The following is a 72,089-nucleotide window of genomic DNA, read 5'->3' on the forward strand; positions in this document are numbered from 1 at the left end:
AGGTGGCTGAGGTTGGGAAGTACACACGTGCGCTGTGGTAGCCGCAACTCCAGGCCGTCTGTGGCAGCTTTGAGATGTGTTTGATGTCAGGGCTTTTTGTCTAATTTTTGTTACTGTACTTTCTAAGTCTATAAGCAGGACTTATGAGAGGGATGCATGTGGTCAGATGAGTCCATTTTTATTTCGATATGATTTTTCTCAGACTTTATAAAAGAGTGTTGCTTTTGTGACATATAAATGAAGATTAGGAAGTATGGCTTGGGGGAGACCTAATTTCTACGTCAAGAAACCATTTCTATAAAAGGCGGAGGTAAGTGACATGCTCTTGTTATCCATTCACTGATGTCTCCTTGGTGACATAAACGCTGGCCATTTTGCCACTGGCAAGTCCAGTCCCTCAACATTCAACATTTGCCTCTGAAAGGCTTCCTGATGCCTAGAAAGAAAACATGTACCCCGGCACCACCACCGGAAACTGGGTCCGAATGGGTGATGTCATTTCCTCACCTTCTGTGGGATGTAAATTCCACAAAGATCCATCAACCTACACAGCAGCTTTGTGGCTCTTGCTGCCCTGAAACTCCCTACCTGAGAAACACACAGCGTGTCCCTTCTGGTCCAGAGAAAACTCAGAAGCCAGTCTCCGTTTCTGATCTATTTGGCTTTGGATAGAACTGATGTACCATTTACAGCTCACTCAAAAGTGCCCAGAAAGAATTTATTTGAACGGGGTCCTTTCGATTTAATGCCATCTGCGTCTCTGAGTCACTTAGGAATACTCACGGAAACCGCGAGCCCCTTCGCTCTACATTTTTCAATTATCCAGCTGAAGCCTGGGAATGTTTGTTGAGGGTGGATGGTGTCTCAAGGGTTAAGGCCAAAAATGTTTGAAGAAAATCAGCTTAAATATGTTGTACAACAAACATGTTATTGCGGGTACTGGAGTTAGGCTACGATAATGAATTTCAGACTCAAATATTTTCTTTGATTGTCACAAAAGTATGCGAGGAGCCAAGGGTTTGCTTTCAGAGTTTGGTGCAGAGTTGGTGGTGTTTCGTTACCAGAGGCTAATTGTAAGAAAACTGTTTTCGCAGCCAGAAATACTGATTGGGCAAAACCCACACACCCTGTGTTGTGGATGGTTACTTAAAAGAAGGGTGAATGATAGTCCCTGATATTTAAGTACTTCTGAAAGAATGGCTTGGTGACAGGTACAAGTCACCATAAATCCAGCCATCTGAGCTTAAGGACACTTGCTTCTGAGACCCTCCACTGCCCTTCCCAAGCAACGGGGAAATTTTCTCATTGGTTAGAAGAGGAGCTCTCCATTAGATCATTAAACAAGTCGATGATGTTGAACAATCACACTAAAGAGAAACACATTCCTCCTCCTCTGCCAGTGTTTACTTGCCGTCAGTATTCATCACTGAGGGCCTGAGAGTTTGCTATAATTTTTTAATTGGGTCCAGCTGCCATGCCTCGCTTAGATACCAGGCCGGGCACGATCGAGACAAACCTAAGAGAGAGATGGGCATATTGCCTGATAAAGGATTACGGTGGGAGTGAAAAGCTGACCTACAGTCGGGAAATGTTAATCATTTCTACACCAAAGTGAGTGTAACGTTTCTATAGGGAAATTACTTCAATCTGGTCAGTGCGGGGAGCAGTTTGTATAATCGGATTGCAAATAAGGTTTGATCACTTTCCAGCTTAATCTACTCTCTGAGCACCATTTACGCCACTAAATCAAACCCAGAGAAGCTGCCTGCGCGGTTTTACAGTCATTACACCCAAGGGGCAGGGACTCTGTAATAAACAGCAAATAAATCGCAGCACCGACTTGCCTGCTACAGGGCATTTCTAATTATCCTCTAGTTTAGCTGGAAATTGCCGTGCTCCCGTCAAGGCCTTCTTTAACCGCCGCTGAGGAGAGCGATACTTCTAGGCAGAATTAATTGCGAATATGGAGAAATGGAGACTGTGCTTCCATTTCCTTCCTGCCCGCGTTGCCCCTCCTACCACTCCACCGCTTTATTGGAGGCATTTAAGAAGCCCCCGAGCAAACTGTGCTCGCTCACTGCGCTCATCTCTCTCCCGCCTCTGCGTGCTGCACTTCGGATCCAAAGAGCCGCCAGGATGGATGGTGCTAATAGTAGTGTCTTACAAAGCATCCAAAGGGACTGAGAAAGTGATAGAGGTTCATTCCACGCTTGGGCTTTGGAGTAAGTAGAGGAACCATCAGCCCATAGGAACTGAGTTGGATAAAGTAAGCTTGCAGGTGCCTTTGGGTCTCCGTTGCTGAATCACCAGAATATCACAGGGGCACAGTCTGAAAGGTGTGGTCCCAGATACATTTTGGAGATGACTGCTTGCTTGGGAAATACCATCAGAAGATAAGGCCTGGCAGGGTGTTCAAATCTTCCAAGCTCTCTGGAACAAAAGCAAGACTGACGCCATCCTCTGTGCACGTGACCAGAAGCCATGGGCATGCTATGGCCTAAACCAATTTCTCAAGTTCAAGGGCAGTGATTTCAAGGTAAATATTTCTTGAACTGGGTGGTAGCTTTGGGGTACCCTCCTAAGTGGGGAAAAAAGGCCTAGTTCTTTAACTTACATTTTCAAGAGAGGTGGAAGAGGATGTAAGCTTCCCCCACAAACACAGAAGACTTCAAGCCACACTGGGCCACAACAGGCTTCCCTCTCCCAACTTTGACTCCCCAGACTTGAGTGCAATGCTCTCCACTTTGGGAATCTGAGTCAAGAATTCCTACCATCCGTGAAAGTTTGCGGAGGTCCCTGACTTCCTCCATGTTAGACAGCACAGAAGGCTACTGAGCGCCCCCTCCACCCTTGACCCCCAGCCTGGCTTCTCACTGCAATTATACAGCCAGCTGGGGAAGGGAAAAATCTTTCTCCACTCAAATGTCAGAGGAACTTGGGGATGAGAAAGCTCTCTTGTACCACTGCGCAAGCCAAGGGGACAGCAGGCCCCTTCACAGTTTCTCCAAAGATGGAAAGTAGAGTGGTGGTGACCAGGGGGCTGGAGGGGTTGTTTAATCACAACAGTTCCTGTGTGGGATGGTGAGGGTGTTCTGGGAATGGGTGGTGTTGACAGTTACACACACACACCTTGAGCAAACTCAAGGCCATTACACCGTGAACTTGAAGATGGTAAGGATGGTTGCCCTGCAACCTTATCCCTATAAGCTGCTATGTAAGACTTTGTGGAGAGAACAAGTCAGCAAAGACCTTGCCTTTGCAAGCCTAACAACCGGAGCTTGATCCCTAGACCCCATGTAAAGAGGCTACTCGGTGTAGTGATGCCCGCCTGTACTCCCAGCTCGGGGAAGGCAGGAGCAGGTGGATTCTTAGGGCTCCCTGGCAAGCCACAGCCAGTGTGCAAAAGACTTACCTTCTGCTGTTAATACACAATAACAATTTATTTACCTAAACGTTAGAAATAGACATTCTTGGGCAAACTGTACGTGAAGATGTCACGTAGGTCCTAGATGACAGAGAGCATGACCAGCTTATTGCTTGGAGCAGTCTGACTAATAACTACACTGAATAACAAACACTGCAACCTCCTCTGCTTAGCATTATCCTTCCTTAGATAGAGAACTTTCCATGTTTCCCAGAAACCCAGGATTAGCTTCTATGGTTGACCGTGGTGATTAGCAGTGATGCCTGAGTGTGCCTGAGCCAAACATCCCCAGGTGGTTCTCCCAGCACAGAAGAGGCCGTTATAGGAACAAGGAAGACTTTTAGTGTGCCAGAACCTGCCTCAGATGAGTCAGAGGTGAGGGCCGGGGTTCCTGGCACACTCTGTGTGACCATGTCAGCTTCTAACCAATGGACTCTTAGACTGCTGTGTGCATTTCTCTGTCCACAGTCATATTGTAAAGGTGTACTGTTTACTGTCAGGGGCTGAGGGGACTCCAGAGTCTCCTGCTCATCTGCACGGACAGCACTATCTGAATTAACTGAAGGATCATTCAGAAGCAACCCAGAAAACACCTTTATGTGGAAAGGCATAGAATGTCATCACTGGCCATTGTGTCCCCACTCAATGCTATGTTTCTGTCCTAACCCGGTGCCTGGGATATAGTCTTATTTGAGAACAGGATCTTTTTCAGGTGCAATCTAGTTAATATTGTTGGCATCAGGACCTCCCAAACCTATGACATCACACAGGTGACAGCATGACCTTCGACCTGCAGACCTGTTGCCAAGGCAACAGGCACCATGTTCCCAACATTCAATTGGCTCACCTCCCTGCGTAGACATTCTCCATATAAATAAGGAGAATGCCCCTCCCTCTCTCTCTCCCCCTCTTCTCTTTCTGTCACCACCTTCTCTCTCTTTCCCCAAAAAACCCTCTTCCATGTGGAACTGCCTTGGCCTAGTGTGCTATTGAGACTCGACCCGCCATTCTAACACATCAAATATGACATGACCAAGTAAGCCTTACTCTATCTGACTGGTATCTTTTTTATAGAAGGGGAATAGTAGGAGAGAGTTAGGGTTAGGGTTAGGGTTAGAGTTAGGGTTAGGGTTAGGGTTAGTGTTAAATGCCAGGTGACAACAGAGGCAGAGACTAGGCATAGAAGCTAGTCAAGGTGCTGAGAACCGCTGTCCACCACCAGAAGTTGGAGTGAGGCAAGGGGGCGGGGGGGAGGTTCTACCCTCAATCCCAGAGGGAACATAGCTCTGCCGAATCCTTGATTTCGAGAGTCCTGCACCGTGATACACAAGTCTGTCATCTTAAGCCAGCAGGTTTGGGGCCTTTGTTACCACAGCCCTAAGACACCTGTGTACTGCCATTTCCCTGAGAGTCCATTTGCTGTAGAAGCTGTATGAAAACACTGTCTCCATCTTGTAGGGAGCTCCTCTCCTCCACATTGTACTCTTTCTTTTAGTTTTGAGGCAAATTAATTAACATGATACAGGAAAGGGAGAATGCACTCGCAGAGGCCTCTCTATAAGCCCTCATGCGCTTTTGTTCTCCATTATTGCACTAAATTATTTAATTGGGTCCCTCGGATTGTGCTCAGTCACAAGAAAGAACACAGTCTATTGTGAGGGGCCCTACACCCATAATGCAATATCAAATTCAATTCCCATCAAAAGTGCTCGCTGCTAAAAGCCTGCTCTGTGGCTGCAGATTAATGAAGATCTGCAGTGGGCAAAGTGGTGGTCTCAGAGACATTATTTTCCTCCAATAGAAAGCCTATTCTTGAAGAACAATAAAAGCAGAAAGAAGCGTTAGTCTGCTTATAGATGGAAATAAGTCAAAATGAATAAGAAGCTTGATGGAAATAGTCTGAAAGCAGAGTAAATTCTGAAAATACTGTTTTTGTTTTGTGAGGAAATTTTCTTTGTGCATGTGCATGCGCACGCACACGCACACGCGCACACACACACACACACACACACACACACACACACACACACACGTGTATGTGTGCTGCTTTCCCCTCTCGGACTCTCTCATAAAATGCTATTGGATGCAAAAGCTCTGGCAGGTAGAACAAATGTGAAACTCTAAAGTTTCAGTTCCAGACAATCAGCATTTTGTCATCACAGGTCAACACAGCCTCACTTCTCCCCTTGCCATTCTAGGGCTGCACGCTAGCCTGGGGTATGGAAACCACATGCAAGGAGGCAAGACTCACAAAGGCGGTGAGTCTAGCAGAGCTGTGTGTAGCCATCAGACACCCAGATGTCCCTCTGGACTCTATTCTGCTTTACTTTGAATGCTGATTTCCCCCCTTCTTAGCGCCTTCTCTCCTGGTATCCTGGGGACTTTTCTGTGTAGGACTAGCCTATCCCTGCCTCCCCTTGCTCTCATCCATTCTGAATGCCTTGATGAATTCCTCAGCCCGACAGCTTCAACCTTCTTTAAGCTCCTCCCTTACTTAATTACCCCATTCACATCTTGTCCACATTACATGTCTGATACAGGTGTGTGTTAAACTGCCCTGTGGGTTCCAAGATGGCGGCAACAAGCCAAGTGCATCTAACCTGTACTTGACATGTGAGTAGATGATGCTGGTACTGGTATAAATTACACATAAGTTTTTTTTGAAAAGTTAATAATAATAATAAGACATGTCAAGGTTTTTTTTTAAACATTTTGATTCTGTCTAAATGATGCTTGGGTTTTATAGGATTAAATAAAATATCATTAGAATTAATTTTACCCATCTCATTTGACTCTGCAAACTGTATCACGCGTAGTTCCCATTTGTGACATGCATAACATTGTTTTGCACACGTTCTGTTGTGCCATGCCACTGAGGCTATAGAACACCCCTGACTTTCCTAAAACATGGCGGTCTAAGCCTGTTGTAAGTATAAGCCTGACTGCAGCATTTAGATAAGATGGGAAATTCATCAGGGTGTGGAGACACAGCTCAGTCGGCAAAGTGCTTCCTGCACAAGACTAAGGGCCTGAGCTCAATTCCCAACACACACAGAAAAGTTAGAGATGAAGGCACACGCTTGCAGTCCTAGTACCAAGCAGACAGAGGAGAATCGCTGGCATCCACAAGCTCAATCACTGAGCCCTACATCCTGTGAGAGGCACTGTCATTCCTAAGGAGTGATATGGAAGATATCTAAGGTACCTAAGGTATCTAATGACATCTGTTGTGTTTTATATAAAGATAAGGAGAGAAGGAATGTGTTTGGTGGAGTTGTAGTCAGGTGTGGCAGAGAAGGGGTTCCTCTGTGGGGCCCATGCTGAGGGGAGAGAGAGAGAGAGAGAGAGAGAGAGAGAGAGAGAGAGAGAGAGAAAGAGAGAGAGAAGAGAAGTAGAGGCCAGCCAAGGGCATGTGGAGAGAGGGGGAGGGGAATGGGGAGAAAGGGGGAGCAGGAGCAAGGGACAGGAACAAGAGAGCAAGAGAGAGTGGAGGGGCAAGCAGCCCCCTTTGTAGTGAGTCAGGCACATCTGGCTGTTGCCAGGTAACTGTGGGGCAGAGCCTAGAAAAAATGCTAACAATATCTAAGGTATCTAAGATACCTCTGACCTTCTGAAGCTTCTCCTGCAGATGCACACACATGCACCCCAGCATGGGCACAAACACACACTCTCACACACATGCACCCTGGCATGGGCACACACACACTCACACACATGCACCCCCACACTCTCACACATTCTCATGTACTTATATACACCCACACTCTCACACACACACACACACACACACACACACAGCTCATCAGCTGGCAGTCCAATCCCCAGCATCCTCCTGCTTCCCTCCAAGGCACCTCTTCTTTCTAAGGCCTGCAGACGCTGCCCTTTACTCTTGAGGGTAGACAGAATAACTAGCCCAGCCCCTTCAGCCTTTCCCTTCCCTTTGGCTCCTTTGCCTTCCCTTCCCTGGAGGCAGTTCCACCCTCCTTCCTCAATTCGTCCCCACCCCCACTGTTTATCAATGATCCATTCACTTGTCAGTGTGAATGACTGATTAGCAAAAGTCCAGGGGTGGGGTGGGGTGGGGAGCCGGCTGGCATTGTCCTTTCAGCAAAGGCAGAAATCTCTGAGTTAGCTCAATACAAAGTGCAACTTAACAAAGCGCCCATATGCTCCGCAAGCGGCAGGAAGGAGGTGCCCTCAAACATCTAACCTTGAGAGGCCCAGAGGCCACCCCGCCTTCTTGAATAACTCTTCATTTTCTGCCTAAGTGCCCTGTGAACAGAACAGAGGCTTTTGCAATGGGTGCCAGAATGGGAGTCATGCCTGAGCTTCCCCTGACCAGACGCCGCTGCCGTGCTGTTGGTTATTTATTACCTCTGCCTGTGTCTTCTCTCTGGCTGGTCGTCGGTCACTACTGCGTCTTTTAGACACACCATCATTTCCCATATCCTCCCTGTCGGGGCTTTCTGTCCTCACTGACCCGTGGTTGGTGATAGTTTCATCACCATTGAGCGCTCGCTCTTCTTTCTTACACCTGGGTGCCGTGGGATTTTAGAATTTTAGATTCTAATCCTTGGGAGTCTTAATCTCCAAAGAGTTTCCATTTCTCAGTACTTTACCCTGCAGAAAACCTGGATTGGCAGTGTTTCTTTTCATCTGTAAGACTAAAATTTAGGACCTTCCTTTGAGCTGAACATTCTGGTTCCACTCCCTTCTTTGGCCGCTCCCTAACCTTCCCACCCCTCCCTGCTCTGCTGAGCCCTTGACTCCGTAGGCTTTATTCCTAACTCTGACCATGCTCCATTCAGTGACACGGTCCTGTTCTGGCCACAGACCTCTTCCCACCCACCTTTGACCTTCTGCTGGGCCACCTTGCCTATTTCCATCCTGACCTGGTCACTTACCCTGTTCCCAGGTATGCATGCAGCAACCTTTAGTTAGAAGGATGCTGTTTATTTAATGTGACTTAGCATGCAGCAGACCTTAGTTAGGAGGATATTGTTTATTTAATATTGTTGTGTTTATAAAAAGATAAAGAAGGGATATGTGTTTGGTGGAGGTGTAGTCAGGTGTGAGGGAAGGAGGAGCCTCTCGCAGGCCCATGGCTGAGGCATCCCTTCCCTACTGAGGGACCTTACAGTTTAGGATAGAGTCTATTCAGGACATGGGGAGGGAAGTTGAGAGGGTAGTAGAGACAGAGAGAGAAAGAGAGAGTAGAGGAGTAGAAGCCAGCCATGAACACATGGAGAGAGAGGGAGGAGGGGAATGGAGAAAGTGGGGGAAGGGAGGAAAGGACAGAGCAGCAGCAGGAAGACAAGAGAATAAGAGAGAGCTGAGGGGCAAGCAGCCCCTTTTATAGTGATTCAGGCACACCTGGCTGTTGCCAGGCAACTGTGGGGTGGAACGGAGACAAAATGCTTACAAGTGTGACTTACTGTTATCTAATAATTATTTACTGGTTTAGACCTAACAAAATATGAACTTAATTCCCTTCTCACATGACAGCTGACAGTCCCTTTGAGTCCTCCCAATTGGCTTATAACTGTATTTAAGCCCAAGCCTTTTCCTGTCTGAAATTACAGTGCTTTTACCTCAGGACCCTGTCCCTGTGAATGCACCCTCAGAGTAAAACAAGGTCACTCGCTTTCCTCCCTGCCACCCCAGTCCTCCATGTAGATGTCACAGGGGTCACCTTCACCCACCCTCCCAGGGAGCATTCTTCTTCCTTAGAGTATAGCGGCTCCCATTCCTTCTGCAAACACGCTTTGTCAATACTTCCCTCTTCAGCACCTCTGTGGTTCCCTCTTCCCTGGCTGTCTCCACTCTGCCTCTTTAATCCTAAAAATGAATTGTTCATTGATGTTTCCACCTCTTAAGTTCTACTTTCACTGTTTAATGTCCTTTAAAAGTGTCCCCTTGCTTGCTTCTGCATCTCCCAGTTACTCTGCACAGCAATGGAGTTCTAGAAACGTCTTTGGAGATGGCTTCCTTTTCAAATCCTTTGACTCCGGGGTCTACCTCAGTACAGCCTAGGACATCTCTGATCTTGACTCTTTCCCTGTGTCTCAATCACTTTAACTTTTACCACTTGCCTGGGTCACCTTTGTGTAACTCTAGTGTCTGTGTGCAGCAGCTACATTGGCACGGTTGTGACTGAGATGCCTGACAGAAACAGAAGTCGGAGGGAAAGACTTATTTTCATCGCAGCTCCAGGTTTCAGAGCTTGGGCAGAACATAATGGTGGCAGAAGCAAATGGGGAAGGCTGTTTACTCTGTGGGAATAACCTTCAAAGCAAACCCTAGTGACCTACATTGGCCAACTAAGCCCCACTTCCCAAAGTCCCCACAGCATCTCTAAAGAGTGCCCATCTCCAGTCGGAAACCGAGTGTGTAACCCAAGAGTCCTCGAGGGACATTTTATACTTGAGTCATAACACCCTCCTGTGGTTTATGCCTCAACTTCCCTTTCTCACCCAAGTTCTCAAACTTCTGTTTGAAGTGGTCTATTTGCGCAATGTTCCTTCCTGATATTGCGCGGGCGCGGGCGCGCGCGCGCGCGCACACACACACACACACACACACACACACACACACACACTAATGCACTCATACATTGCATAGACCTCACTCTCCATCTGTAGACCTCAGTGTCACCACGGACCGCTGTATATCTCTTAACCATTTCACCTCCAAGCAGAGTCTGACAAGCATTTGACAGAAACTTGTATGGAGACAGGAGGATCACTAGGACTGCTGGCTGCTAGCCCAGGTTCAGTGAGAGATGCCATCAGAATGGAATAAGGTAGAGGGTGATAGAGAAGGACAGCAATGCCCTCTGACCTACATGTGTGTGCATATTCGCATGTATAGACTCGCATATGCATGTACACACACACACAAACATACACTCCCACATACAGACAAAACAAACAAACAAAAAAAAAACAAACAAAAAAAAAAAACAAAATAAGAATCAAACAAGAAGTGATTGATCCTTGGCTAGTGCAGCTAATCGTGCCAGACCTGGGTTTATCGCGTCCAGTAAACTGATGACAATTCTGCCTCCATAAAGTGCGTTCTGAAAGCCAGCCAATGAACAACAGCTTCATTCATTTCATATCAACCAATCAGAGTCAGTCTCGCTGGAGTTTCGAGCAATTCCTAACTGCTCTCACCCCGGGAAAAATCCAGCTCTCAGTTACCCTCTCCATTCTTCCAAGCATCCTTTGTAAAACCAGGCATCATTTCGTACCCTGGCAGGGAGTGGATTTCCTTAGGAAATCCCCGTAAGAACTATGGATCCTCTTGCTTTTCTCGCTCTCCTACTCTTACCAACACGCCTGCACATTTTTCATAGCTAGGCTGTTTGGTGTAAGAAAGATTGAAGATCATTTCAATTTGGGGCTTAGTCCACTTACGACAAATAGAACATTCCTCCGTTCCTTTCAGTGCGTTCATGGGCAGTTCAGTTTTATCTGGCTACATTGCCACACCGCCTTGATTTTCTTCCTGTCTTCCCAGTTTATATTTCCTAATCCTTTATTTCCAGCTGCTAGTAGTAGTGTATTTGTTTGTTTGTTTGTTTGTTTGTTTGCATTTATGTGTGTGGGCATGTACATGGATGGCATAGTAGGTGTCCATGTGAGGTCAGAGGACAACTGGAGGGGGTCAATTCTTTTTTATGTGCATCCATGGGCTTCAACTGGGGTCGTCAGGATTGGCGCCAATAGCTTTTACCTGCTGAGCTGACTCACCAGTGGTCTAGTCGTTACTGTAAAGGCATAATTTTCATAAACAATATAGAGTGGGATTATGATGTAAATCCATTACAAAATTGCCTTTTAGTTTAAAAAGAACTCAATCCCTTCATCTTAATTGTCATTTTTGAAGCATACTATCTTCCTTTTTTTTCATTTTCAGAAGCCTTTCTCGTTACTTCTCATCTTCTTGCTCATCCCTGCAGTGTATTGCGTTTGCTTTGCTGTTCTTTGACTCTTTCTTCTAGACCCAATGGGGTCTGAAAGTTCTTGGGAGAAGAGAGAGCAGAGACTAATTGGAGTTAGTCATGAGCTCCAAAGGCCTGCATAGAAATACATACCAGCTTGTCTAGATCTGGGGCAGAGGTGGCAGGGAGCAGCCAGCCACCAAATAAAAGATGGAGGTCTACTCCTTAAGTTGGTAATGTTCAACTCTCTAGGTATTCTCCTTGGAATCAAAGCACCGAATGTCATCTCCAAACTGCAGCAGGGATTAGCACAGTCTTACCATCACTCTGTGTCTCATGGAGGAGCTGAGCACATCGCTAGTGTTCTTGTGAACCCAGGCTCAATGTACTTTCCTGGCAGCGACTTCCAAGAGCCCATACCGTGGTTGCTCTCACTTTCCACTGTAGGCCTTTGCTCCTCTGAGTGGGCTCCAATTCTCTTTTGTAATTATGCTGTACGTCACTTCAGACTGTGAGGATCCTCAGCGGTTCCAGACGGATCAGGATGAGTGGGTCCACACCCACAGGAGGGTAAAGTACCTCACATCGTTGTCTGCGTGACTGAATTTCAACATCAAGCCTTTGGGGGACAGAGAAGGGGATATTTCCATTCTGTAACCAGTATCCATGGGTTGTGGGGTGGGGATTTAAAATAGAAAATTCTGGTAGTTTTATATTAAATCTGGGCATTGGTCTTTGTGATCTATTTTAGGTCATAGTTTGAAGGGATACAGTCCATCACGGTAAATAAAGGAGTGGGGTTGGCTCCTGCTCCTGGGAGCAGGAGTATGACACCTGCTTGCTGACATCTCAGCAGATCAAGATCCAGCACTCAGGCTATAACCCATGAGGCTTGATAAACACATAATGATGAACACATATTTCTTCCAGCTGGGCTTCATTTTTTTTTTTTTTTTTTGAGATTCCCCAATCATTCAAACCAGGCATGGTCCAGGGAAGAAGAGCCTCATCTGGTGCTTGCTGCCACCTTCGACGTGAAGTAGGAATATCCATAATACAGCAGCGATGTCTACTCATGGTCCAGTGAGACCACAGAGGGATTACGGCCTTGGGAAGAGTGTGAACTGAGCCCTGATGTGTGGCTGGCCTCTGCCAGGTGTGAGCGTGGGGATCGGCTGGGCAGGGAACATGTCAGTGTTTCTATACCTGGGAACTGTCCCAGGACTGTCCCAGCATTCTAAGCTCACTCACAAGGCCAGTCACCTTAAACAGCAATGATTTAAATTCCACTTAGTTCCTCATCGGCTAAAGGCTCAGTTAGAATTTTAAGAGACCATTGTGTGTGGGTTGGGTGGTGGTTGTTGGACAAAATATTTCTTGATAACATTATGCGTACAAGAGCCATGTATCTGGAGAAATCTTTTCTTTTTGAAAACTCCCCAACCGAGTGCTTTCAATTCAACTAACCAGGAGAAACCCTTTCAAAAGGGGAAAGTAATTAGAAATTGGATATTGTTATGATTAGAAACATCCTTTTATAAAGAAGTTGAATTCTTTGAAATAATATTCACTTCCCTTGGGGAAACTATCTCAATAAATGAAAATATTTTTACACCAAATAACATATTGCTTTAAATTCATTTAAATTGATCTAATCATCTGTCTCAATTCCTGTGGCAAATTTCTATGTGGAAAGAATTTTAATTAAAGTAAAAGAGATATATGCATATAGCTAAGAAAATCAAACAGTACAAAGAACTTATAATGGAAAGATTAAATTCTCTCTCACTCCTTCCCATCCCCACTTGAGATAACCATTTTAATCCATCTTTTTATTGAATTTGTACATTTTATTTAAAGGTATGAAGCTAATCAGTTAGGAAGGTCTGAGATGAAGCTGTGTGTGGTAATGCCTGACTAGTATCCCAGCACTTCAACGCTGAGGCGGAAAGTTCACGGTGAGTTCAAGGCCAGCATGAACTACAGAGAGTGATCCTGTCTCAAGAACAAAACAAAAACATCCAACCAACCAAAGGAAAGGAAGAAAAAGGAACAAAAGAGGTTTGTGATGCATGCAAAGGCCCCATTGGGCACACTGCTCTCTGCAATTATGTCACTCCACTGTGTCTACTCCCTAAAGCCTTGTTTTTAGTACGTGAACCTCAATCAAATACTGATTAAAGATGGTGCAGCAGAGACTTGGGGACAAAGGTGTCCCCGTGACACAGGTCTCATAAGAGGAAAATCCTTTTCCCGGTCTTCACACTGCAGTGGATGGTATCTTCATGGGCTTGAGCTGCCCTCTCCAATGGATACGCAGAACAGGCGTCACCTGACCTTTTTCCATTCCTGCTTGGAGGGTGCCTGCGAATGGCTGAAAGTCCTCCTCTGTGCTTGAAAAGAGAGAGACTCCAATTATACTTGTCTCTTTTGCCAAGGTGATCCTTGGGATTATCTCAATGAGACCTCTACAGCCAACAACAGTGACCCGTCCTCTCTACCATAGAAGCTTCAGGTCATTGCTAAGGTTCTCATTCGCCAGCATCTCAGCCATCACATCAACCCTTGTACCAACAGACGTCTTGATTTTATCAAGATAGTTGGCTTCTTTGGGATTAAACACTTCGTGGACTCTATTAAAAGCTTCATGATGAAGCTTTATTCCTTCCTCAGAACCAGCTGTGCCCAAAACCTTTAAGCCATGAGCTCAGGCAATCTGGCATGAAGCTAATCCAACTCCTCCGCTGGCCCCGAGAACCTGCAAGCTTTCCCCAGCTCGCGCACCTGCACTACGGAACAAAGCTCGCCAGGCCATGAAGTACGGGATCCCCAGGGCAGCCTCCTGCCTGAAGCCCAGCATCTCTGGCAGCAGGTAGATAATGTGATCTGCTGCGAGAGCAAAGTCTGCCTAGCCACCAGAGACTGCTGGGGCAGAAGACCCTGTCGCCTTTGTTGAAAGCACACACATTGTCTCCAACAGATTCTATGATCCCCGCCACATCAGAGCCCGGAGTGTTAGGGTACGGCAGGTTTTCAACTGTAGGGTTGGACTTTGATTAGGACCTGATGGCTCTGTGGAACAGGAGCGACCACATAGGACTGGGTCTTCAGCACTTCCGGTCCACCAAATTCAAACACTCGAATAGCCCTCATCAACTTCTGTCCACTTAACCATGGCGATCTAGAGGCCTCCTCTAGAGTAAGAATCAAACCCAAGCTCCGGAAGTTCCGTCAGAAAAGAGATGGGCCAGCTTTTCCTGACTTTGCAAAAGGCTCCACCTCACGGGTTCGTTTTAATCCATCTTTACTTTTCCTCTAGTGGTTTCTTCGAAGATGCTTTTCTCTTTCGTCTCCTTAGTTCTCCAGATCTGGCTTCATTTATAGTTCTTACCTCCATATTTAAGCGTTCTCCACCCTTATTTCGTCATTAACTTAGGTCTGTGAGTTAGCCAGTGTGCTGAGACTTCTATTTTTCCTGCTATCTCTTGGAAACAGTGAACCGCATCTTCTGACTTGACTCTTCCCCCCTCTCTGTGGTCTCCCTAATCTTTACCCCGGAATTTCTGTTGCCTACAATGTGCTTTTTAAAAAATTAATTATTTAATTAATGTATATGAGAAGGTGGTCTATATTTGAGTAGGTCAGAGAACAACTTGAAAGCGTCTGTTCACTGGGCAGTGGTGGCGCACGCCTTTAATCCCAGCACTTGGGAGGCAGAGGCAGGAGAATGCTGAGTTTGAGGACAGCCTGGTCTAGAGAGTGAGTTCCAGGACAGCCAGGGCTACACAGAGAAACCCTGTCTCGAAAAACAAAACAAAACAAAAAGGAGTCTGCCCTATCGTTCCTCCCTGTGGGTCCTGGGGATAGAACTCTGGCTGTCAGGGGTGGCAGCAAGTCTTTTCCTGCTGAGCCATCTCACCGGCCCTGTTTTCGGTTTGCTTTTTGATTGTTTACTGTAGATGCTAGTGTTGTGGCAGTGTTCTACTTTCTTCTCTGTAGTTCCGAATCTAAGCTCCCAACTGTTCCCGGGAAGTATTATTGGAACGAGACCCTCTTTATGACATTTTGTGATTTAATGCAAAGCGTGCTACATTTGTATCTGCTTTGCACAGCTATTGGTTCTCTGAGCACTTTTGACAGACTCTTCTGGCTGAGAGAAGAACCATATTCCACCCTAGAGTATTTTTGCGTGTGTCATCTCTCCACTCATCCTACTTAGAAGCCGTTTAATGGTTTTTTTTCATAAACTCTACCCACTTCTATGTTTTCTGGGACTGCTGGCTTCACATTCAGACTCTCGCTTCTTTGTGTTAATCTTTTTTACTTTTACAACTCTGAAATGTTTAGTCTTTATTCTGTGTTTTGCAAATCGTCGAATTGCAGCTGGTGAGATGGTGGTAAGGCTGCTGCTTACAGCCAAGCCTGAGCTCCATTCCTGGCCCCACATCGTGGAAAAAGAAGACAAGACATCCTCTAACCGCCTCACCGTGGCACGTGTGCATCCAGACACAACCACATAACAAGCAAAGAAACAAAATTACCTCGTTCTTCCCACCGCTTAACTTTTCTACCCATCCGCTGGACTCCCTTTAACAAACCCTGAATGCATGTGCACGGGGCTGGAGCAGTTGTCTTCTGTTCAGCTTTCTTCCTTGGACTTCCGTGATCAGATGTGGCTCTTCCCTCTTTGGGTTTACGTCCTCATTTGACTGGAGCATATTTTCAAACTGCTTCTCAAAAAAATAGGCAAAAATAAATTTTGCAGTATAGGGTATAGGAATCCATTAAAATAGACACCTAATTACCCATTGGCTCTTAACTTCTAGGTTTACTTACAAGAAGGCTGATGAAAGTGTAGAACTGTCGGTTTTTGTTCGTTTTGTTTTATTTTTTGAAAAAGATTATTTATTTATTTATATAAGTACACTGTTGCTGTCTTCAGACACACCAGAAGAGGGAGTCAGATCTTGTCACAGATGGTTGTGAGCCACCATGTGGTTGCTGGGGTTTGAACTCAGGACCTTCAGAAGAGCAGATCTCACCATCCCCAGAACTGCTGTTTATAAGTGCTCTCCTTTTCTTCTCACTGAACGTTGTACACACATGCCTGTGCTATTTGGCACTCTGCAGTTGTTAATGCTTGTCTGGAAGTGGGAACACCCTGTGTGCTCTCCTTGTTGCTGAGTGGGCCCTTGATATTTCAGATGCTGGGCTTCCCTTAAGCTCCAGAGAATCATCGCCTGTTTTTGCTGCTACCACCATGGTTTTCCTAATCTCTTAATCTCCACTTTCATTTTTAGAACTCCTACAAACCACATCATGCTAGCCTGAACTTCCTCCCTACCTCTTCACTCTTTGCCTCCTACTTCTTATCCCAAAATTAGTCTTTTTTTTTCTCCTTCCATGTTTTTACTCTTCAGCTATTCCTCAAATATTGTTAGTGTGTTTATTACAACAATTAAGCCTTAGAATTTCAAATGTTTCCTATTATGGTTAAAGATAATTTTGCTTTCATTTCCTGGATGAATTATCTTCTTCAGACAAAGAATCTATAGCAGATTTGTTTCTGTCCTTTTATTTCTTCTTTTGTTTTTCTGTTCCTTAAATCTCTTGTGCTTTCTCCTGATCAGATTTACTGTTTGCGTATCCTTCATTTGATGGCTTTCTTCGTGTGTCTGATGACTCGTGGTTGACCATTCCTAGGAAGGAGCGAAGCTATCAGGAGGCTGGCTATGTCTTTCCTATAGGCAGTCTTTGGGTAGAATGTGTGCGTTTTATATTCCCAGTCTCAGCTAGTAATTTTCTACTCGTTAGTACCCATTCAGAACATTTCCTAGCTTCTTCATCCACCTAGGATGCTGAAATGTTTAACTTTATTCGTCAAGTTGACACAACCTAGGGCAACATGGGAAGAGAGTCTCAAGTAAGGGACTGACTACTTCGAGTTGGCTTGTGGATGTGTCTTTCTTAATTAAATTAATTGATGTGAGTCAGGTGGTGGTCGCACGCCTTTAATCCCAGCACTCGGGAGACAAAGGCAGGCAGATTTCTGTGTTAGAGGCCAGATTGGTCTACAGAGTGAGTTTCAGGACAGCCAGGGTTGCATAGAGAAACACTGTCTAGATAAACGAACAAACAAACAAACAAACTGATGCATCAAGACCCAGCTCACTTTGGGAGTCACCATTCCCTAGGCACAGGGTCCTGCCCTGTGTAAGACTGGAGGGCTCTTAACTGAGAGCGAGCAAGGAAGCAGGTGAGCACGCGCTCTTCTCTCTCTGATCTGAACTGTGCGTGTGACGTGAACAGCTGGCTGGAACTCCCCTGCAGTTTTCCTGTATGGATAGACTATAATCCCAAATTGTGTGCTACATAGCTCATTTCTCCCCTAAACTGATCTCATGAGGGTGTTTTTGTCACATCCTCAGTAACAAAACTAGGACAGAAGCCCTGTAGTGTCTCTGTACTAGACTGCACATGTAAATATTTCTGCATTTTATTTCATGGACCCTGGGGACTGGAGTGGAAGCACATGTGTAAGGTTCACAATTGTCTACCAAAATAATTAAAAGTTTTCATCTACGGGCACACTGGGTACAGAGTAATTGAGAAAAGTCTTTAGGTTCTCTTTATTTTTTTATCTCATTTGCTTGAGAGTCTATCGGTTAAGATCGCCTTTGACCTCACGCAACAAAACCCCAATAGTACGAGCTTAAACAAGTAAAGGCCTATTATTCCCCCACTGAAAAGAAGTTTGGAGGCTGGTGACAGAGCATTCATTTGTCCCCTCAGTGACGCTATCAAAAAACCAGGCTCTCTGCCTCCCTGCTCTCCGGCCTCTGCTGTGTTGGCTTTTATCCTGTTTGTCACCTTGGGTAAATCCCAGGCTATACTTACATCGGAGAAGCCTACGTGTCAATCATACCTGCAGTCTTTTTATTTTTTTAAGAAAACTAAAGATTTCTGGTGTATGTCTTCATTTTTCACTGGAAAAAAAAATTATGCCATGTGATATTCTCATTGGCTCTCTGTTGATCCATAGAATACTTCAACCAGAAGCAACTGGGAAAGAAGAGGGATGTGTTTCAGCTCACAAAGCCACAGTCCATCACTGGGGGAACTTAAGGCAAGGACTCCTGCAGAAGCGCTAGAAAATCTCTGGCTTGATCTCCGCAAGCCTTTTTCTTTGTCTTCTTTTTAAAAAAAAAAAAAAGCAAAACTAATTAATTTATATATTTGTTTTACATCCCGATCACAGCCTCCTTCCTTCCTCTCCACTCAAGCTCACCCTTCCACCCCCTTCTCCCATGTCTCCCTCCTCTTCTCTGAAGAGAACGAGAGCCTCACCCCCAGTCTCAAAGTACCAACTCATGCTGGCGCATCCTCTCCTACTGAGGCCAGACAATGATGTCCAGTTAAAGAAAAGGGATCCAAAGGCAGGCAACAGAGTCTGAGTCAGAGATTGCTCACTCCCCTTGTTGGGGGACACACATGAAGACCAAGCTGCATATCTGCTACACATGTGTAAGGTGCCTGGGTCTACTCCATGCCTGCTCTTTGGTTGGTGTGTAGTCTCTGTGAGCCTCCACGGGTCCAGGTTAGTTGACGCTGGAAGTCTTCTTGTGGCGTTCTTGACCCCTTTCGCTCCCTCAAACCTTCCCCTGACTCTTCCACAAGACTCCCTGATCTCTGCCTAATGCTAGGCTGTGCGTCTCTGAATCTGTTTCCATAAGCTGCTGGATGAAGCCGCTCAGATAACAATTGTGCTAGGCTTCTGTCTGCAAGCATAGCAGAGTATCGTTAATAATGTTAGGGGTTGGCTTTGTCCCATGCGATGAAGTTGAATGAATCATTGGTTGACCATTTTCTCAATCTCTGCTCCATCTTAATCCCTCTACATCTTGTAGGCAGGGCAGCACATTTTAGATCAAAGGTTTTGTGGGTGGGTTCATGTCGCCCTCCCTCTACTGAAAGTTCCACCTGGCTATAGGAGGTGACGACTTCAGGCTCCATATCTACTTTGAAAAGCAATCTGGTAATTTCTCAGAAAATTGGGAATAGTTCTACCTCAATATCCAGCTGTACCACTTCTGAGAATATACCCAAAAGATGCTCCACCTTACCACGAGGACACTTGCTCAGCTATGGTCATAGAGGCTTTATTTGTAATAGCCAGAAACTGGAAACAAACTAGGTGTCCCTCAACCAAAGAATAGATAGAGAAAATGTGGTACATCAATACAATGGATTATTATTCGGCTATTTAAAAAAAAGACATCATAAAATTTGCAGGCAAGAGGGTAGAGCTAAAAAATATCGTCCTGAGTGAGGCAACCCAGACCCAGAAAGATATGAATGGAATATACTCTGTTGAGGATTGGTCTATTGTTATGTATAGTAATGCTAAACTCTGACCCTGATTGCCTCAGGAATGAGAGAATCCTCAAACAATGCTGTATGTGCCTAAATTTATTTCTGTTGGTTTAATAAAGATGCCAACAGCCTAGAGCTGGGCAGAAGAGAGGTAGGTAGGCTTTCTGGTTCCCAAGCAAGGGTCTGAGGAGGACCATGAGGGGAGAAGAGGAAGGTGGAGAGAGAAGACACCAGGGGGTATGTGCATCATGAAAACATGGCCATGAGGGAGTGAAGAGTGGCCCAGGTTGGAACATGGAAAGTTTTGACTTGGGGTTCTTGATAGGGAGTAGATTCTAATAGATTAGATGGTAGATATCTAACCAAATCTCATACTTGAAAGGCTTATTATAAATATAAAAGTGTTGTGTCTTTTATCTGGGAACTGAATGATCAAAGGCAGGTTAGAAACCCCAGAGTGAGATTAAATATTTACTACAACAGTTCTCATTTATAATTGAATATTAGCCATAAACTACAGGATAACCATGCTACAATTCACAGACCCAAATGAGCTAAGCAACAAGGAGGGCCCAAGGGACGATGCTTGACTCCCATTCAGAAGGGGAAATAAAATAGATGTTGGAAGTAGATGGAAAACTGAGTGGAAGAGAGGCTAGGGAGGGGAACGAGGGTGTGTTCAAGAGAGGGTTTGAAGAGAGAAGGGAGATCGATGGGTGGATATCTGTGGACAAGCTGGAGGCTTGGGATAGGGGAGGCTCCTGTGAGGATTCGAAGGTGACCCTAGTTAAGACTCAGCTAACTTTTTTATATAGCACAGGCTCACGTGAGTAGGGATGGTGCTGCCAACAGTAGGCTGGGCCCTTACACACCAAGCATCAATTAAAACAATCTCTCATGACATGGCCACAGACCAATCTGAAGGAGACAATTCTTCAGCTGAGTCACCTTTTCCAAGGTGACTCTAAATTGTGTCACACTGATAATACATGACTAATTAAGATGTATGACTGTACTTATGGTATCTGGCAAGCTGAAGACTATATCATTTGAGTAGGTAGCCAATAGCAGCATCATGAACAAAATACAACATTTTGAAAGTATAATTTTTAAAATGAGCTATAAAATTGAATGTAGAGTAAAATATATAAGTGGCCATCAATAAAATCCCAATGATGTCATATAAGTAATACATGATAAAATAGACATTTTCACATTTCCAAATCATGTTTGTTGTTGTATCTGATGAAAACATCTGGCTCACAATGACTGTTATGTTAAAAAATCACCTGGCTTATGAGCACGTTTCATAGGATCATTTATGGACCATAGACCTCTATATCTTTGCACGCTCCAAAAGCTGTCCTACAGAAGTTGCTTAAATTTTTCTTGGAGGTTGCTTCCCTTCTTGACACGCATTTTAGCCAATTTTACTTCCGGTAAAGGCAGGGCCCAAGGACACAGACATTTAAAAAAATAAAACATGGTGCTTGTTTTTTTTTGTTGTTGTTGGTTTGGCTTGGTTTGGTTTAGTTTGGTTGTTGTTTACTTACAGATGCCTAGTGTGAGAAGAATTTTTTCCTATATTAATATCTAAATGTCTGCCTCAGCAATGACTTTATATTCTTGAGATATTAGCCAGAGCAGGCATCTTCGCCACTTAACCACTAATTAAAAAACACTAACCACATGTGGGCTGGGGAGATGGTTAGTGGGGAAAGCCCTTGCCTTGAATGACAAAGACCTCCCAGAGCCGGTAGAAAAGGCCAGGCCTGGTGGCAGTGCTGGGGTCCCCGTGTTCTGGCAGCAGAAGCAGTTAGGGCAGCAGCTCACTAGCCATCCAATGTAGCCTCATGCAAACTCCAGGTCAATGAGAAGACCCTGTCTCAAAAATAAGATACACATTCTGACACCCGAGGCTGTCCTCTGCCACACACACACACACACACACACACACACATACACACACACATACACATACACACACACACACACACACACATACACACACACACACACACACACACACACACGCACACACACATACACACACACACACATACACACACACACATACACACACACACACACACACACACACACATACACACACACACACACACACACACACACACACACACACACATACACACACACACACACGCACACACACACACACCATTTCAGTGTTGGAGACTTAACTCATGATAACTCTGCCTGTCTCAGATGTAGGTTTGACTCCCAGCATTGCTGTGACAGCTGAGAACCGTCTGTAACCCCAGCTCCAGGACACTGAGGCCCAGTTCCAGCCATCTGACCCACAGAGGAGTGCAGAACACATTCAGAACCCCTCCTGGAAGCCGCATGTGCGGCACTGCCTATAAACCACTGGCTCCACATCTGGCTACATCTCGATGTAAAGGAAGCCATACAGCAGTCCTGATATCGTGCAGCCATTTGGCTAGCTAGAACTCAGGCATTCCGAGACCAGGAAGACATGGATGTTGAGGGTCAAACAGCGATGTTCATTACAGAAGACACGTGACAGCATGCAATCACCCTTTATCTGCCCCATACACAGATGTTGACATATCTGAATGTTCTTCTCATAGTAACTGATGTCCATAGTAACTAACTTGATTCTCATACTAGCTTTGTGAAGGGAGTGCAGCCATCTCTGATTTCAACTGAAAAAACAAACAAACAAACTAGGTTTTCTGAGAGATGATTCTGTTGTTTATACCGAACGCATCACCCAGCTCAACATCTCCTGCTTTAGGAATCCCTGAATGGGAGTCTACTGTGCAGGTCTGTGGGAGACTGATGTAACCTTATTACTTTGGGTAATTATGTTTGCAGGGGTTTTTTAATTATTGATATTTATTTGCTAACATCCTGTTCTGGGAAGGCATGCCTTTCAAGGCTGTGAGCTTGAATGAAAAGCCCTTCTGATTAGACTTGTTGGCTAAATATCCCAGAGGAGACCAGAATTACCAATGGGAGGTTTCAAATAGCTTGGCTTTGGGGGTGGCTTTGTGTGCTGCAGAATTGTGATGCTTCTCAAAGATCCCCATTCTTCCCCGAGGAGGAGCCTTGTTTAACTACTGTAGACGAAATAGGCCGAATGGCTCCTCCTCACTAAAACTTTTCCGACAAGAAATATATAAGCAAGATTGACGTTTCTAGGAACACATTATCATGCCTGCATGCTCTTGACACTGCTTCTTATCTCTGTTTCTGTGTCAGGGATGGAGCACCCCACAGGGGTCAAATGCTTTGCTGTAAATTTGTAAATAGTTTGTGTAACCTGTGGTGTTTACTATAATTATCTTGTCCTGTAAGTCTTTTTGCCAAATAAAACACGAGGAAAGCACTTCCGAGAGAGTTTTAAGTGTGGGCCTTTTCTTTAATTCTCCTTTGTCGTTCCTTAAAATGTAGTTTAAATGTAGTTTCTCTCCTAGAGACAAAGGGGCATTAGCTTTCAAAAGCCTGGTCCTGTGTTCTAAGTTTCATATTGCCCTCTCCTTGGGCATTTTTCTGTGGCTGCACAGTGTCTATCACCCACAGCAAGTTTACTTTATTCCCCTGGATTCATAGCTGATGCTCTGTGGACCATAAAATTTCAGCTGCAAAACCAGAACATCTCATTATTTCTGAAATATCAAGCTTGTATCTTCTTGATAAATAATTCCTACTAGTATAATGTATCAGACTAAAACATATTTTCTGAGGCCAGTGAGGTTAAAGCGGCAATCTCACCTTTTTTAATTTTTTTGCCCTGGAGACAGTGATTTCCATATATAGAGTGACCCCGGTTTGTGTTGAACATGGAGAATAAGGATGAAGCGTGGAACGACACATATTGCTGTCAGAGATTGGAAATGAGGCCTGCTAACCTGTAGGCAGCCTTCCAGACTCATCAGCCCTCGCATTTCCAATGCATTCAGAAGGCCGCCTACTTGCTCAAACCCTGCTGGAACCTTCTTCCTCCACCGCCGCCTTCTTTTCCTTTTCCTCTTCGTTCTTTTAGACCACAGTTATCTGCAAACATTACATTTTAATGCAATTCTTTCTTCCTTTCCCTTCTCTTCTGGTAGGGGAGGGCATGGAGAGGGGAGGAGGGAGGGAGGGGCGGGGCTGAGGGATCGGGAACTAGGAAAAGAAGCTGGGCTCCTCCCACACAGTACCCCAGACCCTGAATTCATCTTGCTTCCTGGAGGCACGAAGAGTGGGTGTGACCCGCTGGGTTTGCTTTTGAACATCCATCAGTCAGCAGCAGGCTTACACAGGTGTGAACCTTCCCCTCCCTAGGCTGACAAGCCAACTCTGGAATTCAGCCACTTGCTGAAGCTGGCTTGCAGGAAGTTCTTCAAGCGAGCAGTGTCACCAGGGTGTTATTTGTTGGACAGTGCCCGTTGGGTAGCCACGTTGTGTATGGGGGAGGGCAGGGGTGTTACAAAAGGTTTTTTTTTTTTTTTTTTTTTTTTTTTTTTTTTTTTTATGAGTAATGTGTTTTCTGCTTCCTGAAGTTAGAATGTCTTCTCAGATAAATGGAGTCTGCTGCTGTCTTGCTGCCAAAAGAAACAGCTCAACCTCAAAGCTTCTGTCTGCAAAGGAATGACAGAACTGTATGTGTGTGCTTGTATATATTTATATACGTCAATTTAACATATATGTATGGTGCACACACAGCGACACAACTCGGGTAACATACAGTCAGTTCTTTCAACCACCCATTCTTCCTATATTCACTGGTATTTCTGATGACGACTAAGCTCGTCGGGAAGGTTTGTGTTGATGCTGCCCGCCCGCCCGTAGGAGTCACTTTTCAAGTGGAAACTGTCAACAGGAACGGCAGCAGCGAGCCTTTGTGGGCCATGGACGGTCCCTGCATGTCTGCGCTTGTCAAGTCTTTCCTTTCCTGGAGATGGAATCAACAATATCCAAGCAGCTACAGCTATCTTTTAAAATACACGTATACACACATAAGCGCTCTCTCGAAAGCACACATAAGGCACGGAGAAAAGAATGGCATCTGACACATTTATCTTGTATCCCTTGAAAAGCGAATCGGACCCAAACTCAGAGACTCTATAAGTAGCCCTGGCTCAGAATCCAGACAGCCTCCGTGTTTGTGTTTTGTAGTGTATTTATCAAAACTATATCCTTAGCTGGCGGTGGTGGCGCACGCCTTTAATCCCAGCACTTGGGAGGCAGAGGCAGGAGGATTTCTGAGTTCGAGACCAGCCTGGTCTACAGAGTGAGTTGCAGGACAGCCAGGGATACAAAGAGAAACCCTGTCACGAAAAACCAAACCAAAACAAAAAACAAAACAAAACAACAACAAAAAAACCCTATGTCCTTGAGTTATTTTTTATTTATAAAAAGCTATTCCCACACATTGCATACAACCCGACTTTGAAGGTATATATGTGATCGCATCACTGAAATCTAAGGCTTCCTCGGCCCTCGTTGTTGTTATTGTGCTTGCTCAGTTGCTGCAGTGGGCCTCTGGGACTCCTTCCTTGCCCCTCCTCCATTTCTCCCTCCTCCTTGTTCCAGGAACCATTCTCGGGCCAGGGGACATCAGGTAGTGTTTGTCTTCAAGTTTGGTTTGATTTACCTGCCTCTAAGTTTATCCGTGGGTCACCAATGACAGGGCTCCCTTCCTTTTTGGGGCTGTGTGACGTCCCGTTGCACACTGTTGCATGTTGGTTTGCCTCCCTGTCCTCGGCTGTGGTGAATATCTCAGAGACTGTATCTCTGAGATGCTTTCAATTCTATTGAACCCAGGCTAGGTCGTGTTCAACAGAGCTTTTTTTTTTTTTTTTTTTTTTTTTTTTTTTTTTTTTTGAGGAACCTCTGTACTTTTTTCCATAGCGAGTGCACTCATGTTTTCTTAACTAGTGTTCTTCTACTTATCACAGGCTGCATTAGCTTGTCGAGGAATTTAAAGATTTTACAGTTTAAATGTGTAGATGCTTCTAGGGGGCAAATTGGATCAAGTGTTGACCCATGATTGTGATAATTGATGTCCTAAGATATGCACATTCAACACTAGGTAAACTTCCTAACACTTGGGAGTCTGTGATAGATCCAGTGTCATACGGTAAGAGAATCCCAGTTTCCAACACTGAAATGTTACTCTGATGGAATAGTTTTGTGCTCTTGCAATAGAAAGTACTCTGACCAGCGCAGCAGACTAAGTCTGGCCTGCTGTGTGTGCCACGTTATGTAGTCAATTGATTCTTCCATTGCTTTTGCAAACTATTTTGATTTCATAATGCACTTGTTTATCATCAAAATGAAAACACAAAGTAATGATTATTTTACAGAGGCCTCCTCTGGCTTCCCGTAGTGTGCAGTAAGCGTCTGAGCATCCCAGAGACAGAAACACTGCTAGGCTCATAGTGTCCAGTGCTAACAAGAAGAACAGTAGACTCAGCATCCTAAGCTAAGGACTCCGATAGATTGAGGTCTAAGACAGCAGCATCCTGGCTCTTTAAAGAAAATCTCACCATTGCAGGCACAATGGCCAAGTTCAGCAAATATCCAAATAAGTGTCCGGGCAATTTGTCTTTGAAGAGGACAATAAGACACCATTTTCTAGATATAAGATGGGAGTTTAAGAATTTAACAAAATGCTTTTCTAAATCATAGCTTTCCCGGTTACCCTCGAGTTAGCTGTTTCTTTTGCACTTTAAAAGCCCTCGAAGATAGAAACGAATGTTTTATATAGGAGACGCTCCATGCTTGTTTCTTTCTATACCGTGAGTTAGTGAGAAGCATCCACAAGCGTCTGCCCCTTAGCCAAGCCAAGCCTCACCAGGTCTGGAACACGAATGATTCCCTGCCAGCGTATTACGAAGCCACTCACTGGCCAACTGGCAATGCACCCATTTGCTTAGAAAATTCGGTGTGACTCGGCCAGAAGGAGCGCTGAAGATTGCCAAGGTTAAACACGTTCACTGTTTTACATCCCCAGAGTGCTGTGTGCCAAATCCTTCTCCCCGTACTGAACAATATATCAGTATAAGTTCATTCTGAGAACTTTTTAAAATTTATTTTCCACTTGGTAAATTTCTATTGGATGTTTTCAGGAATGACCTTGAAGGCAAACATAGAACAGGGAAAGAATTTACAGATGCTCTGGTTTAGAGAACTTTGTTTTATTTTCCTCTCAAAGTCTTACATGGTATAACAAAAGACAATATCTCACCGGCAGCCATAAAAACTATGCTTTTATTTTTTTTGGTCAGAGTTACTACTTTGAGGCATTTTCAGAAAATACATAAATAACAAGAGCGTCTGCAGGTTGATATTTTGCTCTAACAAGCTTGGTCACTGTATTAACAGTCCAGGAGGGGCTGTAAACAGGAGTGACTACTAATTTTCATATATGTACAACATTAAGGGTAAAGTTGGTTAAAAGAAAGAAAGAGAGAGAGAGGAAGGAAGGAAGGGAGAGAGAGAGAGAGAGAGAGAGAGAGAGAGAGAGAGAGAGAGAGAGAAAGAAAAACTGTCTCTACAGTTTTTCCTGCAGTGTGTTTAGCCATTTTACACATTTAATTTCTAATATTCATCATGATTCCCCAACTAAGATTTCTATGAATGTGTTTAAGAAGAAAAAGAAAGCACAGATGGAGTTCATCCATCTAACACTGCCCCTTAAGCTCGTGAGCCCAGTTTCATACTTGGTGTTAACATTCGGCTTTGTGTTAGTCTGTTTGGGTGACCGTGACCAAATGCGTTATGGGGGTTGTCTTATAAACTCCTGAGTACAAAGATTACAGCACGCGCCACTGTACCTGGCTACGATGGCAAGGGTAAAACAGTTGTTGATGCTTTCCGTGTGACCTAGAATGTATCCAAATGCTGTAGCTATGATTGCAGAAGACATGGCATCTAAATCTTTGCTTATACGATGAACACTGGAAGTCAATCTTATTTCATCAACTTCTAAGAAATCTATGAACATTTCCCACTATACTTTATGGATTTCTCTGTTTTCCTAAGGGTTTTTTCCCCAGCCTTTGTTTTTATGTTCTGTAAATTAAAATGTCTTAAATTAATAAAGTCTTACATCTTAACACATTTTAGAGGATTTCATTGGTTTTTATTTAATGTGGATGAGTGTTTGCCTGCATGTATGTCTGTGTACCGCATATGTGCCAAAGGCCCACAGAGGCCAGGTGAGATGTTGTGTCACCTGCAACTGGAGTTAGGTGCTGGGAAGCAAATGCAGGTCCTCTACAGGAGCAAGAGCTAAGTGGTGAAGAGAGCTCTTAACCACAGCTGAGCAGTATCTCCAGCTCCCACCCCCGCCCAGCACGTTCTCCATCCTGCTATGCTGATGCTCGCTCTGGCCTTTAGTCAGTTCAATCTGACATTTATATCCCTACAACACTGCTCTTCTTGTTACCTAGTTTTCTTCTTCTTCTTCTTCTTCTTCTTCTTCTTCTTCTTCTTCTTCTTCTTCTTCTTCTTCTTCTTCTTCTTCTTCTTCCTTCTTCTTCTTCTTCTTCTTCTTCTTCTTCTTCTTCTTCTTCTTCTTCTTCTTCTTCTATCGTTACTAATACTACTTTTTTTTTTGAGATAGGATTTCTCTGAGTAACCTTGGTTGTCCTGTAGATGAGGCTGGCCTCAAACTCAGTAAAGACAAGCTCCATGGTCAGCGAAGGTGGGCAATGCAAAAAGAACCCAGTGGTATGTTTTTTCTAGTTGCTTTGTCTATGTTATTATTATTATTATTATTTGTCTTTTGCTGTATACTCTAGTTTCCAATTTTGTGTTTTTATGAGATGTGTGTGTATGTATGTTTCTTGTAGTTTTCCTTTTTAGAAAAGAAACTTTATTTTGTTGTTTTTGCATCTTTGTATTCCTAAAAGAGAAAGAAGGCGGGGAAGATCTGGGAGGAAATGAGGGAGGAGAGACTGAGATCAGAACATGTTGTATAAAAATTTCTTTTGAAACTATTCGTCACTGATATACCCACAGGCCAACCTAGTCTAGACAGTCACTAATTGAGCCCCCTTCCCAGGTGATTTTACACTGTCTCAAGCCAACTCTCAACATTAAGCATCACTTCTGTGAAGAGTGTCTGTTATTAATGTGCTTATTATCACTGCTGTGTACCTCGATCACGTGGCTAAGCCCATCCTTACACAGCGCTGCTCTACACAACTTCACAGGAGCATGGGTCCCTCACAACAGTGTACACAGCTCCTCCCTTACATATCACACAATAAAATGCCATTCTTCCATTATTATGGGCCTCTATGAAGCATATTTATAATTATTATTATCATCATTATTATTGTTGTTGTTTTAAATAAACAACAGGCTAACTATGAATGTGAAGAAAGTAACCTATTGCCCTAGCTTGCTTTCTAGTGCTGGGTAAAGCACATTGCAGGGAGAAAGAGATTGCTTGACTTAGACTTCTGTGCCACAGCCCATCAGTGAGGGATGTCAGGGCAGGGACTCAGGCAGAAGGGAGCAGAAGCCATGGGCGAGCGCTGCTTACCCACTTACCTGCTCACCTGCTTACCCAGCTTACTCAGCTTGCCTGTTTGTACACTCCAGGGCTGTCTTCCCAGGGTGGCACCTCCTGCAGGGTGCTGAGCCCTCCTACTGTCAACCATTAACTAAGAAAATGCCTGGCAGGCTCGCCTGTCTGCATCAAGTTGACCTACAGGGACACTTCATTGCTTCTCCTACTTTCTTTCTTCATGTGGACCTGAGTTTCTGGTGTGAGCCCCTCCCTAGAAGAAGCTCTCTTAAATGACTTTGTTAGGTTTCTGTTCTCAACTTTATTTTTAAAGTCCCTTTTTTCCCTTCTCTTATTGAAAGTAGATTTTGTTTTCACATAATATATCCTGAGCATGGTTTTCCTCCCTCTCCTCCTTCCCATTCCTCCCCACCTCCCTCTGTCTGTTATTAGAAAACAAACGGGCTTCTAAGGGACAATGATTCAATATAATATAATAAAAATAATACAATAAACATAATATAGTAAAAAAAAAACCCACAAACACATGAGAAGAGGACAAAACAGATAAAGAGAGAAAGAGCCCATGAACAAGCACAAGAAACAGATATAGATGCCGAGACCCATTCTTCACTCACTCAGGAATCCCATAAAAGCACAAAAGGAGAAGCCACAATGTATAATGTGTGGAAGAAACTCAGGCATAAGCTTCAACAGGGAGGTATCCAGCAGACATGGCGCCAGGGAAGCAACTTCATCCTAAATGGAGAAATGCCATAGTCAGACTCCTAGCGCTCCAAACCAGAAGGCCAGTGTCAAGCAGGGCGCTGGCATGACTTTCAGTGGGCACAGATGCTGAGCTTTGCCAAGGGAAGAGGGCTCAGATATGGATGCCGGTGGTGGTTCTGCACAGCACATGGATGTTCTTAATGCCACTGAAATGGTTGGGATGGGCTGGCAGGATTGCTCAGTGGGTAAAGTGCTGGCTGTGTGGGCCTCATCATCCCAGACCTAGAACCCACATGAAAGTAAAAGGAAAAAGCCGACTCTACAAGCAGTCCTCCATCCTGTACATATATACAATGTGACACATACGTGCCCCAACACACATCTTACACACACACACACACACACACACACACACACACACACATGCATGTATGCACGCATGTATACACGCACACGCGCATACACATGCACAAATGCTCACACAGACACACCACATACACTCACACACAGGTGCACGCACACACCATCAGGCTCCAAGAACAGAGCAGGACTGGGCTTCTGCGGTTTGCTAAAGCTCTGTGGTGTTTTACTCTGAGAAGGCTCGCTCTAGAACAACTGGTCCCCACTCTGGCCCTACTCCATGGAAACATTCATCCTCTGTCCCAAAATGTCACTTGCTGGTTTGGAGTAACAAAAACAAAAGCCACTGACGACACCTCCTGAGAATATTCTCTCGAGCGTATTCTTCTTGGAGGGAAAAAAGAAGTTTCTGTCTTGGGTCTGCTGACAAGAAAGCCTCTTCTGTGTGCTTAGTCTCCTCTGAAGCGAACCTTGCCCTGAGTCCTCCGACCCAAGAAGAAAGACCCAATATCTGCAGAAAGTAAGAGGATCCGAGCGCCAATCAACAGAGGCCCCCGGGGAAATGGAAGAACATTAGGATGCTGGATACATTTCTGCTGCGCTTTCAGCCCGCAGCATTGTATTGAATTCTATGCAGAACACCAAGAACGCCTGTGAATTGGAAGGTGGCTTGGATAATCACGGGCCTCTGGCCTCGCTGTGATGATGAAGTTAGAAAAAAAGATTCACAGTCATTGGAAGCAAGGGAATGAAGGAAGAACAGTTCCATGGAGTGTGCCAGAGGATGCAGACAAGGATGTGTTGTGAAGCTCCTGAGTTCAGGACAAGCCGCTTTAGAACAATTCAAGATTCAAGGTGCATGACTTTCCGCAAAGACGCAGCGTGGGTTGCTGTGAGTCTGAGGAAGGGAACTGGTGGAGAGTTTAGGATCCTTGAAGCCGAGATCTCATTCTGCACACTTGCGGCCACACAAGGAAGCTGGGGCTCTGAGTAGGTGGGCATCCCGGGAGATCGGTCCTAACTCAGTGCTGGGACTCTTGCATGGTTGCTGCCTGAGTTCCAATCCAGGAACCACATAAAAGCCAGTGGTGGTGCCATGAGTGTGCCACTGTGGTGCTGAGTTTGCAGAGATAGGCAAATGTCTGGAGCTGCACGGCCAGTCAGCCTTAAAAAAATGGTGGATGGTGTCTGACTTCTAACTTCCACACACATGCATATACAGGTGTACCTGAATACCCCCCCCCCCCCGCACACACACACACACGGTGTGGAGGCAGGGGGACTGGTGACCGAGACCTCTTATCCAATTTATTACCAGGAGAGTATTTATTTCCATTGCTAGCTAATCTTCAGGTCGACATTTTAGGTTTGCATTGGGTTTCTTAGAACTCGGGAGGCCAGTGAGGGAGAGGTTAGTAGGGAAGGCTGGAGAGAGAATCCACTCAGAGCCAGGAGGGAAGCTTTAAACTTGACATTGACCCCTCCTGGGAGCCTCACTTGGAACTCTGGGGAAAGTTGGGCTATGAGCAGATGGAGCAGTTGCTTCCCAGATGCCCAACCCCTTCCTGCCCCTCACCCCCACCCCAAAAGCTCCTTGTGTTACTCTCCTCACAAATGCACAGAAACCACAATCACAGGCTGTTCGTGAGCAGCCTTTTGTGGCCAGCGATGCCTCTGATGAGAGAAGAGAAAACGGGTAACGGCGATTGATAATGCCTGTGACTCTCTTGGTGAGAAGCAATTCAAACACGCAAGCAGGAGCCTCTCTGCCCAGTAATCTCTGCCTGAGTTCTCCTCTGTCACTAAAGGGTGAGTCTGTTTTTCAGGCATCTGCTAGACAATAGAGACCCTGAGTAATAGACTCAGACAGATAGGTGATAGCCTAGAGACAACGTGAGTCACATGACTGCCTTCTGTGCCGCCCTGGTAGTCTTGTTTGTAAATGAGTCAGCTCCAGAAGTCCTGCTATTCGATAAAGCTTAGACTATAGCTGAGGTCTTTAGGTTTTTGGTTTTTATTTTCTGCAATGCAGACATCCTAATAGCCCTACCCTCTGCACCATCTGACCCCTGAGACAGCTTCTTGCTATCTCCTTAGAGAGACCTTAGTAACCCCCTGCTCTGGACTCTTCACCATACCCCTGCTGCCTGAGAGCTGCTGACAGAGATCTTCCGGGCTCTGCAGGAAGGACTTTACACAACTGTATTGCTGCATGTTGAGGCAGCTAGGCCCTCAGAGGCCCTAGTCTCTTGTTCTAGAGTTAAATCCAAAGCAAGAGAGCAGGAAAAAAATTTAATCTTCCCACTAGTATGCTTACATGAACATTCAGGGAGGAGAAAAAAATGAGAAACATAAAATTTCCTCCTCTTCTCTAAAGGAATGACTTCTAAGCTTCTTTTTAAATGGCAGAAACCTTAAAAAATATTGACACCTGCAGCCACAAGTTGTATATCAACAATCTTTCCCCTTTTTTTACTCTCTCTCTCTCTCTCTCTCTGTGTGTGTGTGTGTGTGTGTGTGTGTGTGTGTGTGTGTGTGTGTGTGTAGATCAAGAGCTGGGAGTCTTTTTCAATCACTCTCCATGTTATTCACTGATACAAGGTCTCTCTGTTGAAACCAGAGCTCAGCTAATGTGACAAGTCAGCCAGCCAGCTTGCTCGCGGATCTGTCTCTGCCATCTGAGCACTGGATTACAGGTGTGTCCCATGCCTTTACAGGTGTACCCCTTACCCACACAACAGTTATGTGGGTTCTGGGGATCTGAACTTCAGTCCTTTGCTCATGTGACATGCCCTTCGTCCATAGGTCACCTGTCCAGCATCAGTTTTGCTTTGTTTTTTGTTTGTTTGTTTGTTTGTTTTTAAACTGGAGTCTCACGTGGCCTCTAACTCACTGTGAGGCTGGGATAGCCTTGAACTCCTGACCTCCTACCCCTGCTTTGAACATGCTGGCATTATTGGTATGCACCATGATTGCTGTTCTGGGAGTAGAACCCAGGGTCTTCTGCATGCAAGGCAGGCACTGTACAAACTCAACTACAGCCTCCTTCCTGTGCATGGAGTCCTTCTATCTCAGACTGACTTCACTCTACATTCCTAAGGCCCCCGGGGGACCAGAACAGTGTCAGCCAGAGGAATTCCATCTTGCACATTGTGCCTTTGATTAGGAAAGGGAACTGGACTGGAAGACGGGAAGCATGGAATTTACCCTTTACTGTTTGTTGCCTAACCATGTGACCTTCTAGAAACTGTAAAAGGGACCAAAACGTAGCGTCGTGCAAGCTACAGCCAATCTTCCCAAGGAAGAAGAGATGTCTACTCCATTTCTTCTCAATTTTTGCTTGTGACTCTCTAAGATCAAAGGTTTAGAGAGGTTTGAGGCAGCTAGGCCCTCAGAGGCCCTAGTCTCTTGTTCTAGAGTGAAATCCAAAGCAAGAGAGCAGGAAAAAATTTAATCTTCCCACTAGTATGATTACATGGACATTTTAGAGTTTATACAACAGGCACCTGTGTATCAGACCAACCTGCAGGCTTAGGTAGATCCTGTGTTCTTGATAATTGTGCTACCTGCATCTCGTCCTAGGCTCGAAAGTCCCTTTGTGGAATGGTGCCAGAGAAACCAAGATAAGTTTCTCAGTTGTCAACCCATCTCTTCCGTGGTAGATCAAATAAGAATAGTTCTCATAAGCTCATATATGTTTGGGCATTAGGGAGTGACACTACTTGAGAAGGATTGGGAGGCGTGGTCTTGTTGGAGGAAATGTGTCACTGAGGGTGGCCTTGAGGTTTTAAATTTTCAAGCCAGGTCTAGTCTCTCTCTCTCTCTCTCTCTCTCTCTCTCTCACTCTCTCTCTCTCTCTCTCTCTTTCTCTCTCTCTCTCTTTCCTGCCTTTGGATCTTAATTGTAGAACTCTCACCCACCATGTCTGCCTGCATGCTAGCATGCTCCCTGCCATGACAATGATGGACTCAACCTCTGGTCTATAAGTCAGCCTCAATTAAATGCTTTCTTTTACAAGAGTTGTCACGGCCATTGCATTTCTTCACATCAATAGAACACTCACTGGGACGCCTCCCATACACACCATCTGATGCCTCCTTCCTACAAGGCTTATTTTAAAGGACATCTCATTTCTCCTAGAGTAGACACTATTGTCATCACTTTTCAATTTCTGTGCAGACACTATGGACAAGGGAACTCATGGAAGAATTTATTTAGGGCTTACGGTTACAGAGAGTGAGTCTGTGACCATACTGATGGGGAGCATGGAAGGTAGCGAGGCAGTCATGATCCAAGAGGGGGCTCTGGGAAGAAGAAAGGGGGCAAGGGGAAAAAGAGGGAGAGGGAGAGGAGGGGGAGGGGCAAGATAGGGAAAGGGTGAGCAGGAGGGGGAGAGAGATTAGGAATGGAATAAGACTCTTGAAACCTCACAGTCTACTACCCAGTGACACACCTCCTCCAACAAGTCCATGACTTCTAATCATTCCCAAATAGTTTCACTAACAGAGACCAGGTATTCAAACATATGAACCTATGGGGTCTATTCTCACTCTGGCCACACCTTCTGAAATCACCACCACCACCACGTATGTATGTATGTATGTATGTATGTATGTATGTATGTTTGTATGTGTATAATTTTTTGAAATTAAAATGTCCTGCCTTCAGAATTCTGTGGTTGCCTGCAAGTCTCTATCTAGGGTTGAAACCCTGTGAGATTTCTCCCTTCCATGGTAGCATGTCTGTTGGTGTCTAATGCTTGAGAGATTCTCGGACTCCTTTCTGGATCCAAGGCATGCCCGTGAACCTTTCATTCCTGTAGAACCTGTAGAAACTTGGTTGAGAACAGCAGGAACCTGAGTTTCATTGTGTAAAGTAAAAACAGGAAGAGATACAGGCATGCGGTGTGAAGAGGCTTAGTTAAGCTTCCACATTTCCCTGCGGAGTAGAATCCAGTCTGTACATTTTCTGAGCAATTGTCAAATCCACAGACCCACAACTAGGCTACCTGGGTGTATCCGTCTCTGTATACCACACTGACTATGTACTACCCAGGCCATACAAAACTCTAGCAAGCAATATGGATTTTGCTTTCCAAGGCTTCCTTTATATCAGTGAATCAAGAGATAGTAACAAAACATCATGTTCCCCAGCAGGAGAAAATACGAAGTCAGGCTTGTGTGGCCATCTGCCCACTGCTTTCTTCCGTCTCTATTAACTTTTCTTTATTTGTCTTTAACTGATAAATGTTCTCTTCACAAACCTGTTGTCCTGAGATAATTTCTGAATCTGTTTCTTCACTCTCCATCTTTAAGCTCCTGGCCACTACCATTCGGAGGTATATAGGACATGAAATGTGTCAGTAGATCTCATTGAGTCAGTTGCCTCAAATCAGCTCTGTTGCCTTAAGACAGAAGATTCCTCTTTTCTTTGTAACTTCAGCTTCTTGTGTCTCCCATATGCTGACTACTTTAGAATAATTTCTAGAAATAAAAATGAAGATAAAAGTTGGGACTCTCTTCAAGTAATTGTCCCACAAAGGCTCTTGCATGCTTGTTTGTTCTGTGCTCAATGAAAACAGATATAAGCATAAAAACTGTGCTTGAAATGAGAGGGGACATAAGAAAAATAAATCATTGGATAGTGACCTAATCCCAGACTTTTGAGGCCTCCCAGGTATCAGGCTGTCATCTCTGGAGAGACCATGGTTCATGAAGACAAGGCTCTGCATGAAATTTGCAAGATGTTGTCTTTAGACATTTTAGATGGTCCCACACTCTGTTTCTTAGGAATGTTTATTTAATATGAGTCCTGGACTGCGATTATTTTCATTCTCTTTCTTGGTTTCAGGCTTGCTTCCTGTACAGGGATCACCAGAATTAATTTCAACCATACCTACATATTTCTTGGCGATGGGCAAAGAAAAACATTTGGAAGAATTCGTATGAATCCCCATATCTGAAAGGCCCCTGGACATGTTTCTTGGAGGGGGGGGTGGCTTTTATCAAATTTCTTTATCAAACTTTTAAGTCTTTAAGCTATGATTCTCAAAGACTATATGGCTGTGTTACATTCCAAAGCATCAAAAATTCTACAAGTCCTTATGTCAAATATCTTAGATGTAACTTCTTGGTGCCTTATATATAAATCCAACATTCTTAAATAAACCATCTTCACAGCTACCCACAGATTGAACGTGGATGAACGTGCCTGTTTTGTTTTGGTTTCAGAGGTGCTGAGACTCCTGCCTGGCCAGGATGGATGGTCCATTGCCTCCACCCTGACAGCAGCTACTATAGCCCTGTACATTTCAAGCTGACACTGACCAAGATGCCTTTGCTCTGAAGATCTTCCTCAGGGCCACCTTTCCTTCTCATTTGCGCTCTTCAGGAGGCTGGTGAGAGCTCCTTTGTCTTAGGAAGCTGTCTCTGGCTGTCATAGTCAGGAAGGTACACATATACCCTCTAAGTAGGTGTGGCCCTCAGAGTCCACATGCTGACACGCAGAGAATACATTGCTCTTATTTTGTTGAATGTGTTTCACCAGGACCCACCTCTGGTGTGAGATCCCTGAAGAATAAGAGACTAGACAACATTGGAACGTGAAACCAGGCAGAGATTCTAGCCACATGAATTTGAAAAAGTAACCCCCATGCAGTGACATCATCTATGGACAAAGGATAGCTTGAAATGTCTACTTCATAATGTCATTGTGAGAATGCAATGTCGTCGATGAAGGCAGCCATTGTTTCCTTAATACATGCATGAATTCCTAAACACTCAGATATACTTGTTTCCCTTTGACTACTTGAGTTCATATCCTCCACAACTAGCAGAATGTTTTCATTAAAAAAAAAATACCCAGAAAGGTAAATTCTAGTATCAAATATTACCATGCTTTAAGGAGTTTTATATTATTCAAGCAGCCCAGTCAAGCACCTGTGTAAGGTGTTTGCTCTTGCCCCATGTAACAAATGAGGAGTCAGTCAAGAGCCGTTCTTCATGTAAGACCTTAAGACTCCTGCTGTGTGTGGGAAGGATCAGATCAGAGAGCCAACGTTTTGAGACTTGACATGTGTGCAGAATCAGTGCCTAGATGTCTAACTTTCCCTCCTGGATGCACAGTGAGTTTTAAGAGTGGTTTAGTAATTTTCTTAGTTAAGGTTTCCATTGCTGTAAAGAGACACCATGACCAAGGCAACTCTTATAAAGGACAACATTTAATTGGGGCTGGCTTTCAGGTTCTGAGATTCAGTCCATTATCATCATGGTAGGAGCCATGGTGGCATCCAGGCAGGCACGGTGCCGGAGGAGCAGAGAGTTCTACAACTTCATCCAAAGGTAGCCAGGAGGAGACTGTCTCCAGGCACCTAGGAGGAGGGTCTCAAAGCCCACCCCCTCATCAAGGCCACAATGACTCCAACAAGGCCGCACCTCCTAGTAGCGCCACTCCCTGGACCAAGCATATTCAAATCACCACAGCAATGAAAGCATGTCTCTTACATTCCCAATTGCCAAACACTAGTGGCCACTCCTGCTCCAGACTCCAAGGACAGCAAGGAGGATGCTGCAGCCCCTCTCCCCTCAGCAACCTTGGCCTGAATCCATTGCTTTTCAGTGTCTGACAGGTGCTCTCACTGCCCTGCAACCTCCATTCAGCAGGCGTTTGCGAACATGAAGCATTGAAGAAAAAAAAAGCCGAGACTCACAAACGCATGTTTTCTAAATATCCACATTATTCATTTTCAATATTGCAAAGACAATCCTTCCCTTAAGCACAGTGACCAAAATAATCCAGACCTCGTTAGTTACTCCATTAAATTTGTTTTTGTTCTGAGTGTGAAAAAAATAAACTCTCACGCAGTACGGCAACAGCAGTAAATATTTGGTTTTGTTTTTACTGAAAGAGGGGGGGGATCAACTTTAATTTGAATACTAAACCATTCAGAATATCAAGCTGAAGACATGTTTTCATTATTTGCATTCTCAGGTTTGGCTTGTCGTGCTTTTGGCGTATCGGCTGATATCGTTTGCAATATTTTTTCATTTCATATATTAATATTTAATATTCTTTAAACATTGTTCAACCTTAATGGTTGTCTAATTCCTGTTTTTCATCCACAGAGAAGCTATTAATTTATGAGCATACAGGGCAATAAGTAATAATTTGCATGAACGCCTCGAACAGATATGCTTCCGTGGGCGGCCCGGAGCATAGGCTCGGAAAGGCACGATACCATCTATTGGCTAAGCTCCTGTGAGCACTGCTGTACAAGAAGAAGGGGAAAAGTTTTTTAATCCATAAAGTAGTCCACTAAGTGAAAAGTCACTAGAGATGACAGGAGCCGGTTTGTTTCCACTCTTCTTTTATTCCGTGAGCGCTGCAGGTTGTTGCAAGGAGAGAAATGACAAAGCTAAAAGCAATGGCACCCTGAAGGAGAAGGGACCAGAGAGCATCTGTCCCTCCGTCCAGGGTTTCAAGGTCCTCCCCCCAAACCCTTTGGACTGTACGTCTTGTCCACACAGCGCCAGATGAGCTAACATGAAATAAGTTCAGTTAGGTAAAAAGAATTTTAAAAATTTAAAAGCCTGAGTCAGGTCAGTGCTTAGCAATGCCTCTATAGCCAGCATCTGTTAAACCCCAACCATTGGTAATGGCATTTTGTGTTGTGTGAATTTGGCCAAGGTTGTCATCAGCACACTGCCTATGTTCAGTAACATCTGGGAAGATGGAGGAAGAACATCACATTCCGAGGCAAGCGACACTTTATATTTGAAAAGCTACTCATGAATTGCCCTCAGTGCCCTTTTAATGATCCACTTCTCCATAGAAGCATGGGCTCGTTCTCCCTCAGGCCAGGAAGGGAGGGATGAAGGCAGCCACCATGTTCTTCACTAATGGCTCCAGGGTCTGGCCTTGTCATAATTTACCGTCACTTCAGGACAGATGCCACTATGTCATTCCAAGGCAGATGATTAAGGTAGTTGTCCACACAATTTAGAAAAGACAAAACTATTCTTCCTCAATTATCTGCATATTATAGCTTGTCTTTTCAAATAGCTAAGTGCCGGGCAATTCTCTTTTTAGCATTTTCTTCTCTCTGAAAGTAACTGTGGGAAGGCACTAGGCCTCTGATTTAGTGCCCACACTAATAACATCTCAGCCCAGGATCTCATGTTCTGACATCCAGAAAACATATTCAACGAGGATTATGAACCAAGAATATGAACCAATTACATTAACCAACCAGGAAGCTAAACTACTAATTCGAACTCAGTGAAACCCAAGGGTCTTAATTTTAAATCAGGCTCCTAAAAACACCACCCCACTTTCTTTTCTTGTGCTGCGACACTATGGCTCCAGGTCTCCAGAGTATATTTCTGCTTTATTAAAAACTGAGAGAAAATTATCAGTGCCGAAGTTATGAAGATTCTCTACTAAAGCTTTACTGTTCTACATGGGGAGTGTTTTGTTGGTGTCTAGTTTTGGCTAAAATTTACATAAACCAAGAAGGCATGTTAGGATATAAAATTACTCATGGATGAATTATGTGTTGGGCACAATCAACGGTGCACAATTCCTTCAACTCATTGACAGTCCATTAGTTGAAGAGCTTTGTTGCTTAGCTGTCACAGAAATAGCTGAATTTAAGGATTATTAAAGATAAGGGGTTATCTTTTTGAAAATACAATTATTATGTCATACTAATTGAGTCAATTATGTCATACTAATTTATACCAGCAGTATGTTCTTCCTTCTGTATAGAATAATTTATAGGTTTCTAATGCAATGAAATCTACTGTTCACGGTGCTGAGTCAGCTGTAGGGAAGAGAGTGAGGGTCTAGGTGGTGGGGACCAAGCTCATTTGTCACTGCTTCATCCCTACCTCAGGAGAGTGGCTGGGTGCAGCTCCGTGTCATAGTAAGAAGAGTTGTGATCGTTGTTGACAAATTATAGACAATGAAGTCGTGTTCTGTTGTAAAGCAGGATAATGCAAATTGATCAAACATCATTCCAGAGCCCCGTGTCTCCTCTATGAATAAACTGGAAGCCAACTCAACTGTGCATAAGGCGAGAAGCAACTTGTAGCTTACAGCCTGTATCCTCCATCAGGACCAGTGATCCATGACCTCAGGGGCAGATGCTGCTTGGAGCCCTTGGGTGCACCTGTGTTGGCTGAGTGCTGTGGGTCTCCTGGTGACTTCTGTGCTTTTAAAAAATGTTATTTATGGGTAAGATTTTCATAAGAATAATGCCCAAACCATGTGAAGAATCACGACGATGATGCACATATGTTGTGTTAGGACCAAGAGGCCACTAATACTTCCCTAAGTGCTAAAGGCACCAGAAGGATCCAAGTGCAGTTTGCAGCCATTCTAAAAGGATTAATCTGCACCCAGGAGAACAATAAGCACTGTGCCATGTTTTAGTAATTATGAATCATCAGTGCACATTATTTAAAAGTACATACTATACCTCCTACTGATCTTCCCTATAGAAATGAAATCCTATAGAGATCAGAGTTCCTTGTATGAAACATTGTACAAGGTCTGCCTGTCTTTTTCTCCTCAAAGCTGGAATTATATACTGTTTTTTTTTTTTTTTTTTAATGTGGGTTCTCAGGATTCAAACTGAGAACCTCATGCGGGTACTGCAAATGTCTCACCAACTAAACTGCATCCTCACCCCCTCAAAACTGTGAGATTGTAAATTATCGCATTTGTTTCCTCCTCTTGTGGTAGATTAATAACTTTTCTCATTGGCGTGACCGAATACTGAAGAGAAGCAAGGCTTGGGTGGGCAGAAGGTTTGGCTTGTGGTTTGAAGGGATGCAGCCCTTCAAGGAAGGAATCCAGCCAGCAGCCCCATGATGGCAGGACTGTGACGGCGTGCCCACCCAGCACTGGACTGCTGAGAACGGGGCTCAACCTTCATCACAAGATTCCTCCTGATCTTCTGTCATCCCGGAAGCGTGGCAGCCTTCTCTCTCTGGCAGAAAGAACAAGAAGTGATAAGAAATCGGGTGGGAACAAAGCATTAAAGAGACGCTTTCACCGAATGTTTCCAAATTTCACAAAGTCCACTTCTGGAACAAACCTGCTTCCATGTAGGAGGGCAGCCACAATGCTATTTAAGTAGTGTCCCCTGCTCTCCAGCTTCAGGAAGGAAAAGGGTTTCAGGAAACTTGGGGATTTTCAAACAAAACTGAAAAAGCTTGAAACATCTTCTGAAATGATAAAGCTGTATGACATGCACGCACACACGTGCTCTTGGACACACATACACACACACTTTTGTTGTTGTTGTTATTTTGTTTGGCTCATTGAATAAGTGAGAAAAAAAAACATGTTTTTATAATTTTTGGCTGAAAGGAAAGGAAGAGAAACAGATTAAATTCGTACTGTGGAGGAAGTGGGTCACTCCACACTTGGTCTTTGGTTTGTGGAATGGGTTGGTTCCACGTGACACTTGTGCATGTGAGCGTGTGCCACCACATCTTTGCAGACAGACCACACAGGCCAAAGCAGCAGCAGCAGCATCTGGGCCTTTGGTTTGCGTATTACTGAGAAAGGAGTAATATTCAGCCTCTCGACCAGAGGCCAGACACGCACAATGCAAGTCTGACCCACGTCACCTTTAATGCAGGGCACAAAGGAAACCTTTTCCATTTCCCCTTCACCTTTTTCTCAGAGAGGGAGGGGACGCCCATGGGCACCAATGCACCATGGTACATCAAGTCACAGAAGGACTAGTCGCTGAGGCTAGACAAGGCACTCCAGCCAGGAAAAAGAGATCCAAAGGCAGACAACAGAGTTGGAGACAGCCCCCGCTGTCATGAGGACCCATATGAAGAACAAACTGCACATCTGCTACATATGTGTAGGGGGCTTAGGTCCAGCCCACGCATGCTCTTTGGTTGGTATTTCAGTCTCTGTGAGCCCCCATCAGCCTAGGTTAGTTGGCTCTGTGAGTCTCTTATTGTGGTGTCCTTGACCCCTTCTGGCTCCCTCAATCCTTCTACCCACTCTTCCACAGGACTCCTGAGCTCTGCCTATTGTTTGGCTGTGAATCTCTGCATCTGTTTCAGTCAGCTGCAGGGTAGAGCCTCTCAGAGGGCAGTTATGCTGGACTCCTGTCTGCAAGCATAACAGAGTATCAATACTGTTAGGGGTTGGTTCTTGCCCACGGGATGGACCTCAAGTTGGGCCAGTTATTGTTTGGTTGTTCCCTCAATATCTGCTCCATTTTTATCTCTACACAACTTTTACACAGGACAAATTTTTGGTCAAAGGTTTTGTGGGTGTGTTGGTGTCTACCTCCCTCCATCGAAGTCCTGCCTGGCTACGGGAGATGGCCACTTCAGGCTCCACATGGCCCTTACTGCTAAAAAAATCTCAGCTAGGGTCACCCCATAGGCTCCAAGAAGCCTCCCCAGTCCCAGAAATGCTCCCCACAGATTTCCAATCTCCCCAACTCTCTGCACACCCGATTCCCACCCCTACTCCCCTTCCCACTACCTCTCCCACCCAGTTCTCCATCTACTTCTGATGTCTGTCTCATTTCCCCTTCTGAGTGAGATTCAAGCATCCTCCCTTGGTTCCTCCTTGTTACTTAGCTTCTTTGGGTCTGTTGATTGTAGAGTGGTTATCCTGTACTTTATGGCTGATAGTCACTTATAAGCAAGTCCACACCAGGCATGTCTTTCTGGGTCTGGGTTATCTTACTCAGAGTGATAGTTCCATTTGTCTGCAATTCTCATGATGCCCTGGCCAGAAACTGGAAACAACGTAGATATCCCTCAACCGAAGGATAGATAAAGAAAATGTGATATATTTACATAATGGAATACTACTCAGCCATTAAAAGGGAATCTTTTCTATATTGGCACCTACCAGGGGAATATGTAACCAGCCCTCAGCTCCTATATTACTGTCAAGAGTTATTTATCATAGGTAGGTTATTACAGGCAATGCTTCAGAATCTAATGGCAAAAGAGCATCCACAAGTGGCACCAGTTGAAGTTAACTTTCTTTTCTACAAAATTTAAATTATCGGTGTGTGTGAGTCTAGAGTCTTAAACTCACCCAGAGCCAGGCTGCACAGCACAGTCACCTGCCTGCTTATCATATTTATTCTTTTCTGTTTTAAACCATCATCACCAAGACATAAAAATGTTACAGAGAACTGGATCAGTGCACAGCATTCTCTGAATGAACACATATTTCAGAGATAACGTCAAGAAGACCCAAGTCAAACCTGTCTTTCCGTGCATCATCTGACTCACCAACCTCAAGCAATGAGATGGGTTCAAGAGCAAGGTAGGAATTCCTCTGAGCAATTGGAAGGCATCCTGAGATCCAAAGGGCTTCACAATATGAAGACACACACTTTGAGAGACACGGCTAAGAGACACGGCTTTCTGACACTCAGCACTTACAAGAACAGGAGGCCTCCTTTGGTGTGCAGCAGGAGGATAAAATGAGCCTTCAGCCTTCTCATGAACTCTTGTTGCCATGACAGTTCCTTCCCTGAGAAAGACTTTTATTTATTAAAATATACAGCCAGCCACAGATTCAAATCCTGAGCGGTTCGTTGTTGATTCATAACATTTCATTAATGACATAATTAACAACTTTAATATAAAAATGTGGCTATCAGATGGGCACAACATCTGATCAATAGGAATAAATTGTCTCCTCTTATGCTTAATCATCCTCTTGGGACGAGAATCTAAGGAAACAACAGAATCAGCTAATGAGGATGTTGCATATATTTTCTCTTTTATCAGTAGAATTGAAAACAAAGGTTTCCCTTATTGTGTAAATTTCAACCATTGGAAATCAATTTTTCTGTAGAAGGGGAGGGAAGTGGACGGAAGAGACTCTAATTTCTGTGTCATAAAATCCCAGCAGACCTAAGTATTGTGACACTGAGAGTGAAGTGTGTTTAATACACTTAATAATGCAGACTGAACCCAGAACTTGGAGCATGCTGGTAATACACTCTAGCACTGAGCCACACCCCTACCCCAAATGTAATTGTGAAAACCATGCCATATGCAATACAAACCTCAAAGAGTCTAGGAGCCCTCCTGGAGTCTTATTCTACTTGTCCTAACTTACTTGTGTCTGTTGAGGTCTTGGAAAGAGCAAAAATGCTCTTCCAGATGTGTGGCTTTCATTCCAGATGTGTGGCTGGCCATGGAGAAGATGTGATGCAGACGGTGCTGAGTCTCTGCGTGTGAAGGGCTTCTCAGAACTCAGACCTATCCCTAAAGAGCATGGACTGAAAGTACTGCCTAGCTCTCCTTGTTCCTTCTAGCCCCAAGCCTGGGCTTAAGTCAAGTTTGCCAATAGCAGAGAGGGAGTAAAAAGGATGTAAGAAAAATATTGCAGCAGCAACTCACATTTGCTGCTCAGAGTCCATATTAACTCCTTAAAGGAGAGAGAGGATCAGTCAGAGATGTGGCTTAGCAGGTGAAAGTGTTTTCTGTGACCCCAGGAACCCACAGCTGGATGTGGTGCCACACAGCTGTGATCCCAGCATTCCTACATCGAGACAGAAAGTGGCAACAGGAGAATGGCTTTCATGGGCCAGCTATCCTGGAGTATGCAACTCATCAAAAATTGAAAGAGAGACTGAATCTGCATCCTGGGTAGTGGAGGGAATCATCAGCGCTGTTCGTTAGTGGGTTTTCACTCAAAGTGTTGCCCAAATGAATCTAGGCCTGGGATTGGAATCTCTGATCTCCTCCATAAACAGAGGCCAAAAAAAAAGTTAGTAATATTCAGGGGCTGTATCCCCAACATTCTAGGAATTCTCGAGGAAAACCTTCTGAGGCTGGGACAACAGCCAAGTCGCTCTTATTTTTTGCGTGTGGGGGGATTGTTTTGTTTTTCTAGAGATAGACAGTTAGACACATAGATGTCAGTCATAGCAGATGATGACTCTGAGGACTTACTGGAGGCTGAGCGTCCCGAGTGAGCTTTCCATGGGAAATGTAACCACTAGATGACTGGAAGACTCCAACAGCAGTTCCATGTTTTCTTTAGAAAGGTGCTTAGTGGCTGCACCATTAGAGCTGGGAGAGTGGAACGATCTTACTGAATGGCCTGTTCACACAGGGATAGTCAGCATCCATCACAGAAGGTCTACCAGTTGTCGAAAACCATGACGGCCTTGGGTTTCATCAGCAACGAAAATGGAAAAAGTCATTTCTTGTAGAATTTATTTTGTGAAGAAGGACAGGCAGTAAGAACAGTAAATCTGATAAAATGTATCAATTGTATATTATGTATATGATGTTTTACCAGTTGAATGTTTCTAACAGAGAGATGTGTTGAAGTCCCACCATAATCCCCAGGACTTTGGAATGGGAGCCCTTTGTAGATGAAACAGTCGTGTTAAGATGAGGTTTTAGAGGAGCATAACAACTCTAACAAACAAAGCTGTGTGAGAAGGGGAGGGAGAGACTAGAAGGATGCAGTTACAAGCCTGAGGAATTCAGAGATGCAGTTGCAAGCCAGGGGATTTCAGAGATTCAGCTGCAAGCACACACACAAGGATGCAGAGCCACCACAAGGAGCCTGCATGAGGCAAGAAATTCTACGCAGGGTCCTACAGGAAGGGCAGCTATGCTGGCAACTTTATGATTGCATTTTTTGCTCTCTCTAAGACTATGAGACAGTTAATTTCTGTCATCACTCAGCTTGTGCCGTATCATCTTGTTAGTCTTAGAGAACTAATAGGTTTTGAAGTGCTACATGTTATTGCACAAAGCCTGTAAGCTGTATATCCAACATGTATGCAGTTTGTTCCAGTATTTATACAACTGTGAATGTAGTACTGATCTTCCTTCTTTTGCTCCCTTCCTTAGGTAGGGATTTGTTATGGTTTAAATATAAAATGTGCTCCACATACTCATATTTTGAAAGCTTGATTCCTGGGAGGCAGTGACATTGGAAGGGTGAAGGACGGTTATAGGAGGTAGGGTCTGGCTGCAGGAAGTAGGGCACTGAGGCACAGAGGGCCCTGCTTCTGCCAATGATGCCTAGCCCCAGGTGTCTCTGTCTCTCATCTCTGTCTCTCTGGTTCTGTCTCTGTCTATCTCTCTGTCTCTGTCATCTCTGTCGGTCTCTCTCTCTTTCTATCCTGTACTCCCTTTCCTTCCTATCCACCATGAAGCAAAGACGCTTCTATACCACCTGCTGCTACCATCTAATGTTCTGCCCAAGTGTGTGTGATGAGCAGCCATAGACTGAACCATCTACAGTTGTAAGTGAAAAAAAAAATCCACCCTCTACCTAAGTGGTTTCTATCAGTTTTTCACCATGAGAAAAGGAACTTGCCCTGTATCTAACTCAGACATCATTTCAAATGAACGTTTACAGAACCGAAGCATCTTTTGTTATGGTTCTATGACACACTGCACACACGTCTCATGATTTAATTAGCCTGTCCCTTGTTGAAGGAGAATTTTGAGAGTTTACACAGACAGATATTTAGGTAATGATGGTTAAAAACACAGACAATGTTCAGCGGCTGCTCAGCACTGTTCTAAAGAACATTATTTTCTCACATTTTTAGTAAGCAGAGACCATTGCCATCCCAAGTTTTCAGAAGAGGACACTAAAGTGCAGAAGAGTCCAGTGGCTTGCACAAGTTCACCAACAACACATCTGGCCCATCCTCCACAGCTTCTCTCATGGATACCTCTTCACTCATGGATACCTTGCTTGACAAAATCCCACAAGCAGAATTGTTACAGCAAAGAGTCTGTGTTAACTTTGGTGGAAATTTTTGCCAATCTACCCTAAGTCATCCTCGAAGGCTTCCTTGCACACGTTCTTAACAACGTTGAGGGCAACCGGATGTTGTCATTTCCATAAGCTGACAGTCCCAGGGCAGTCACACCTGCTTTCATTTTCCAATCTTAATTCTGAGTGAATCTGAACATTTCCTGTGCTGGTGGTGGTGGTGTGTGTGTCCTGTTCACAGCCTCTATTGTTAGTCTTTGTCTTTCTTTCTTCTGGGTTAATTTATAAGAGCTCTCATTTGTGCAGAGGAGAGTATCCTTTGGTCACATATAGACCTAGATTTCACTTTCTCTTTGTTTTTTGTTTTGTTTTGTTTATGTAAATATTTAACAAATTATCATGTATTTTCTTCATAATTTTTTATTTGTGTGAACACGTATGTGTGTGCATATTCATGTATGTGAACATCATGGGTACATGTTGTCACATGTATGTGAAGGCCAGGAATCAGGCTTCACCTTCTACCTTGTATGAGACAGGACCTTTCATTGTTTGCTGCTACGTATCCCAGGCTAACATCCCACGAGATCTTAGGGTTCTATCTCTGCAGTCTTCCTGTAGAAGTGCTGGGGTGTCCAGCTTTACCTGTGCTCTGGGGATCTGAACTCAGGTCCTCACACGTGCAGAGCAAGCCATTCACTCACCGAGCCATCTCTCCAGTCCTATTTCATAGTCCCTCTTCTTTCTAGTTCTCTTGCTGAGAACTAAAAGACTCTAAGCTTCTTGCATAAAGTGCACTGAAATAAACACCAACTTCAATCACATTTCCAAAAGAAATTTTACTCTAAATTAGCTGCTTGTTTATTCCACGTAAGTTGCTTATTGGAGTGGAGAGATGGCTCAGCGGTTCTGATCAGTAACTCTGCTTCAAGAACCAGGTTCCATTCCCAGCGCCTACACAGTAGCTCACAAACATCGTTAACTCCAGTTCCAGGGGATCAGACACCCTCTGCTGACCTCCATAGGCACCAGGTGCACAAACATACATGCACATTGTAGTGGCTATTCCTGGTTGTCAACTTGACAATATTTGGAATGAACTACAATCCAGAATTGGAAGGCTCACCAGTGACCCTTATCTGGAGGCTTGGAGATCCTTATCTGGATCTTGGTATGGAGATCTTGAGCCATAGTGGCTATGGATTCCAGAAGATTAAATCTCTGAGTTTAAGGAACACACCTTTAATCTGGGCTACACCTTCTGCTGGAGACAATATAAGGACATTGGAAGAAGGGAGTCTAGCTCTTGCTCCTTCGCCTGCTTGCTGTGTGAGACTGAGTAACTGCTAGATCCTTGGACTTCCATTCACAGCTGCAACTGAACCATTGTTGGGAATTGGGCTGCCGACTGTAAGTCATCAATAAATTCCTTTACTATCTGGAGACTATCCATAAGATCTGTGACTCTAGAGAACCCTGACTAATACACACATAAAATAATTAAAATTAAAAACAAATTCCTTGCTATTTGGGTGATCTATATCCAGAATGAATTTGGTGGATCCACATCCTATTAAAATATTATATTCTCAGCACAGGTGTCCTCTTCCATCTCCTCCTCTTCCTTCTTCTCTCCTCTCCCTCCTCTCCTTCTCCTGCTTCTTGACCACTGTCATATGAACTGCACTATTCACCTTCCCCACGTTGATGGCCTGAAACTGTGAGCAAAGTATTTCTTCCTAGGTTCCTCTATCAAATACTATATCCCAGTAATGAAATTCTGACATATATAAGATCAGTACCCACAGAAGTGGGGTCATTTCTGGAAATTACCTGATAGCATGGTTCAGAAGCCTTTTGAACTGCTTTGAGAATGTAATTTGGAGGAGTTTGGAGACGGTAGCTAGCGATATCCCTGAATGCTGTAAATGATGAGGGCCTCTGACGGGAATTCAGAAGACCAGAACATTGGTAGGTATGTGAGCTGTAAACAGTGTGTTCATTAAAGGTGCTCAAATGGGGACAAGGATTCTACTGGGAATTGGAATGCAGATCGATAACCATTGTGCTCTGGCAAAGAACGTGTGTTTGTTTTGGTTGTGTTCTGAATCTTGGTGAAAGGTTGGGTTTAAAAGTGATGGACAAATTAATCTGGTGGAAGATTCTCCAAGGCAGTGAGTGTTCCGGTGTGGTCCTTTCTAACAGCAGTTAGCCTAGTTTATAGTCAGAGCTGGGAGGAAAAAAAAATGAAAATCTTACATATTGATCAGAAAAGCCTGCATAAAGTTGGAGATAAAGGAGGAGAGGTTTCTGAGGAGATTAGTAATATTAAAAATATCCCAAATAACTTGTACTGGGGCAGTAGGAAAGATGCCTTACGGTTGTCTCAGGAATTGCTCAATTCCCCCCCCCCACTATGCTGTGGTCAAAGGTACCAAGGAGAAAACTCAATGAGCAGCTGTCTTGAAAAGAAACCACCTCCTCCAGGGAGCCCTACTGGTGTGGGACCATCTAGAAAGCCGTTTCTCCAGGATCCATCACACCCTCTACTGCCAGTCAGGGAATCAAAGGCCACTGCAAAATGGCCCATGAAACTCAACCATTTCCTAAGCCAGAACCGACCTCGTACATCCACAGGTGTTGGTTTCATAGGCATGAAGACTACAAGAGTCATTGTAAGTTCCCACCAGATTTCAGAGAAAGTCCTGGGTGGTAAGCAACTGTAATGGGATCAGAATCCCTACAGAGAGCCCAGAGAGGGTAATGCATGAAGCTGGAAGAACAAAGCCCAAGTTAAAACGGAGGCCAAAGGATGTTGGAGATCTAGGAATATGGACCATTTGCAAAGGAGAACCACTGGCAATGGGTAGAGCCTGCCCAAGAAGGAGACTGTGTGAACCACAGCTGGCAGTGTCCTGGGGTGGGGCTGCCCAAGCATGCTATAGACCAAATTATGATGTCATGTGCTCTGGATGACAGACAGACATGAAGCAACACATACAAGATTTAATGTTTTCTCTGTTCAGTTGTGGTCTTGATTTGGTTGATCTTACTATTTATTCCCTTACCCCTTTCTTTTGGAACAGACTATTTACAGTGTGCCATTGAATTTTTAAAATACTTTTGTTTTTGTTTGATATATCTGTTTTGTGTGCATGTAGGTATCGTGTGCATACAGTGTCTAAATTCAGAAGGTGGTGTCAGCTCCCTCTGGAACTGAAGTTACAGAATGTGAGCCATCACGTGGGTGCTGAGAACTGAAGCCAGGTCCTCTGTGGGAGCAGACAGTGTCTTCCCCACTGAGCCATCTCTCTAGATCCACAACATCAAGTATTAAAATGTCTAATTTTCGTTTTATTTCATGGGGGCTCCATAGAATCATTTGCCTTCAGTCTCAAGAAACATTGATGATTTAATAATAAAGGAAGTCTTCAGCCTGTGGAGGCTCTTGAAGATGAACTGAACACACTGTCCATTAGGAGATAGATATGAGCCTCTTGCAGGCCAGAGATAGCATTAGATGGTGTAAGGAGATGTTTTCAGGTATCAGGGTGAGTAGAGGTGGGCTTGGGATGTTAAGCTTCATGGCCAACTTGATGAGAAGTATCCACGAGATTATAAACTGCATCCCTGAGTCTATCTGTGACGGTATTTCTACAGAGGGTTAGAGAACAGAAGGGCCAGCTCACTGTCTCAGAAAACGGAGGTTAAAATGCTACATGTCAGATATATAGTGAAACTGATATTGGCAAATCAGAACAATTGGGGAAATATGGAATTTAATAGAGGGGATGTAAATGTCTTCAGTGAGTTTTAAAATTGTCTAAATGGTCAGAATATGAAAGAAGCCCAAGGCAGTGGCAATTCAAATACATTTGTTTCGGGAGTTTAATTGAATGGAAATTGCAATTCTGGCCACTAGACAGAATTACCAGAAAAGTTAATGGGATCTTGAATTACATTAGTATGAACAGTTTGCCTAGAATAAAAACAGCAGTAGCCTGCTCTGCTAGCATGCCTACTGTCACTTGTCCACCGGAAGTATTGTGTTTTAAAAGATGTGTCAGTAAAATGGAGTTCTTCCAAGAATGAAAAGAAGATCAATGTTCTATAGAAGGCTGCTATAGGACTGATCAACTTTGGGTGTTTAAATGACCGTGAGCAAGAGGTGTGTTTATTTTTAAGTAGTCCCAGAGAACGAAATTGCAACGAGTGAATTGGAATTATAAAGGAAGAGTTTACTCCATTTCTTAAAAAGTCATCTAATATGTTCATCTCTCTAACAACTACCTGCTGGCTCTGTGAAAGGGTGATCTTTCTGGGATGGACACACTCAAGCTGAAGTTCAGGTGTGCTGTAAGTAGGTTATCATGGGGAATTTGTTATGTGGGAGTTTAATGGGGTCAGGATCTGAGCTTCAGTGTAAACCTTTCCAATTATTGGCTGTTTATTAGGCATCAGTTGTGTTGGAAAGGAACGAACACAGCTTCAGCCAATGATAAGAATGCGCATGTGACTCGCAACGATTGTCTATCATGTCCGAGAACATGGGAAAGAGAGAAGGGAAAATAAGCAAACAATTAGTGGTCCAGTGATCTCAAATTCTCCTTTGATTTACGGAGATCCTACAGGTGCAGACCTGGGAGGGCTGGCCTGGCTTCATTTGGGGAAAGTGGCTTGGGGCAGGAGTTAAAAAGCTGGAATCTGAAAACTGTCCTCTGTGTTCTAATGGCATCCATCCCTTACACAATGGTGTCATCCCTAAATTATACTCACATGGCTGCCTCTACTGTGTGTTTGAAAATGTGGTCCCTATTCAGTGGTGCTCTCTGCAGGGGGAGTTTTGCTGGAGGAAGCACGTCACTGTGTGTGTGTGTGTGTGTGTGTGTGTGTGTGTGTGTGTGTACACGTACATGTTTGCATGTGCACGTGTGTGTGCTCGGGCACGTGTGTAAAGGTTTTTGCCTTACCCACTTTCCGCTCACTTGCTGTTTCCACTGTGTGGATGAAATGTGATCAGCCAGCTTCTTGTCCCTGCCCCCATGTCTTCCCCATCACAATGGACTTTATCCCTCAGCCACCAGAAGCTAAAATAAGCTCTTCCTTAAGTTATATTTGATCACGAGGTTTAATCATAACAGGAAAGTGGCTAATGCATACAGATAGATGGATGGATGAGGTGGATGCCACTTCATTTGCCAAGGCAGAGAATGGCAGCACAGCCTCCAGGGGACTGAGGGACGCCAGCGGTGGAGGTTGAGGTATTTCTGGGCTAGAGAACCAAACATACAAATGTAAAGAATGTCATGTTTTCCTTGAGTCCCTGGGACCATACGTTGTCTAATAAATAGGGTGGTTCTCACTAAATGCACATCACACACATGAGCAGATGTATGAGTGAGTACACGAAAGCCCATTTCTTCAAGTGTACATTATTTCCCCTCAGTCCAGATGTCCACAGTTGTATAGCTTGTTCATGTTGTTCATGTTGAGGAGTCTGGCCTCACCTCTCCCAAGGACATCCTTCTTGCTCCAACCAGTCTGATCATACCCAGTCAGATGAAACAGCCACATTGCATGCCTCCCCTCAGCCTACTGGCCACCAGCCCAGCCTCTTAATTCCATTGTACCAATGGCCCTGCACTCATGGCTATTCAAAGAAGAGAGCTGCTTGCTATTCAGGGCAGGGCACATTCCTCCGGATCCCTTATGGATGGCCAAATCGAATTCTGCAAGCTCACTTTTGTCTTCCACCAACGGCCTTTTTCTACTGACTGTCAGGGATGCCCTCCATTTCCCCCTCTCTACTCTGTGCTGTTTGAAAGTAGCCAGCACTGATGGAAGGCTGCCTGTATACTCAGCCTTGAAGACCCAGCCTACTCTCCTGTTAGCCAGTGTAAGCTGGGTGCTCTGCTCCACACGTGGGCTTGCTGTGTCCATGCCACACTGTCCTTCACAGTCCCTCTTAGGATGATACTTCCCTTCCTCCAGGAGATTTCAAATCCTACCATTTGAAACTGACCACAACAACCTGTTTGATGCTAGGTTGCGTCATAGTGGGCACAATGAATACATGTCGCTTGAGGTAGAGGTAGTGTTTTTGCACGGGCTGATATGACCCATCTTAGACTGATAATCTCCAGGTCCTTAAAAACTGCTTATGGTACCTTTCTTGAATTAAAGGGAGGGCAAGAGAGTTAATACTTTCTCTGCTAACCTCCACATGAAGGAAAAGAACTACATGTTCAGGGATTAAAATCATCCATTCTTGAAGCAGCTCCGTTCTATCATTATTTTTCAGTATAATCAGAAATTTAATCTTCTTCACTTCCCAGAAATCATGAACTGTGTAGTCACACAGTTTTTTAATGTGGTTACTTGTTTGGTCTTTTTGCTTGGGTCTGAGTTCAGGACTACACTTGGATCGATCTGGGTGTCAGAGGGTGGAGACACAAAGGAAAGCTAACTGGCCCAGTGTATAGAAATGTCATCTCCTGTACAGACCCTAGCGTATAAACGTCTTTTGCTAGTGAGTGCATACAGCAGCCAGGGAACCAGGAAGGGGCCAGAGAAAGGAGGACAGGGCGGGTAATAGAACACCGATAGAAAGGCAGAAGGGGACCCTGGGTGCAGAAGGGACAAGCAATCCCCTGGAGGACAGAGAGAGGGGAGGAAGGGAACTGGAGAATGGTCAGCCGAACCAACGTGTGTATGAAAATGCTGTAGGAAAACTTGCGACTTTGTAAGTCAATTAAAAATTTAACTTAAAAAAATGCATTTTTTAATTCTGAGAAGCACACAGGGAAATCTGCCCCTTCTCGGGGCTCCTCACTGTTGCAGGCACTGCCGTTTTCAAAGGTGAAGGACAGAGTAAAATATAAGCCACCGTCGCAGGTGTAAAAAGATAGCAGATATCTGGGAAAGGGATTAGGGCACAACAGGCCGGTGTCACCCGCAGCCCTGAAAGCCGGAGCTTCTGGGAATCAGTTACCCTGAGCCCACAGTGATCTTCTTACATCAAAAGCTCTTTCAGGACCAGCAACTTACCTGCCCTGCAGACTCTGGACCAGAGGATAAAGTGGTCATCAATACAATATCCTCTCTCTTTTGTGAGCACTTTAAAGAAAGCTCAGGCGAGTCGTGACTCTGGGATTAAATGTCATTTTAAACAATACCTCGAAACCATAATGCAATCTTACTCCCGAAATTCGAAAGATTTGCTGCAGCCGGGAACACACCTGGATCTCCTGGTCATGGAGGGAATGAATCTGCCCCCCACCCCCACCCCCCACTTTGCTTTCTCCCTTAGTGCCTTGGCTGAGTGAGTTGCAAATCAGCTGAATTTAGCCTTCTTTTCTGCTTTGTTTCTGGGCCTGGTATTTGTTTGTGCTTTATCTTTTCCCTACCTGCTAATAAAAAGAGTAAACCAGCCTGCCTGTGAGAGTATTGACTGCAGAAGAATGCAGGATTGTGTTGCAAAGAGGCTGGGGCCTGTAATGCTATCACTCAGCAGGACCGGGTCCCATCAGAAGGCGCATGGTGAGCCATGACGTAGCTGGTCTCTGGCCACAAAGGCAGACTTTTCTCTGTGAATTAGACAAACCACACAATAGGCAACAATGGCTAGCATAAACACCATTTAATACTATTCACAGGCTATTGAAGAGATGGGCGTTGAGGGAGAATTGCAGCAAAGCCGGGACATTGTAGTCAGATGAAAAGAGACCTAATGAACAGGAAGCATCATATGAGCAGGCTGACAGTGACCATCTAAAGATGGAATTGTGGGCTGCCATTTACCCCGAGGGTCTTGACAGTCGGAAAATAAAGAGAAATTAAAGCATAAGGAGTCTTCTTTGTGGGCATTTAAAGCCCATGAAGAGACACAAGACCCTCTACAATCCTCGCCAAGACTCCTCTGTGCTTCAGAGCATCATGAAAGGAAACATTTGGGTTGTGGTTGCTTATAGGATTCTGCATCACCCACTGGAAAACCCATCCGCAGAAACTGGACGTTTTCACAGCAAAATAATCCATAGAGAAGCTTTCGTCTCGATCTTCGAACAGGAAGCGTTTAGCTTCAGTTAGATTAGTCAAGCTAGTGGATATTCCTGGCAGCCAGAGACTCAAGGTATTTGGGGCAGGACCCGCCCCCTTTTTCATCAGGTGTTAAGAAGAAAATTAAGCAAGCCCGTGGCCCTATAATTCTCACCTTTAAAATGTGTGTCTCTTAATCCAGTAAAATCGAATTCGTACACACTTGGCTCAAGTAGGATTTAGTGTATTAATAATTTTGTTTTTGAAACAAAGCATTAGTGGTAAGCATTCTTTGATGTATAGCTGGCGTGTGTTTAAAGGCTTAATGTATATGCAAAGCACACTAAGGAAGACCAGGAAGGAAAACACAAGTAGATTTTATGAACTTGGATGAACCCTGGGATGTCACTTCAGTAGCAAAGAAACGAAAACCAGGGAGTCAGTAGCCAGCCATAGTCACGGAACTAGTAACAATAGCTAAGGCTAAGCCCAGGCGCTTTGCCCATGGCTTCTTGCTCTTTTTTAATATAAATACTTTTGGTTTAAAAATAGAAATAACCACTGTGGGGATTGGCAAGACGACTTGGTGGTTAAGAATGCTTGCTATTTTTCCAGAGGACCCAGATTCGGTTCTTAGCACCTACATGGGGGCTCCCAATTTTAACTTTGGTTCCAGGGCGTCCAGCGCCCTCTTCTGGCTTCAGACATGCATGTTGGCAAACATACACATACATAAGTGAAAAAAGCAAATCTTTTAAAAAGTAGTTTCGGTGACCAAGTGAAGTAACTGTCTGATTGTTTAGCCATGAGCCTTGAGTGGCCACTTACAGACCACGAGTCTCTGTTTTAGAAACTACCCCACCTTAAGAGCTTGCTCAGAGAGGTGAAATAAGTCTAAATAAGTGTTAGCTCAGGTTCTTATCTGCTTGTAAAACATGAGAGGAGTTTTAAAGCCATAACTTCGGTGAATTGTAGGACTATGGAAACATCTGGAGAACTTCCAGGAAAACTCACAGCTCCACGGATGGAGAGTGGTTTGGGCTGGCTGGACACACAACATAACTGGTAGCAGTTCTTGGTAGTCCTTTCTGCAAAGCTCGGGTCCTTTCCCTGGAGATGGTGGTAATGTCTCTCGAGATTTTCAAATGTCTCCTGTAAGACCAGTGCTGCATACATCCTGCAGCGCCCCCCCCCCCCCCATCCACAAGCCGAGTGGGACAAATCTAGACGTCCGTCGGCTGTACACACCAAGCTCTCTGTTCCTCAGGAGCCTGTCTCTCCCCTTCCTGTGTGTGCATTTAAAAATGAAGCCTAGGGAGGCCTGTTCCCAATATCTCACGGTTTCTCAGGTCTACCCAGTGTGGGGACGGGCAGAAAGCTGTGTTTTTAAAAGATTACACTTGGAGAGGAGTGGCTTTAAAATGGATTTGCCTCTCCTGTACCACCTCCTGGTGGGTTCTGTTGACTCTTGAACTCTGGGTCACTGGTAGCCAGTCAGTCTGATTTTTTGGTATCAGAGGGACTCTTGACACCAGTGATATTAACTAACAAAAGCATAAACTGCTGAAGCCAAACTCAGCCAGCTGTCCTGAAACCCCACATTTCAACTATAACTCCAGTCAGCCATCTTCTCCTTATAGTAAACACAGTGGATAGATGGCAGACACACTAGAGGTCATCAGCCAATGGCAGGTGTACTGGCTGGTTTTGTGTGTCAACTTGACCCAAGCTGACACAAGCTGGAGTTATCACAGAGAAAGGAGCCTCCCTTGAGGAAATGCCTCCATAAGACCCAGCTGTAAGACATTTTTCAATTAGTGATCAAGGGTGGGAGGGCCTGCCATGGGTGGTGCCATCCCTGGGCTAGTAGTCTTGGGTTCTAGAAGGAAGCAATCTGAGAAAGCCAGGGAAGCAATCTAATAAACAACATCCCTCCATGGCCTCTGCATCAGCTCCTGCCTCCAAGTTTCTGCTTAGTGTGAGTTCCTGTCCTAACTTCCTTTGGTGGTGAACAGCAATGTGGAAGTATAAGCTGATTAAACCCTTTCCTCCCCAACTTGCTTCTTGGTCATGATGTTTGTGCAGGAATAGAAACCCTGACTGAGATAGCAGGTGTATCCGCATTAGACCTAGCCCAACATCAGACACTCAGCATCCATCTGTTGACCATGTGGGTCTAGAACTTGGCTTCCCAAAAACATATTTAAATGAAGGAAGGCATAGTACCTACCACAGCCATCAGCCAGGCTGTAGTAGAAAAGAAAATTTGACACACAGTCATCTGTGAATACAAGGCAAATTATCATCAGCAGGTGTTGTGGCTTAGATGTGAACTGCCCCTCCCCAAGGCAGTTCACATGTTTACCCCTGGGTCCAGCTTCAAGAGTTGTTCTGAAAAGTTGTGGAACCTTTTGGGTGGGGGACCTAACTGGACCCAGGAGTACTTGCTTTTCTTGTGATAAAATCTCAGCAGAAACAACTTAAGGAATGAGGATTTATTTCAGCTCCTGGTTAGGGGTGCAGTCTATCATGGTGAGGAGGGAATGACGGTAGGAACAGGAGGCAGCTGGATGTACCACATCTGCAGCAAGGAAGCGGAGAGAGCTAAGCTCCCTGCCTTGTTTTTCATTCAGTTTGGGGGCCCTATTCAGCTGGCCACTTTCAGGGTGGGTCTTCCCTCCCCTGTTAAGCCTTTCTAGAGTCACTGTCTCGGACACACCTAGAGGCGTGTTTCTATAGTGTTCTAAATCCCATTAAATTAACCTCCACTGCTTGGCAATCTGCTTCCTCCCTGAAGGTGTCCCAGTGCTGACATTCTAAAGATAAATGTGGACTCTGGCCCTGAAGTCCAATGGCCTCCTTCCAGGTTCCTTCCCCATGACTAACCCACAGTGTGGGGCATGAGTGATTCGTCGTGAGATCCTGGTCCCCTGCCTGTCCTTTTTCTGATGCCATTCCCTTGGTCTCACCCTGCATGAGTTCTCAAGTCAGGATCCGTCCGGCAAGAGGCCACCTCCATACTGTCACCCTTTTTCCTGGGGCTCTCATGTCCCCTTCCTTGTCTATGAAGCATACCCAAATACAGTGCCCACTTTGTGCACTTTTTCCCCTCTGTGGCCATCTGCCTCCCTCATCTTCCTGGGGAGACAGGGCGGTGACTCCAACCAAGAATTTCAGTAGAATGGATAAAGCCTCACGTCGCCACTTGCCGCGGTGTGTGTGGCCTGGGGTATGATGCTCACACCTCTAACTCGCTGACAGGATAACTGTGCAGGAAGTGGCTGTTCCACAAAAAATACCTGTCAATAATGCATTTTGGCAAGGATGATCAGATGTCCAGACCCTCATGCATTGTGGGAAAGTAAGATAGGAGAGCCACTATGGAAACAGTCTAGCAGTTTCATAGAAAATGTGTGTAGTGTATATAATATATGTTTAGCATATGCCTGGGCCTAAATTCTTAACATTCTACACAGGAGAAATGAAAGGTATGTTCACACACTATAAATAGTTTTAGCAGCTTGTTCGTTATTATAGTCAAAAGGTGGAAGCAACTTAGTATCCATGAATGTGACAGATAAACACAGGGTGGTAAAGTTACAAGATGAGACTCAAGAGGAAAGAAATAGATACAGGCTTTGTGGGGGTTTCAATAGAAATGGCCCCCATAGGCTCGTGTCTGAATGCTTGCCCCATACAGGGTGACACTATTGGGAGGTGTGGCCTTGATGGAGGAAGTGTGTCACGGTGGAGGCAGGCTTTGAGGTCTCATTTGCTCAAGCTATGCCCAGTGTGGCATACAGTCATGTCTGCTGCCTGATGATCAAGATGTAGAACTAACTCCCAGCTCCCCTTTTAGCACCATGTCTGCCTATATCCTGTCGTGTTTCCAGTCAAGATGATAATGGACTGAAGCCCTGAAACTGTAAGCCAGCCCCAACTGACTGTTGTCCTTTATAAGAGTTGCTGCGGTCGCGGTGTCTCTGCAGCAATAGAAACTCTGACTACAACGGGCTTTATCGTGGATGTACCTCAAAAACATTAGTTCCCCAGAATGTTAGCTAAGTGAAAGAAGCCAAGTGCGAAGAGCTGTATGCATCCCGTGTGGTTATGTTGGTACAAAATGTCCCCAAAGCGTGAGTGCACACAGTCAAAAGCAGCTGAGTGCCTGGGATTGGATTGGATCAGGAGCTGAGTGCAGAAGGACCGACCTGTGCATCTCTTTGAAGGACTGTGGTAGTGTTTGTGCAGCCCCGATTTAGCCAAGAATTACACATTTAACAGTTGTGTGTTTTATCACACCGCAGTTGTACACATTTTAAAATATGACACTAGAATACTATACTTACATTACCTTCTATGTAATACTGTTTATTATCTAAAATAAAGTATCTTCAGACATTGGGTATAAGATGATATTTTGAAACAAACAAGAACTTGGGCTTCTCCCAAGAAGCCTGGGAGACAGGAAAGAGCCTAGCTGTGACTCCTTGCCTGCCTGACCGCATGTGCCACGCATACATCCCACATCCTCCTCGCATGTACCCCGCATGCGCCCTGCACGTGCTCCCCGCATGCGCGCCTGAAGTACCGCCTCAGCAATGTGGTTTTTGCATCAGTCTTTCACGAGTTTCATTTGCATATGTAAGCTATACTCTACCACAGTTGGCCACCTCGGGACCCCTCCGTACTATTCAGTTGGTTTGAAAGTATTTCTACAGGCTGTACCAAGGGAAACTACCTAAGATCTTGTGAGAGTCGCTCCAATTTGTCAAGTATAGGCTGAGTCTAGTAAATCTCTATTAGGCTTCACACTACACTCTTGTACCTAGAATCGGAATAATTGTCAAAGGTAGCAGCAGTACTAAGCAGCAGGCCTGACTGTTATTTTTCTGTATTTTATTTTTATCCAGGTTTTTGTGGGTTTTGTTTTGAGATAAGGTATCACTATGTAGGCCCTGGCTAGCCCGCAGCCTATCGGGAACCACAAGTTGGCCTCAAACTCAAAAGAGCGCTGCTTACCTGTGTGCCTGTCTCCAGAGCGCTGGAATTAAAGGAATGTATCACCACACCCAACCCCCTTTTTACTCAATGTTTCTGTTTTCAAGAGAGAGAGAGAGAGAGAGAGAGAGAGAGAGAGAGAGAGAGAGATCTAACTCTGAAGTAGCATGGTAGCACACACCTTTAATTCAAGCACTCAGAAGGTTGAGGCAGGAGGATAGTAAGTTTGAGGCCAACCTGGAATACATGGCAAGATTCTTTTAAAAAAATTTAAAAGAGCAAAAATTGTAATTTTGACCATCTTTAATATCAACTCAATGAACTTAATACACATTACGGATTTATTTTAACTATAATGGGAGAACAAACGCACAAACTTAAGCAATAATTTCTAAACGCTAATTCCAGACGATTCATAGTATCATCATTAATATTTAATAATAGTTTAATTAATATCCCAAGGAACACCCTATAAATCCTGACTTGAGTTGGCCTGAGTACAAAATCTTGATTGTGTTTCCCCCATCCTGGGCCTGTGTTAGGGATACAGGTTTCCTTCAGCAACGCAGGATGCTCCCATCTTTTGTTTAGACTTTCACAGACCACAGGCTAGCACTAACTGCCCAGTTGGGAAAGCTGGCACTCCGTCTCCATCTGGGCTACACAACAGGCAGAGGCAAAGCTGGTCTGCTTCTGAGGATGATTGCTTGCTTCCCGCTGCCTGCGCTGAGGAAGGGTAGGGGCGGAGAAGCAGAGTCCCGCTCCCCTGGGGAGTTCATCTCCACAGCGGCCTCCAGATGGGCAGAGCTGGCAGCTTTCTTGTGGCCTGTGGGAACTGTGTGATCTCATGGCTCTGTGAGCCGGGGGACAGCACTGAGAGCCTTTATTTTCGCTGCACCTGCCCCGCAAGCAACAGCATTGATTTCTGCTCCCAGAAGCCCTCAATAAGGAGAACTATTCACAGGGTGCGCTGCCCCTTTGATCACCCAGGGGGAAGGGTCCGGGAGTTTGCTGCCTCTAGAGCGATAAGTCATAACTTCCCTCTTATCTTCATTTTTCAGGGCATTTATTTTTGTAAGATACTGTACAGATCAGAAACCCACGCACAGCCTTTGGCTCTGGATCCGTGAAGATCGCTGCAGCGTGGTGTCATGATTAAAGGGATCCTGCCCACTGACTCGGAGTAAATCTCTCATAAACAAAAGAAGCAATTGAAGGGGCCTTAAAGCACGCTTTACCCTCTGTTCTTCTGGGGAAGTTTTTATTTCTTTGGGACAGTAGCTCTAGCTAATTAATGACAGCACGAGATCATTGTAACTCACAGAACCAGAATGCCCAAAGGAGACACTGTGAGAATCAGGTTGTTCTTGACTTTTGAGTTGAAACCTTCCTCAGCAATCAACTTTTATTTTCTCTGCAGGGGTATTCTGGGAGAGAGCCTCACCAAACTCCCTTGATAGAATGTCTCAGGAGGAACAGTTTCAGCTGTGTCTGCCCCCCCCCCCGCCCCGCCCCGCCGCCCCCCCCCCGCCGCCGCCCCCCCACCCCCCCAAGCTCACTCCCGGATGCAGTTTGGATATGGAGTGTCATCCAAAGGCCTTTGGGCCACTGAGCTGCAGAACCTTTAAGAGGAGGAGCCTTTAAGAGGTGGAGCCTAGTGGGAGGCCAATTAGGTCGATAGTGACAAGTCCCCTCAAGGGTATTAGGGACCTCCCTGGTTTCCTTTCCTTTTTTTTTTTTTTTTTTTTTTTTGCTTCTAGACTGTGATGTGAGTGGTTTTGCTCAGTCACACACTCCTACCTTGATACACTCAGCTCTGGTGCACAGGCCCACAGCAGGTTAGAGACTGGACCTTCCCAAAGGGAGAGGCCCAAGCCAACCTTTTCCCTTTATGCTGACTGTGTCGCCTATTGGCTATCGAAAAGGAAGTCTGACTAAGGTCCTCTCAGTTTTGCTTAATTGAAGTTAGATTTCTCCTTGCAGTTCCGAACAGGCATAAACCCCCTTCAGCCGATTACTTCCTATGTGTGACCACAACATACATCTTTGTAGTAAAGGGACCTCAAGTTACCTCTCTTCTACTTAATTCCTCCACACTGCTCCAAATACTGCCCAGAAGGGACTGGTCCTCCTGGACAAATGACAGCAAGGTCCGCCTGCAGTAAGAGGGCAGGAATAGGAAGTGAATTCATAAACTATGAAGACCTCTTTGGGCAAAGGTTTCCTAATACGCCCCACTGGGTCCTGAATGGCATGCTTAGAAAGATTCAGAACAACCCGGAACCTCCTCCTCTCAAGAGAACTCTGGGTCCCTGGCCGTTCTCATTTTTCTGCCTCCTTCTACCTCAATACATTGTGACAATGAACACCTCATGTGCTCTTCACAGACCTGAGGGCTGGACTGTGCTCTGTAATCCTGGGGGACCTTATTTTTACATACACACTGCAAATGAGGATATGTAAGCGCCAAAGTCCAGATAAAAAAGCCGTGTGCATAATTCAAACACATGGATCTTGAAATAAAAATTCTTTTAAAAAGATGAGTAGTGGTGACCCATGCCTTTAGTCTTAGCACTTGGGAAGCAGAGGCAGGTGGATCTCTTTGAGTTTGAGGCCAGCCTGTTTTACAGAGTGAGTTACAGGACTACCAGGGCTACACAGAAAAACCCTGCTCCTGCTTCCAAACAAAAAAACAAACAAACAAAACAAAACAAAACAACAACAACAAAACAAAAAAAAAAAAACTACTGTAAGGCTAAAAATGTAGTTAACTCTACAAGAGTATATCCTAGCCATTTGCAAAGGGAGGGATGCCAGGAGCATCCCTGGGAAGGACAGAGAGGAGGGTGCTGTGTTGACTGATATTTTTCTAACCTGAGAGAAAGCTCCCTATGTTCACTGTAGAATGCAGTGCATGCGTGTGCCTTACCGAAAAGATTAGCTAAGCATGGGGGCACATACTTGGATTTCCTCAATTATAAGAAAGGAACATGATTTTTAAAAAAAATGCCTGGAGTCCTCTCGTGCTGCTCAAAATATGTTGACTATTAATCTACTAATGTAAGTCACCAAGGTTCATAAGGGAGAAACACTTTACAGAGATAGCCTACGATAGTGTTGATTAAAACAATCAAGAACGAACTTTCACGTTCACTTCACTAACATTTTAATGGTTCCATCAAATAGATGTCTGTACTCTAAACCTCTACCAAATGCAAATGAAAATTACTTAAATTATAATAATAGGAAAAGGTAAAATACATATTTTACTCATTATTTAATCTTCCTTAAAGATTTATGCCAGTTCTTAATATAAGACCTGAAGCTTTGAAAGTGCTAGAGAGAAACATTAATCGCTATGAGTTAGAGGCTAGCCTGGTCTACAGAGTGAGTTCTGGGACAGCCTGGGCTACACAGAAAAAAAAACTGTCTCAAAGAAACAAGCAAGCAGACAAACAACAAACAAAACCACAAACAGTACATCAAGGGAAACAGCCACCAGAATAAAGAGACAGCTTATTTTTATTATTTTCATTAAGGGGAAAAAACCTCTGCCAACTACATAGTAGATGAGGGATTAATATCTAGAAAATATTAAGGACATAAAAATTAAACAACAGAAATACTCTGCAATCAATAAACATTTATTCCTATGCTCCTCATAATAGGCAGGAATCTGAACTCATCCAGGTGTCTGCCGACATGTGAGCATATAAAGAAAGTGTGGTGTTTATACACAACAGAATGTTATTTAGTCACTAAAAATATGACATTTTTAGAAAAATTAATGGAGCTGGGGAGCCATTGTGAAAAGTTAAATAAACCAGATTTATAAAGACAAACAGCATATATGGAGCCTAAATTTAAAATTGTCTGTGGGTGTTCGTGTGTGTGTGTGTGTGTGTGTGTGTGTGTGTGTGTATGATAAAACTAGTCTGGTGAGAGGGAGAAAGAAGTCTTAAGCTAGGAGGGAAAGATGGTGACCTGAACATGATGACGGACATGTGACCTGAAGATGGTGACAGACATGTGAGCTGGAGATGGTGACAGACATGTGACCTGAAGATGGTAACAGACATGTGACCTGAAAATGGTGACCGAAATGTGCCGGGCCGTGAGTGTTGGGGAAAGAGGGGAATGGTAGAGAACCCACGTCCCACCAGAGTTCCAGTGCTCTGGGCAGGCGGGCACGGGAGGACTGCACTCGTTTTCCAGGTGGCCCCAGGGTGGGCATCTGGCTGTGTTAAACCACTGACCCCACACAGTGGGTGGGGAACAAGGGGCAGCCCCAGGTACCAGGTTCTCAGCCTCCAGCATCCCAGGCTGGATGCGGTGGCGGAGCTGAGAACAGAATTATGGGCCCCTGGGCAGCACCCGGGGATGAAGGGAGGAGAGAGCAGGGGGAGAGGTGGTGCTGGCAGGCGAGAATCCTTGGTCAGGTGCATAGCTGGAGCACAGGATGGTGGAAGGTTAGACGCTGCTCGTTAGGAGAAAGCCTATCCCATCGTTCAAGCACGGCAGGCCTTCGTGATCAGAGACAGATCTTTAGAGCTTTATTGTAGAAAGGCAGGGAGAAAGGAGAGAAGGTAGAAGGAGAGAGGCCAGCCATGGCCACGTGGAGAGGGGGGGGGGGAGAGAAGGAGGGCTAGTGAGTAAGAAAGGTAAAAGCTTAAAAGGAGCGAGGAGGGGCCAAGCAGTCCCTCTTATAGTGGGCTGGGCTATCAGGTAACTGTTGCCAGGTAACTGTGGGGGTGGAGTCTAGCCAGAATGCCAGAAGCTTGGGACATTGCACCACTGTTAGGCACAGAATTATGGATAGGCACCTGATTCTGGGAATGTGGCTCGCCTTTCCATCCCTTGTAGATTTTTCTCTATTGGGTCACCAGAGCAAGCCCCATTCAACCAAAATAGGCTGTCTATCACAGTCCCATGGTCATGTGACCTAAAGATGGTGCCAGACATGTGACCAGAAGATAGTGACAGACACGTGACATGAAGCAGAAGGGAATCTATTGGAGTAAGGAGGAACCATCCAAGGGATTTCAGGAGAGGCCAGGATTAGAGAGGGACAATTAGAAGAAAGTATATTGGCATGCATGTGTGAAAACCCCATATTGGGAACTTTTACTTTGTACGGTAACTTTAAAAATTAATTTAAAATTGGCAAAAATATCATAATGATATGGAGGGATTGCTTTTGTTCAGTATGAGCAGGCTCAAGTCAGGCAACAACAGACTATTTCTCTCCAGCCATGCGCTTCTAAAACTCAGGATGTGATAAACCTCCACTGTGGAACTTTTCTGTGTGTGATGTTGAAAATGCTCCTGTGTTTTTCATCTCTGTCTCTGTCTTGAGATGAGGAAAATGACATGGAAAATCGAGGGGGTGTTGAATATAAAAGAAGGAAACAACAAAAGCTAGAGTCTAAGGGAGAAGCGAGTGAACTCAAAGTGTGCCACAGAGGTCGTGAGACAGGGCGAGGCAGACACAGTTTTCTGATAACCGTTTACACAGTCAATTTCCCAGACCCATTTACCCTTTGCAGTGATAGTAATATTTTAGTAAATTATCCTCAAAATGGGGCAGTTTTCTGCGATATGATGGGAAAAGAAACAGTTGAGTCAATGAATTTGCAACACTGCATACTTAAGGAACCACAGACACACACAGTAATACAACACACACACACACAAACACACAGACAGACAGAGACAGAGACTGACCTCCATACAATCACATGGTTACACACACACATACACATACACAGAGAGACAGAGAGAGAAAGCGAGACTGACCTCCAAACAATCACACAGTTAAACACACACACACACACACACACACACACACACACACACACACACACACGAGTCACACAAAAAGCCAAAGAGCTGAATGTATCCCTTCCTCACTCTATTGTAGCTGTTACAGAAGTGGTTGACAGCTGCCCTGTTTTGTACACACTTAAGGAGTGTCTGCAGTTTCCTTCCCTCGGTACAGCTCTGAGTTACATTGTTTCTTGTCCTGTTTTCCTTTGAGGACAATTCAGGTGGGGGTCAGGCGTGGCGAGGATGGCAGAGAAGGCTTACTCTGAAGGGTCTTAGAGCTCTGCCACTCTCCTTTTACCCACTACTCTGAAGGTCCAAATAACAAACCTTATGTGCCACCAGTATGACTGTCTCCTGGAAACTCTTGGAAGAAACTGCCTGCTTTGAATTCTAACGAGAAAAACCAAAAGACTCCCTCACACTCTTCAGGAAGATGAATAACATAAATGGCCTTCTACCCTGGGAAAAAAAATCTAATTATATGTGTATAGATTTTTTTAAAGGTTGGTACTGAATACTCAGAAATATATTAGAATCATATTTACCTGCAATAGGAAAACTGAAAGGAACTGATATTCTGAGACAAAAGGCCAACTCTGGAATGCAGGAGAGGGTGACAGTCACAAACTCAGGCATATATGATGGACACATACTGTGAAATACTGATACCATTCTTGTCCTCAGATGGGGAGGGAAGCTTCAGAAATCTCCACACCCTGCCCTTTCCTGGTTTCCTCCAGAATCTCTTCTCAGTTAGGGCTCCTCACAGGCTTAATATAAAGATCTTTTCTGCGAGATGATAGTGTTGTTATTGGTGGATTGTTATTGATCTATACTAAAACCAACAACTGCTAACGTGCTCTTACTAGTAATATTGATATTTTTAATAAGTGAGGGTGGCAACATAGTGTCATTGCAAGAACAGGGACCTCAGATGCAGCAAAGCTTGACTTGGAACCCTGGGCCCACAGCCATCATATAGAGCTTTCTTAAACTCCTCTAGCAGGGGTTTCGTGCCCATGATTGTGGTAAAAGTGCCTGTCATGCTGGGTGTGGTGGCACACGCCTTTAATCCCAGCACTCGGGAGGCAGAGGCAGGCAGATTTCTGAGTTCGAGGCCAGCCTGGTCTACAAAGTGAGTTCCAGGAGAGCCAGGGCTACACAGAGAAACCCTGTCTCGAAAAAAAAAAAAAAAAGTGCCTTCACTCAAAGTCAGGTTTGAATTCAGAATGAAAACATCAACCTTTATTTTTTTAAAAAAATTATTTATTTATTTATTTATTTATTTATTTATTTATTTATTTATTTAATGTATGTGAGTACACTGTCGCTGTCTTCAGCCACACCAGAAGAGGGCATCGGATCCCATTGGTGGTTGTTGGCCACCAATTACCATGGCTGGTAATTGAACTCAGGACGTCTGGAAGAGCAGTCAGCGCTCTTAATCACTGAGCTACCTCTCCAGCCCCTGAAAATATCAATCTTATAAGTGCTAAATAGTCATGACCAGTCCTGTCACTAATTCATGTCTACTTTTAATAATAATAACAATAACTTATATTCAAATTGGAAGGTTTTTTTCCAGCTTATATTCCAAACAATCATTTTAAATTCATTCTACTGAAACCCCAAATCATGATCTGAGGAGATGGATCAATTTGGTAAATCATGGGATCCTGGGAGCAGAGCCCAGCACCAAAGAGAAAAGCTAGACTTGGCAGTGCCAGCCTGTGACAGGAGGCAGGACATAGGATGAGGTATTGGTAGCGAAAGTGAGATACTAGCTCTCTCTCTAGGGCTCTCTCACTGCAGATAGTCTAGCTGGGGAGGTCCAGATGCAGTGAGAAGCACCCCCATCTCAAAAGAAGAAACAGAGAATGAAGAAGGGAGACACACAGCACTGATCTCTAGCCTCTACGAGCGTGTGCACCCATCCATGTGCCTCTGTGTGTGTGTGTGTGTGAGAGAGAGAGAGAGAGAGAGAGAGAGAGAGAGAGAGAGAGAGAGAGAGAGAGAGAAAACACGCTAGGCTGAGCATGGTGTTACACATTTTAAATCCCAGCACTCGAGGCAGAGGCAGAGGCAGAGGCAGAGGCAGAGGCAGAGGCAGAGGCAGGTGGATCTTTCTAAATTTGAGTGACATACTTTTTGGGGTTTTTTTGTTTTTTGTTTTTTTTTTTGTTTCTTGTTTTTTGTTTTTTGTTTTTTTTTTTTTTTTTTTTTTTTTGAGACACGGTTTCTCTGTGTAGCCCTGGCTGTCCTGGAACTCACTCTGTAGACCAGAGTGACATACTTTTAATTTCCTTATGACTACTTATCACATTTTTGTTCATGAAGAATTTAGAAGGAGCAACTGTATCTCAAATAATTTGAGGGTTTCTGTTCTATGCTTCAGTTTCGGCAATTCGTCTGATCCTATGTGGGTTCATTATTAGATTTTCAAATATGGTGCAAAAGTAGTGGACTGCTGTCCTGGATGTTACCTGAACCTATTACGTGTATTGGATGCATCCTTTCTTTTTTTTAACTGGCCAGAGAAATAGCCTTAGATTTATGTCCCTGTGCTATGAGAGTTTATAATTATGTCTCAGCAAAGCAGACTTCAGCCATAGTGACATAGCGTCTATGAACTCAGCTGGAATTCCAATGTGCAAACTCTACATTTTAGGTTACTGTTAAGCTGGATGTCACAACTTAAAATATTTAAATTTCATGTCAATTATGTAGGAAGAAAAGGTTCGGTACCTAGGGAAAGTCTCACGCTGGAAGCTGTGTGATTGGTAGCCACCTGGTTCTAGAATATGACTTTGATGCTTGTGTTTTGAAACTTGTTCTTGTAGTTTGGCAAACCATGCCAAAAGTAACCAACTTAACACAGCAAACAATTCTTCTCTAGTTTTTGTAGGCAGAAATCCAGGAGCAGTGTGGGTGATTCTGGCTCAAACTCTCCCTTGAGGTTATGTCAAGCTGTTGAGAAGGGCCGCTGTCAATCAGAACAATAGAGTGAAGATCTGTCCCCAAGCTCCCTCCTGGGACTGGCAGTTGATAGGCCTTAGGCCCTCATCGACTGTTGGCAAGGATCTTCATTTTCTTCTTTCTAGGCCTCTCGTGGTTGTCTAGATGCCTTCGTGACATGGCAGCTGACTTCTCTAGTTTCCCCTGGGCTACTAGACTGAGAGCACCTGGATTTTGCCTCAGGAAACCCCTCAATGTAACAACAGTCTTCCTGCACAGCAAATAAAGAGAAGGGGTTCAGAGCCACAGTTTTACAACCCAATATAAGGAAATGGCAGGCTGACTACAGGAAGTGACATGCTATCATGTCTATGGACTACAGGAAGTGGCATGCTGTCATGTCTATGGACTACAGGAAGCGACATTTGGACTACAGGGAGTGACATGACACCACATCTATGTGTTTCATTAATCACCACTTTGGTCTGATGTGGAGCCACCCACACAGGCTATGAAGGACAGGATTAAATTAAATTACTGGTGTCAAGTTTTTGAGCTGCCATGATACTCTTGGTGGTAAATACACATTATGGTTAGGTTTCAACAAAGAAAATACATTTCAACATGGGATGAAAGAATATGTAACCCCCAAACCATTCCTCTATCTTGTGGCTTTTTTTTTTGCATGAAATAAAAGAAAATTTGTAGAACTGTACTTTAATCCTCCATTACTGCATTCCCCCTCAAAATGTTTACCTTGTAAGCTAGATTTTTAAAGAACAATATCACATAATTTTAGAGCCAGAAACTGCATAGAGCTACAGTAGATGGGGACTCCAGATGGTAACTGTCTTCCTGGGGGACACAGGAAATTGCAATAAGCCGTGGTGCAGTGAAATGCCCTTCATGACAGCATTTACAGCTTTGCTTTCCAAGGAGGAACTCAGCAGAATTTGCTAGAATACGACATAAGGTCTACCTTTTAATTCATTCAAAACTGACGAGAATATCCTGTGTTTCCATGCAGAGCCAATAAGGAGGCTTCCGTTCCTTCCCTACACCAACTTACACCGAAGCAAGTTACCACTGCATGGTGTGTGGAATCTAGGCCTCTGGTGGAGAGCAGCTGGGAGTAGCAGCCTCTTCAGCGTGACTACTTCCTCTTTTTTGAGGATCTGAGCAAAGAGAGAGTGAAATCCTAAACTGTTCTTTCTGGGTTTTGTTTGTTTGTCTGAGAAAGGAACTTGTAGACAGAGACTAGGGGACACTGGGAGCCCTGAGGACATTGGCTTTTTTAGGACATATATGTTTAAGGTGCAGATTATTAGCAATCCTCCACAGTGACCTGGCAGCCACGTGTTCCTTGTTCCCTGTGGTTCCATCATTTGTTGAGCAAATGGTTGCTGCCTTTTTCCTTAGTATGTACTAGGCATGACTTGGCACTGGGAATGGGAAATTAGGTCACATGAGTCCCCCTGACAGATGTCTGGAGTGCACCATGCACTTGTCACCTTCCTTCTGCAAAAACTGTCACTTTCTGTATCATTGGTACCTTTATTTTTTTCTACCTTGATTACTTTTAATGCTACTAGACATGTGTAGTTCAGAAGTAAAAGCGGGAGTTTTCTCAGCAGTTAAAAGTTCTTCCTAACTGCTCTTGCCTGAAACTAGTGTTCAGTTCCCAGCACCAACACAGTGGCTTACAACCACCCTTAACTTCCATTCCAGGAAATCCAATCTCCTCTTCCGAAAACCAACACACACACACACACACACACACACACACACACACACAGACACTCACACAGACACATACACACACACATATACACACACATAAACACACGCACATATATACACACACACACACACACACGGGGGAGAGGGAGAGAGAGAGAGAGAGAGAGAGAGAGAGAGAGAGAGAGAGAGAGAGTCAGAGACAGACAGAGACAGAGAGGCATACACACAGTAATTTCAAAACAAGAGAACAAAAACAAAATGTCCTGGCCTCCTGTGTTGGTTAGGTTGTTTGTTGGTTGGTTGGCTTTTGTTTCGTTTTGTTTTTTGTCACTTTTACACAAACCAGAGTCGTCTAAGAGGAGGTAACCCTGACTGAGAAATACTGCCAACAGAGTGGTCTGTAGGCAAGTCTATGGACATTTTCTTGATGATTGATGTGGAAGGGTCCAGGCCATTGTGGGTGGCACCATCCCTGTGCAGGTGGTCCTGTGGTGGATAAGAAAGAAGACTGAATTAGCCAGGAGGAGCAAGCCATTAAGCAATCTTTTTCCATGGAATCTGCTTCAATATTTGCCTCTATGTTCCTGGCCCAAGTTCCTGCCCGGATTTCTGTTCATAATGAACTGCAATGGTAAGTGGAAAGAATTCCTTTCTTCCCCAAGTTTATTTTGGTTTTGGTGCTTATCATAGCAATAGAAACTTAACACCCTCAAACATGGGGGAAGTTTATGAAAGTACTCGATACTACCATGCGAAACCCAATGAAACCCAAAGAAACCCATTTCTTTAAGAAATGTCTCTCCATCCTCAGCACCAAGGATGGGAGAAGTTACTCAACCTGTCAGTGTTTCTGAGCAAGCCCTGTTTTCAGAATCTATGATAGGAATATTTGCTGACTTTGTCAAGACTGGCTTGCGAGGGAAGTTTGGGCCACATGCAGGAAGTGAGCGCTGTTTGTTCCTGGTAAGGACGTTTGGAATCGTTAGGTTCTCCCAAAGCTTGGCTTGTGAAGGATACAAAATGTCAAGTGTTAAGGATACAAGATGTCAAGTGTTAATGATACAAGATGTCAATTGTTAATGATACAAGATGTCAATCAGGAGCACTCACTGATTTTCCATGAATACTTCCACTTTTGTGACCTGCAGCCATCTCTTGAATCTCATCTATTTAGGGAGACTCGGAGGACAATGAATGGAAGGGTATTAATATTTCCTTTCTCACCTCCTGAGGGTTCACATTTTTCAGGAGAAGGTGACATCAATGTGAGGCTTACCCGTCTTAAGCCTTCAGAAGCAGGTCTTCTTGTTTAAAGATTAGATCACCCCGTCGTCTTCCATTGTTTTCCCTTAGGTTTGCTTCTTTTCTCCTGTTTTAGGGAAGGCCAGCTCACCATTTTTAAAGGGTGATGGACCATGTCAGGATTTGAAAAGTGAAAGGAAAGAGATCAG

The 72,089-nt window shown here is 44.5% G+C and overlaps 1 long non-coding RNA gene and 1 pseudogene across 1 annotated transcript; one reads left to right on the plus strand and one right to left on the minus strand.

The window, feature by feature from the left end:
• The first annotated feature begins 4,218 nt into the window (after window positions 1-4,218).
• Window positions 4,219-36,506, plus strand: 1700044C05Rik (RIKEN cDNA 1700044C05 gene). Its single transcript, NR_045624.1, has 6 exons — window positions 4,219-4,460; window positions 5,623-5,682; window positions 5,965-6,037; window positions 28,342-28,448; window positions 32,942-33,017; window positions 36,172-36,506. It is a non-coding gene; the product is annotated as an RIKEN cDNA 1700044C05 gene (long non-coding RNA).
• Gm5672 (predicted gene 5672) lies at window positions 13,406-14,636 on the minus strand (annotated as a pseudogene).
• Window positions 36,507-72,089: the final 35,583 nt, after the last annotated feature.

Source organism: Mus musculus, chromosome 14 (genome assembly GCF_000001635.26).
Source record: "Mus musculus strain C57BL/6J chromosome 14, GRCm38.p6 C57BL/6J".
NCBI lineage: Eukaryota > Metazoa > Chordata > Mammalia > Rodentia > Muridae > Mus > Mus musculus.